This window comes from Sorex fumeus, unplaced genomic scaffold (assembly GCF_029834395.1).
Source record: "Sorex fumeus unplaced genomic scaffold, SorFum_2.1 ptg000041l, whole genome shotgun sequence".
NCBI lineage: Eukaryota > Metazoa > Chordata > Mammalia > Eulipotyphla > Soricidae > Sorex > Sorex fumeus.
In genome coordinates, this window is record NW_026606098.1 from 11434315 (window position 1) to 11504630 (window position 70316).

The window sequence follows — 70316 nt, forward strand, 5'->3', positions numbered from 1 at the left end:
CTGATTATCATACATCTTACAGCGACATTCTGAGGAGCTTGAGGGTAAGGAAAGTCCTTCAGATTAGCCTGAGATGCCCACAGAGCGTTCAATTCCAGAAGACTGTCTCGAAGGACTTGGTGGAACCCTGAGGGAAGCACCATCCCATGAGCATTTGGGGCATTGAAAAGAAAACCTCAAACTCTTCAAGAAACACTTCATCAACAAAATAATGGACTGAGTTGCCGCCATGCTTTCATTATCCAGGCACGGTAAAAGGAAATACTGAAAGGCGTGAGAAGTTGGTGAATGAGAGATGAGAGATAAGAAGTGGATTCATGTCAGTTGGAGACGAAAGAAGAGGGATTGTCACTCTGGAGCCTAAATTTAAGCTAAAGTCTAAGGAAGGTGGACCAGAGTGACTAATGGCATTGAAACACTGGAGCTAGGTCTGGGAGACAGTCTTCTTGGTTCCCAGTGACTGCAAAACTGAACTTCTCACTTAACCAGAAACATTTTGGATCTATGTACTGCAGCTGACTTCAAGCTGGCAGCCCCCTCAGGTTTCTCCACCATAGATAAGGGTAAAGATTTTTAGAACTACTTCTGCAGATTCTTGACCTTCCTTGTCTTTCTTCTCACTTTCAATGATCATCTGGGCTGCAATAGTTGCAAAGAAAAAATATTTCAACAACTGCAAAGTCTGAAGAAAAATGAAAATCTCTGAACTAAAGACGTCATTAAAATCTTTCTGGCTTTCTTAGCATCTGTCCAAATGTAGACAACTATTGTCACAGTCCTACTCAGAGACGTGCTGCTGGCTTGCCCCATCCCACCGCCTGGCAGTGTAATTCTACTTTTTCTCTGCTTATTTTTTTCTCACACTGCACTGGAACAGGGCACACGTTAGTCAAACCATCCCTAGGTTAGTTCTGCTTCCAGACTTGCTTCTCTCAATTCATTCTTATGGTTTTCCTTTTCTGGGACATCCCTGGAAGGGCTGAGGGCTGCCACTGAGCTCTGCACTCAGGGACCATCCTCTAAATGGATTGGGGAACCATTTGTGGGGTGAGAGATAAACCCCAGGTCCACTGCCTACTAAGCAAGCACTCAACGTAATATATACTATTGTTTCTGCACATCCTTCAAGTTCCTTCTTTAGGATACAGGGTCATTTGTCTACTGTCCACTTCTGACAGCCTTTCTCTGCAGAAAACCCCAAGTTGAAGGCCAGAGAGAAAGCTAAATGGGCTACAACACATGTGGGAGACGCGGCTTCAAACTCTTTCCTGTCCTTAAAATTTTTTTGATAAAACTTCTTAGAAGCAAGCTTTGGAGAGCGTGGGGTTATCTCCAATGCCTCAATTTTCTCTATGGGGTTAAGAGAGCCCCGAGAAGAGACAGGAAGTTTTAGGTCCAAATCTTTATTGTCCACAACATCTAGGAGCCAAAAGAAAAAGAAAACCCAGGGAACAATGAGTTGGTATGTCCCTGGGCGATTCAGATATATGTGAGAATTAAGAACCACCCAAACGTTTCATTTATCTTCCTGTAATATAAACAAAGGAATGGTGTTTACGGAAAGAAATTTTACTAACATTAAAGGTGAGGCTATTGTTACCTTGCACGTGGCTAACCTAGCTTCATTCCTCGGCATCCTTCTGAGTCATGAAAGCACCACTAGGAGGAATTTCTGAGGGCAGAGCCAGGAGGAACCCGTGAGCATTGCTGGGCATGGCTAAAATTAAAACTCAGTATTTTATGTAGTCTGTCTCAGCCACACTGAAGTCTGATGCGTCCCCTGTCAATATGTCAAGCACATATTGATGGACATCTGATTTGTAAACATTTGGGGCCTGGAGTGGGGTGGGAGAGAGGCCCCACGGCCAACAATGTTCAGGGCTTACTCCTGGCTCTGCTCTCAGGGATTATTTTTGGTGCTGCTCAGGGCATCATTTGGAGTGTGCTGGGAATAACAATCCCAGGCTTGTCACATGCACAACAAGCTCCCCACCTGCTGTAATGTCCCTCTGGTCCTGCAATAATATTCTTTGGCCCAGGCTAACAGGCTCATGAGCACTAGGATCTAGGACATATTCGTTAGCCTCTTTTAGAACTGAGTGTCCTCTCTGCAAAGTAAGAAAGTCCAATGCACAGGAACTCCTGATTGTTATGTGTATAAAATGCATTGGATTAAGTGGTGTCAGGAGCTGCCGTTCAATGTCAAACTCCAGATTCTTCCACAGCAGGCGGGTCCGTGCATCCTTCCAGGATCAGCCAAATCCCCAGCTTCTTCTGACATCTTTCTTTGACCTTTACCCCTGCCCGGAAGTGAAATTCTATTTCCTCCCTCCTGACCCTCCCATACACCAAACTTGTCACCCCCCTCCTTATCCGTGATTACATGGGCTGAAACAGCTCTCAGAGAAAATATTTCAATAGCTGCAAAGTCTGATGAAAAATGAAAATCTCTGAACTAAAGACGTCATTAAAATCGTTCTTGCCTTCTCAGTGTCTATCCACATGTTGACAACTATTGCCACAGTCATACTTAGAGACATACTGATGGATCACCCAGTCCCACTGTCTGGCAGTGTAATTCTACTTTTTCTCTGCTCATGTTTTCTCACACACCACACTGGAACAGAGCTCAGATTAGGAGTCAAACCATATCTGTGTTAGTTCTGCTTCCAGACTTGCTCCTCTCAATTCATTCTTATTTTTATTCTTTTCCTTTTCTGGGACATCCCTGAAAGTGCTCAGGCTAAGAGCTAAGAGCTCTTCACTCAGCGATCATCCCCTTAACAAATTAGATTACCACATGTGGTGCGAGGCATCAACCCCAGGCCAGCTGCATAGCAAGCAAGCACCCAACCTAATGTATACTATTGCTCAAGCCTCTCCTTCAAATTAATTCTTTAGGATACAGGGTCATTTGTCTATGGTCCATTTCTGATAGCCTTTCTCAGCTGAAAACCCCAAGTTGGAGGCCAGAGAGAAAGCTCAATGGGCTACAATGCATGTGGGAGACCCTAGTTTGATCTCTTTTCTGTCCTTACCATGTATGTTAAAAAGCTTCTTCATTGTGTGAGCCAGCAACATCTAGGAGTCAAAAGAGAAAACCAAGGGAACAATTAGTTGGTATGTTGCTAGATGATTCAGATACATGTGAGAACTAAAACCACCAAATCAGTTTACTTCTTATCTTCCTGTAATAGTAACAAAAGAATCGTGTTCGCTGAATGATATTTTACTAACATAAAAATTCTTTTTTCTTTTACATTTCTTTTATTATTGAATCGCCATGAGATATAGTTAGAAGCTTTCATGTTTGAGTTTCAATCATACAATGATCAAACACTCATCCCTCCACCAGTGCACATTCTCTACCATCAAAGTTCCCAGTATACCCTCCCCTTTCCAACCCTGCCCCTGCCTCCACAGCAGGCAGCTCTGTGAATCCTTCCAGGCTCAGCCAAATCCCCAGATTCTTCTGACATCATTCTTTGCCTTTTCCACCTGCCCGGAAGGGGAATTCTATTTTCTCCCTCCTGGCCCTTCCAACCGCCTGGCAGTGTAATTCTACTTTTTTTCTTCTTATTTTTTCTCACACACCACACTGGAACAGAACTCAGGATAGGAGCCAAACCATCTCTGGATTAGTTCTACTTCCATATTTGCTCCTCTCAATTTGTGAGGTGCTATGGGGTGCTGTGGGGTGCTATGGGGTCCCGACCTGCAGGACTCCACCTACAAGGAAGATCCTGGGCGAGGGGGCTCCCGAATGAGAAGGAATGGACACACGTCTTGGATGGAAAGGATGCAACTAGCTTTATTGTTTGTAAGGCACTTATATGCCTTAAGGTGGCACGCGTGCAAAACAGAATGGGCTGACCTCTGTCGTAGCTAATGCTCAGTGGACAGTGGATGGACAGTCAGGACCGACAGTCAAGATAGTCGTATAAGGAGTGGAGAGTTACAGAGGGGCTAGCTAAATTGCATCATCCAAGGGCCGCGTGATGGGATGCCATGTGCTTGTGAGGAATGTACAGGCCCACAAAGTCAAGACGGAGACCTTTGGCTCCCCACATCAATTCATTATTGTTTTTATTTTTTTCCTTCGCTGGGACATCCCTGGAAGGGCTCAGAGCTTCCTGTTAGCTCCGCACTCATGGATGAACCCCTGAACCCATTGGAGAACCATATGTGGTGCAAGGGATCAACCCTTAGTTAGGCTGCATACTAAGCAAGCACCCAACCTATGGAATACTATTGCTCTGGCCCCTCCTTCAAATTCATTCTTTAGTATACAGGGTCATTTGTCTATGGCCCACTTCTGATAGCCTTTCTCAGCTAGAAACCCCAAGTTGGAGGCCAAAGAGAAAGATCAAGAGCTGCAATCCATGCGGGAGATTTCTTTCTTGTTCTTACCGTGTATGTTAAAAAACTTCTTAGAAAGAAGTTTCCATAAGCAAAGTTCCTCATTACACTCATCAATAGGAGTGTACTCATCAATATCCTCTACGGTGACAAAAGAGTCCTGAGAGGAGACAGGAAGTTCCAGGCCCGCACCAACAGCATCTAAGGAGCCAAAAAGAAAGAGAATACCCAGGAAACGATGAGTTGATATGTCGCTGGGCTATTCAGATATAGGTGAGAATTAAGAACCACCAAACCATTTCATTTGTCTTCCTGTAAAAGAAATAGAGGAATGGTGTTCACTGAAAGAAATTTTACAAACATAAAGCATTCTTGATGTTAGGCCAGAGTGGTATAATACAGCAGGTAAGGCTGTTGTTACCTTGCACGTGGCTAACCCAGCTTTATTCCTTGACATTTTATGGGGTCCCCTGAACACCACTCGGAAGAATTCCTAAGGGCAGAGTCAGGAGGAAACCCTGAGCATTGCTGGGTATGGCTAAAATAAAAAAATCCAAATGTGGTGTTGTACTTTAGAAACTTAACCCCAAGAAAATAAAGTAGTTACTCCAGAGTTCATATCCTCCATGCTGTCTCCAGAGCTCGGGCATCTGCATGTTTGCCCCTGGCCACACTGCAGTCTGAGGGTCCCTACCAATCTGTCAAGCACATATGGTTTGACATCCGATGCCTTTGTAAAGATTTAGTTGGTGGGGGTGGGAGGGAACCAAAATCTGTAGTGTTCAGGCCTTACTCCTGGCGCCACACTCAGAGATTGTTCTTGGCAGTGTTCGGGACAACATCTGAGTGTGCAAACCCGGTTGGCCACGTGCATGGCAAACTCCCTACCTGCTGTAGTATCCTTCTGGTCCTGCAATGACATTCTTTGGCCCAGGTTAACAGACTCATTAGCAGTATTATCTGTGACATATTACCATGTTTTTTTTTCTTTTAAGAAGTTGTATTCGGGGGCCGGAGCGATAGCACAGCAGGTAGGGAATTTGCCTTACACGCGGAGGACCCGGATTCGATCCCTGGCATCCCATATGGTCCCCCAAGCACTTTCAGGAGTAATTCCTGAGTACAAAGCCAGGAGTAACCCCTGAGCATTGCTGGGTGTGACCTAAGAAGCAAAAAAAAAGTTTTATTGGATAACTGTGAGATACAGTTACAAACTGCATGATTACGTTTCAGTCACCCATCCCTCCAAAAGTGCCCATTTTCTACCACCATTGTTCCTGGTGCCAACATGCCACTCTCATCCACTCCACTCCCTGCCTCTGTGGCAGGTACTATCCTTCTTACTCTCTAATTTCAGAGTTAGCATCTTTTAGAACTGAGTGTCTTATATGTAAAGTAAGAAACTCCAAGGTACAGGAACTTCTGATTGTTACGTGTGTAAAATCCACTGTGTTGTAGAGATCAAGGAGCTGCAGTTCAGTGTCAAACTCCTCAAATTACACAGCAGCAGCTCCATGCATTCTTCCAGACTCAGCCTAATCCCAGCTTCTTCTGACGTCTTTCTTTGCCCTTCCTCCCTGCCTGGCCCTGGAATTCTATTTCCTTTCTCCTGACCCTTCCAAACCCCACACGGTAGACTATTAGAATGCAGGTGGGTCACCCAAACCATCCATGGGGTACTTATTCTGCATCCAGACTCGCTCCTCCAAACTCAGTCTTTATGCTGCAGGGCAATTTGTCTACAGTCTGACTCTGCTATCCTTTCTCAGACGGGAACCCCACGCAGTAGATCAGAGAAGAGCTCAATGGGCTACATCTCACTGTGGAGAGCCAGATTTCATCTCTGGCACCACAAGGTCCCCAGAAAGTACCACTGAGGGTGACTCCCAAGGACTGGACCAAGAGTAATACTGAGCATACTTGGGTGCCAAAATCTGACGCCCCACCCCCCTCAATTAAGAATAGCACTGCATGGCTATAAATGAAACAAAAAAGAGTCAAATGCCATAGCTAACGATCTTTTCGATTTGGTTTAATTTCCTTATTTGTCTTGGGTAATAGGAAATACTAGTATTGTTGATAGTGAACAATGTATCCCACAGAGGCCAAAATATCTAATGCTGTCACCTGTTAAGCCCTAAGCTACATTACACATAATTTTGACCCACCCAAAGATATTTTATTTTTCATTTATTTTATCCCAAAGACAAAAGTCAAGGACTGGATCATGGGTGAGGTCTTGCACCCAACCAACATGGGTCAGCATATCCTCCCCCACACTGCCAGGGAAGGTCCCTGAGCACAGTCTGGTGTGTCTCAAAAACCCAAGACTTACATGTTGCCCCCCGTCAAGATGTCAAGGTGAAGGTAACATGACCATGTCTATCTGCAAATCTTTCCTGTTCTCACCAGTTGCAGTGCTCGTCCCAGCAGAAGAGTTTTGAGGGATGGTAGGAAGTTCTGGGACTGAATCCTGATCGTTGGATCTTGTGGTGCCAACTGGGTCAATAGCTCCTAGAAGTCAAAGGAAAGGAAAACCAAAGGAAGAATGAGCTTTTCTGTCATGGGCGGTTTGGATGTGCATGAGAATTAAGAACCACCAAACCCTCCAGATTCTCTTGTACCTGTCATGGTTTCATAGAAATGGTGTTCACTCTACTACATTTTACCAACGCAAATAAACATGATATTGTACTAACACCAAGAACACTCAGTAGAGGGGGGCTGGTGCAATAGCACAGTGGGTAAGGTGCTTGCCTTGCAAGTAGCCAACCCAGGTTTGATTCCCAATATCCCATAGGGTCCCCTGAGCACTGTCAGGAGTGATTCCTGAGAAATGAACCAGGAGTAAACCCTGAGACATCCCAGGTTGTGACCGAAGAAAAAGCTAAAAAGGAGGGAGAGAGAAAAAGAAAAAAAAATCTCCCACTGATGGGTCCACTTATTTATTCTAGCTCACATGTGGTTTTGAATAATGCTGTTAGTGTTACTGGCCCCTTGGTCCCTCTTTCCACCTTCTTTTATGGCTACGGATACTGCCTCCCAGAAGGAAGAGCTGTGGTGAACACACACCAGGCAGGATAAAATCCTTGCCAGGAGAACAAGATGACCTCAGATGGAATCGATTTTCCCCACTTCTCTGCTTTGCAAGAGGAAGTCCATAACAGGATTTGACTGCACCATCATTGGATCCAGGCACTTGCTCCTCTGCCTTTTTTCCAATAGTTCTCTCTGGGGAGTGGAAAAATGGCATATTATACTCAGGAAAGCGAGGTGGAGAACTGCTAACTTCAAACCAGGAGTATCTCGATGATCACAAAACACCTTCTAAATGATCTTTTCAGCCCAGGGATAAGCGAGGCCTAGGGAAGGCAAGTCCAGGCATGGATCTTCATTGATTACCTGTAAAGATCTATTTTTAAGTCTGATAAAATGCATTTATCGACAAACTATGACTGTGGCTTAAGTCTGCTGAAAACACACAGAGTAATGATGATTATTATCAAATCAGAATCACAGATTTCAAATTTAAATATATGGTCAGGGATGTGGCTCAGTAGTGAGGTACAAACCTTGCATCAACAAAATAATTACTTAAGTAGAAATATAAAGACGAGAAAGAGAAAAAGAAAGGTACACAATGGTCGTAAGCAGATATATATGAACATTTCCTTTTTTAATTGAATCACTGTGAGATATAACTAGAGAGCTCGCAGTTGACTTACAGTCATACAATGAACAAACACCAATCCATCCATTTTCCACCACAAATGTCCCCAGTATGCTCTTACATCTCTATGGCATATAATCTCTCCCATACTCTCTACTTTGGGCATTATGGTTTGCAAAACTGAGGGGCTATCATGTTTGCTTCTTTATCTACTTTCAGCACACATATCCCATCCCCAGTGATCCCTCCAACCATCATTGACTTAGTGATCTCTACTCTATTTCTGCTGCCTTCTTCCCCAGCTCATTAGGTAGGCTACCAACCATGAAGAAATATTTCTGGCCCTTGTGTGTACTGTCCTTGCGTGTCAGTCTCGTGTTTATATTACACAAATGAGTGCAGTAATTCTATGTCTGTTCCTCACTTTCTGACATGTATCACTTAGCATGAGAACAATATTTCTTTCTTTCTCTTTCTTTCTTATTTTGGGTCATGCCAGCAATGCTCAGAGCTTACTCCTGGCTCTGCACTCAGGATTCCCTCCAGGCGGTACTTGGGGTACCACACAGGATGCCAGAAATTGAACTCGGGTCAGCCACATGCAAGGCAAATGCCCTACTACTTTACTATTGCTCCAGCCCCCAATATGAACATTTCTTATCCTTTTTCTAGTTGTCTTTATTTTCTTCCTTTTGCAATTAGAATGGGGGAAACATTCTATCTTCTTGGTGGTATTTTTGTGGACTAGCCTTCTTCACTAAAATTACCTGCCGATCTGCATGACGCTTACCATGTGGTACTCCAGCAGCATATGGTGATACAATTATTATAACTAGTGATATGTAGAAATCACTTGATCACTTGATATCCCGTTACTCATCGCTTTATTTGATATGGCGCCAGTAACATCTCCATTCGTCCCTTGCGGGGGGCCCCACCAGACCACTCTCCTGCCTGCGGAGGTGGCTCTAGGATCTGTAGGTGCAGGGAAGGACCAACCGAATGAACACAAGACACAAGAGACAGAATGCAGTTCAGAAACAGAGAGAAAAAGGGACAGACTTTATTGGGGGCAATCAGGGTATATATCCATTAGTGAGGCAGCTACACTAAAGGTCGTGCCCATATATGGTTAGGAAGGTTTGTTTTTACATATCATGCATTACAAGGTTTATGTGTATCTCGTACCAGACACGAGGTGATTACACAAAGGGCCATGTCCATATGATTTATAAAATTTACATGCATCACGTACCAGACACGAGATAGTTACTTCTTGTTATTACTGACAGCCATGACAGATGTTCTCTCAGGATAACCATACATCAAGATAACCATACATAGCACTGGCTTTTCCTGTTGCAGGGTCACGTAGGTCAAGACGACCATACATAGCACAGGCTGGGCCTGCTTCGGGGTCGTAGGTCAAGATGACCATACCTAGCACAGACACTTAGGCCTTGGTCAGTTAAAGGGCCAGCTTCCCACAGTCCCTGTTGCGTGCTAATGTAGCCCAATGGCGTCTGCTCATTCTAGGAACATTAACAGCCTCAAACCGATCGTTCAGGGTCTTGATGAAGAAGTCTGACCATCTCATAGGTGGGCGGCCATGAGATCTATTGACATCCCGTGGAATCCAGTCAGTAATGGCTCTAGTCCAGCGGTCGTCTCCAAATATTATTATTTCCAAATATCCAGCCCGTGTGATTTTCGATGCCTTGGCAAATGAGACAGCATTCCTGATTCTTGACCATCGATGGAGATTGGAATTTCGTATTCTTTTTCTCATTTGAGTGAAGCAAGATACTCCAAGAAGGATAGCACTTTCGATTCCTCTTTGGGAGACCTGGATAGCGTTCTCATCCAGTTTTCATAGGGCCCAGGTCTCTGAGGTGTATGTCAATGCAGGAAGAACAGTGAAATCGAAGAGATGTGGCCGGAGCCTGAGGTTCTTTGTCCTCTTAGCTATTTCTTCGATGTTCTTGAAGGTGTTCCAAGCCCATCTCTTCCTCCTGCGCAACTCAGATGCCAGGTCATTCGTCATGTTGATTTCTAGACCTAGATACACATAACTGTTGCATTCGGAGGTGTTCATCCCTTTGAGAGTGAATGGAACGCCAAGAATGAGACTCTTTCTCATAAACATTGTCTTCATGAGATTCAGCTGTAGTCCGACATTTCTACACTCACAGTCGAAGTCAGCCAGCATTTGTGCCGCTTGGCTGATGTTTGGTGTTATAAGAATGATGTCATCAGCGAAGTGGAGGTGGTATAGTTGCCGACCGACTATTCTTCCCATTCCTTCCCATTCCAGTTGTCGCATGATGTTCTCAAGGGTGACACTGAAGAGTTTCAGTGAAATGGTATCACCCTGCCGAACCCCTCTTTTTTTCATATTTTGGAAATAAAGAAGTTTATTAATGCCAAAAGCATAGGTACAAAACAGATATGAGTTATTATTATATATTTATGAGTTATGAGTTATTATTATATATTTCATCTTTTGGCCACACTTGGTAGTGCTCAGAGATTACTTTTGGCTCTCTGCTCAGGGAACATATCTAGCAGTGGTTGGATGACCCAGTGTGGTGCTGGGGATCTCACCAAGGTCTACCATATGCAAGGCTAATGTCTTAAACTTTATATTATCTCTCTGGCCCTTTGGACAATTTCAGTAGTGAGGACCTATAGTCTATTTGAGAGTCTCCATATATAACAAAAATTTTGAAACACATTATTTTTAAGAATTTACCATAGTCAAATCAAATTATATAAAAACTATATATAAAGACGAACCTCTCTTTTGACGTCAATGATCACCTCCTTGTAGAATGGTGAGATCCTGGTAGTGAATCCACAATACAGCTCACGGAAGATCCTGATGTATTGAGTTTGAATGCCCTGTTTGGCTAGGGCCTCGATGACTGCTTCAGTCTCAACAGAATCAAAGGCCTTCTTTAAATCAATGAACGTTAGACAGAGCGGCATCTTGAACTCCCGAGAAACCTCAATGAGGTCGGTTATTGTGTGGATATAGTCGATTGTGCTAAATCCTTTTTGGAACGCGCCTTGCTTGCATGGTTGTCCTTCATCTAGTGTTCTGCCAATCCTATTCAGCATGACTCGAGTGAACAGCTTATAGACGACAGACAACAGGCAGATTGGGTGATAGTTGCCAAAGTCGTGGATGTCTCCCTTCTTGTACAGTAGTACAGTCCTGCTGGTTTTCCACTGGGATGGAACCTTGCATCCAGACAGGTAGCATGTGAAGAGCCGAGCCAGTATATTGATGAGTGCTGACAGCAGGTTCTTCATGTGTTAGCGTCTGACCTTGTCTGGGCCGGGTGCTATTCGCTTCTTTACCGATGAAATGGCATGTTGGATTTCAGAAAGGAGAACTTTAGGAACGACATATCCATCCTGCGGAATTTGGTATGTGGGCAGGTGGACGTGGTTATCGAAGAGATCCGAGTAGAAGTCATGGATAATCTCCACTGACCTGGAAGATGTGATAGATCCGTCAGGACGTTGGAGGGCAATCATCTTGGTCTTGGAGTTGGCGAAGAACAGGCAGGCGTTCCGAATGCTTTACTCAGATTCTGCCACATCTGCCAGCACTGCTGCTCTTCCCTCTTTGAGGTCTTCTTTTTTGCTTCTCTGCACTATTTTGCAAGCTTGGATGTTCGCTTGCCTGAGGCTTGTGCCAATCCATATTGGCGAATAAGCTTGAGAGTTTTCAAAGATAGTCGTCTTTTTGTGTCGATCTCTTTCTCGGTGTATTTTGCACAATCATGGAGGTGCTGAACCAATCTATCATTTTTCTCGTCAGTGTTGTCAACGAGGGCATCTTCCTATGTGGCTGCAATAGTGCCAAAGAGCTCCCAGTTGTGGTTGTTCTGGTTGTTCTCTTTTTAAACTTTGCAGCCCTTTCTCCCCGCTCTATGAAGTAGAATTTTGCACGAAGGAGACGGTGGTCTGATCCCATTTGGAATTTTGGGACAACAGTGACATTGTCAGGCAAGACCGTCGATTGAATATGATGTGGTCAATTTCATTGTGTAACCGTCCACCGGGAAACTCCCATGTCAAACGTTAAGATTCAGCCTTCTGGAACTATGAGTTACCATGGATGGTGTTGGTCACATGATGAACTCAGTCTCTCACCCTGTTCTACGCCATGGATTCTTTTTTTTTTTTTTTGCTTTTTGGGCCACACCTGGCGATGCACAGAGGTTACTCCTGGCTCTGCACTCAGGAATCACCCCTGGCGGTGCTCAGGGGACCATATGGGATGCTGGGAATCGAACCCGGGTCGGCCGCATGCAAGGCAAACGCCCTCCCCGCTGTGCTATCGCTCCAGCCCTACGCCATGGATTCTGATGTGGAGTTCTTTGGCTAATCTTCTCGGTCCTATCTTGGCATTAAAATCACCCACAATGATCTTGTAGAAGGTGTGGTCTTCTTTATGGAACTTCTCCAGCTCCATATAGAACTTCTCAATTTCTCCTTCATCATAATTGGATGTTGGTGCATAGACAATGAAGATAGAAACTGCTGGCATTGAGCCACATCTATTCAAGTTTAATCATCTGATTCGGGTTGTTAGGCAGTTAAATGCATCTATGTTTATGGTCAAGTTCGTGTTGACAAGGACACTGACACCATTGATGCCTCTTTTGTCGCATGTTCCGAGGAACAGTTCTTTCCCCCGTGTCGAAAATGTCATGATGTGATTGATGCCTTCTCGTCTCAGTCAGACCAGTGGTGTCATACTTGATCTTTCGCGCTTGCACCATCAGGTCCTTGATGGATGCATCCGATGCCAGCATACGTGCATTGAAAGTACAGACAATCATTTTTGTCCTTCTTCGTTTTGGCAGCCTAGGTCAGCCCTGAGATTTTATCAGCCTCTCCTTCCTCATCCTTCTTAATGCTGCCGTTTTGGTGGCTCTTTCAGGGTCAGGGGAATGAGACCCATTGTATTTACTGGTTTTGGCATATAGAATGCCCACGGATATCTTGCTAGGCTCTGCCTTGTGGGCAGAACACTCTCGGTAGCTTGCGAGGCTCTCCGAGAGGGATAGAGGCTTTTAGGGCAGCTTCTAATTGCTTGCAGGTGTTCCCATGGTTCAAACCATATTTCAACACATTCAAATATGGTGTGGTAAACTTGTACCTTTTTTAATGATGTGTTTTATTATGTGTTTTTTTTTATGTGTCTCGGCCTGAGCATCTGGAAACCTTCCTGGAGCATTTCTGTGGCTGGGTATTGGAGGAAGAGGAGGTAATGGAGATCTGCTGGGCTTCTGGGAGCAGGCAGAGGATCTCTGTTCCCGGGTCCATTGAGCCTGGAGTCTGAGGTCACAGAGTTCCGCTTCCCTCGCACTGTGGGGCTTCATTCATGCGTGATTCTCAGCCTGAGTGTCCGTAAAGCCTCCTGGAGTATGTCTGCGGCTGGGTAGTAGAGGTAGTGGTGGTAATGGAGGTCTACCGGGCTGTGGTAGAAAAATTTGAACTGAAAATCATGCTTTTGAGCTCTGCCTCTGTGGTGTATGAAATGTTTATTCAATTTTTCACTGGGCTGTAAGTGTAAAGATGGTGCAAGTCTCTGCTGAATCAGGTCATTTTCATGTTTTCACTCAAAATACACAGTTTATCTGGTCAGGGAAATTGCTCAAGTGGTAGAATACATGCCTCGCTTATCTGAAGCCCTGAGTTCCATCTCCCACCCTTACATGGGTCCCAAAGCACCATCCAGTATAGCCCTGGTGGCCCCCAAATTCTAATGGAGTGTAGCTCATGTGAAAAAATATCAGAGGCCAGAACAATAGTCCAACGAGGAGGGCAGTTATCTTGCATGTGGCTGACTCTGATTTGATTCAAGAGCACCGATGGGAGTGGGCCCAAATATTTTATAAGTATTTACAGTAGCACTGTCCTTCCATTGTTCATCGGTTTGCTTGAGTGAGCCCGGTAATATTGTGAGACTTGTTACTGTGTTTGGCATATCGAATACGTCACGGGTAGCTTGCCACGGTTTACCTTGCAGGCGAGACACTCTCGTAGCTTGCCAGGCTCTCCGAGAGGGGCAGAGGAATCGAGCTCAGGTTGACCTGGTCTGCAATGTGCAAAGCAATCGCCCTACCCACGTATTGTAATAGGAACACAGCAATAACATGCTTTGAATTCTTCTGAAATATTCTGAGAACTTGCAGTGATTTCATCACTTGTTGCCCTCCCAGCCCACTGACCTTATCAGATCCCAGAGTTTCGATTCGACTTACTGATGCCAAACAGGCTGATTCTGTCCCAGCATCTTTCCCTGACCCCAGCAGAGCTGCAGTAATCAGCATCTGGTAAGTAGGTCAGGGAACTGGGTCAGCTGAACCTGGGTCAGCCACATGCAAGGCAAATGACTTACTCAATGTACTATTGCTCCAGCCCTGAACGTGACCTATTTTAAAAACATGCATGGTTTATTTGTGGAATATTTATTTAAAAAATTATCAAACTAAAAATATTCAAGAGTCCCATGTCCTTCTCTCCCAGAAGGGAGCCTAACATGACACTTGCTGGGTCAATAACCATGCTGTCAGACCACATGTCAGGCTTTTCTTCAGAGCACCGAGGGGGCGAGGGAGGCCCTCTCCACCCCAAGGGTACAAGTCCTGGCATACAAAAACTTCCAGAACTCAACCACCACCATGCCCATGGCCACTCTCCACACACTCTGGCTGAACCTCAACCACGAGTGAACCTATTCTTGGACTGCATGGCCATATTCACAGTCACGCGACACTTCATACCACACACAACTCATACTCCAAGAATACCTCACTACATTTGATGGGGTTCAAGTAAGAGGCAACCAAACTTAGAAAGAAATTTTTTTTTCACTATCACTGTATCACTGTTTCACTGTCATCCTGTTGTTCATCGATTTCCTCGAGCAGGCACCAGTAACATCTCTATTCGTCTTAGCCCTGAGATTTTAGTAAGTTCCACATTCGAGGCTCCTTTAGGGCCAGGGGAATGAAACCATTATTGTTACTGGGTTTTGGCTTATAGACTACGCCACGGGGAGCTTGCCAGACTCTGCCATGCAGGCAGGATACACTCGGTAACCTGTCGGGTTCTCCACGAGTGAGAACTAGAGGTTGCCTGGCCACAAATGTGGTCGCGTGCTTCCAATCCCTGGGGCTTGGCCATTGATGGGATAACACGGTGCTGGGGCAATTTGTGGGTGTAATGCCTAGCTACTGGAAGGTGAGAGATCTGGGTGGAGGAGGCACAGTCCCGATCCGAGCAGGCTTGGAGATCTCAGCCCCAGGTCCCACACACCTGGGTTCCTCTGCCAGTTCCTTTATGCGTGAGGCTCATCCAAACGTGTGGAGAGTGGTCTTAAGCATGGCTGTGGCTGGTTCTGGAGGTCTTCTGCCAGATATATCAGCTTCAAGACTCAACCTTTAACAACATGTTACTGATCTATAAGAAGGGCTTAATATGGCCTGTGGGTGAAATACAACAACACTCACATTCTTTCCTCTAAGCAAATCTTCTGTATCATGTTCATTGGTTTTTCATAACAAACAAAACAAAATATATTATTTTAGTTCTGCTTTGGTACAAGGGGTGGGGTTTGGGATGGAAATATCCAAAATGTGGTGGGGAGTTGTAATGGTGGTGAGATTGGTGTTCAAATAATAAATGTAATCAATATTGTGAATTACTTTATAAAAACTGTCCTCCCGTTATTCATCGATTTGCTCAAGCGGGCACCAGTAGTGTCTCCATTGTGAGACTTGTTGTTACTGTGTTTGGCATATTGAATACGTCACGGGTAGCTTGCCAGGCTTTGCTGCACAGTCGAGATACTCTCGGTAGCTTGCCGGGCTCTCCGAGAGGGGCAGAGGAACGGAACCTGGCTTGGCCGAACTGGCTGTGTGCAAGGCAAATGCCCTACCACTGTGCTATCACTCCAGCCACTTTATAAAATTTTTTAAAAATTAAAATAGGGGCTGGAGCGATAGCACAGCGGGTAAGGCATTTGCCTTGCATGCAGCCAACATGGCCGACACAGGTTCGATTTCCAGCATCCCATATGGTCCCCTGAGCACTGCCAGGAGCAATTCCTGAGTGCATGAGCCAGGAGTAACCCCTGAGCATTGCCAGGTGTGACCCAAAAAGCAAAAAAAAAAATTAAAATAACCTAATATCTAAGGGCTGGAGTGATAGCAAAATGGGTAGGGCATTTGCCTTGCATGTGGCCAACCGGGTTGACTCGAGTTTGATTCCTTCGCCCCTTTTGGAGAGTACAGCAAGCTATCGAGAGTATCTCGCCTGCATGGCAAAGCTTGGCAATCTACCCGTGATGTATTTGATATGCAAAACACAGTAACAACAAGTCTCACAATGTTACTGGGCCCGCTCGAGCAAATCGATGAACAATGGGAGGACAGTGACAATGACAGTAATATCCAAGGCCAGGGAAAACAGGGTCCGCATGACTGGTAAATGGTTGGGAATTACCACTAGAGTTTGGGGGGGTAGAGGGTAGTTAAGATAGAGGAGGATGCCTCATGAAGGCATACTTGGAAATGATCACCCTGGACAAAAACTGAGTGTTGAAAGTACGTAAAGGGATATACTTTTCAGCATCTTATTTTAGGAAACCATAATGCCTAAAAAGAGAAAGAGAAAGAGAGAGGAGAGGTGACTGACATAGAGGCAGTCTGGGGCTGGGAAGTTATACTGGTGGAGGGATGGGTATAAGAACACTGTATGGCTGAAACCCAATCATGAACAGATTTGTAATGCTCTATCTCATGGTGATTCAATTTTCACAAATTAAATAATAATAAAAAAACATGCGTGGTCATCGATTGATATTTTCGACTGATACTACAATGAATCTGCTTTTCCTCCACTCATTCTCTCCACATCATTCATTCAATGAGAATTGCATATACTCTGATAAGGAAAATGAATCCTGCCATGGCCTCACCCAACCAAAATATCAAAAACTCTGCAATAGATCTTCTGCTCATATCCCCCCCCGCCCCCCCCCCCCCCCGCCCCCCCCCCCCCCCCCCCCCGTCTTCAGCAACTCAGCAGTCACACCCGTAAGCCATCTCTGGCTGGAGCCGGATAATCTCGTCATCGGCCACCATCCAGAGTCCCATGTCCTTCTCTCCTGGAAGGGAGCATAACTTGACACTTGCCCTAACCAAGCCACTGGACTCTGAGCCAGGCTGTTTCACTTGGGGCTCCCCTCTTCAAGGGACCCAGTCCCGGCAGCCGAAAACCTCCAAATCTCAACCATTGTCATGCTCATGGCCGCTCTACACACATTTGGACTGAGCCTCACCAATGAGTGAATAAAAAAAAACAGGTGTATAGGACTTCGTCACTGAGAACTCTGGGTTCAGCGGCACCTGGGAATGGAGATCCCTGGCCATATCCCCCTGTTTCTGGCAACTCAACAGTCACACCCATAAGCCACCTCTGGCTGACTCCAGAGAATCTCATTATCGGTCACCATCCAGATCGCATGTTGTTCTCTCCTAGAAGGGAGCACAGCATGACGCTCGCCATAACCATGCCACCAAACCCCACACCGAGCTGTTTCACTCTACACGCTCGGGTCAAACCTCACCCATGAGTGAACCTATTCCTGGACCGCATGGCCACATTCACAGCCATGCACCGCTTCATAGCACACATGCTATCTATACTCTAAGAATACCGTACCATATTTGATGGGGTTCAAAGTAGGAGGCAACCAATCTTAGAGGGAAATATTTTTTACAGATATATATATATGCACAGAAGGTTAAACCTTTTTTAAAAAGAATAGAATTAAATTTATTCTGAAAATATAACAATAATTCATTTTCAAATAACTTGTAAGTTTATTGCTATTTGTGCAGTTTACTGCCAGGAGTAAAGAGAATTATCCATGTGAGCATACCGAGAAACTTATTATCACATTCAAATCATGAAATTCAACACACAAAAAAGTGGTCAGTATCATATGGCAAAAAAAATTTGGAAAGAATCAAGATGTTTGAATTTCACTCCAATCCATAAACTTTGAAATTATGAGCTACTTAACTAATAATTTCTCATTTTTACACACACATGGATGCACAAATATTTATGCAAAATCACATTTCAACCAAGTTAGATAAATCATGTTAAATCAATATTGTCATGTTTTAGCTTCCTGATCAGAATATTTTGAGGTTCTCTTTGTTTATTAGGTAAAAATTTATATCTCTAAAGGTCTTCATTTAGTCTCATGGTAGTTTTATCTTTCCAAATTATTGATTATTCAATGTACATGGATCATGCTATTTCTTAAAGTTCTATGTAAAGACTAGAATTAATACATAGTCAACATTCACTGGGCACAAACCATTGCAAACTCTTTTGTTGAACATATGGTATCCCAATAGTACTTAGAATAATATTAGAAGATAAGAATGATGATTCAACCACTGACATTTAAGAAAAAAAGAAAAATTGTCCTTGAATTTTCTGTTATATTTTTCTTTTTTGTTGTTGTTACCATTTTAAACTACTTTAATTTCAACTCTAAAATATAATTTAATTTTAGATAAATTAATTACTTATAATTTATCCAAATTTAATTTTTGAAACTTGGAAACATGCAATAAAAACTGCATATTCCTCTAGTTCTTAGAGGCAAACATTTTATGTGATAAAGTTTCCATTTTAAGAAATTAGAAATATTAGTTATACTTGTTATTCCATAATTGATGACTCTGGACTGTTCTCTGTTTACTATAATCTACTTAATTTTATCACTTTCTGTATTTAGCAGAAAAATGTGTCAACTGTATCTAAGACAAAATTCATGTTCTCTTCATTTTTTTCCCTTAAATTTTTATTAGTGAAACACCATGAGGTACAGTTGTAGACTTAAAAATTTTCGTGCTAGGGTTTCAGTTATACAATGATCGAATACCCATCCCTCCACCAGTGCCCATTCTCCACCACCACTAGTCCCAATATCTCTCCCACCCCCTTTCCCCCCACCCCACCCTACCTCTGTGGCAGGGCATTCCCTTTTGTTATCTCTCTCCTTTTGAGTGCTGTGGTTTGCAAAAGAGACATTGAGTGGCAATCTTGTTCGGACTATAGTCTACTCTCATCACGCATTTCCCATCCTGAGAGGAACCTCCCAACACCCTTTATTTGGTGCTCCCTTCATCTGAGCTGCCTTTTCCCCTAGCGTGTGCGGCTGTCCTCAAAGCCATGGAGTGATCCTCCTGGTACTTATCTCGGGTGTTAGTCTCCTATTTTGTTACTTTATGTTTCCCAGATGAATGCAATCTTTCTATGTCTATCCCTCTCTTTCTGACTCATTTCGCTTAGCATGATACTTTCCATGTAGTACCACTTGTATGTAAATTTCATGACTTCATCCTTTCTGATAGCTACATAGAATTCCATTGTGTACATGTACCAAAGCTTCTTTAACCAGTCATCTCTTCTTGGGTATTCAGGTTTTTTCCAGATTCTAGCTATTGTAAACAGTGCTGCAATGAACAGACAACTGCAGATGTTGCTTTGACTATACTTTTTTGCCTCTCCGGGGTATATTCCCAGGAGTGGTATTGCTGGGTCAAGTGGGAGCTCAATTTCTAAGTTTTTGAGAATAGTTCATACTGTTTTCCAAAAGGGCTGAACCAGTCGGCATTCCCAGTGAAGGAGGGTGCCTTTCTCACCACATCCGCACCGGCACCGGTTGCTTTTGTTCTTTTGGATGTGGGCCAGTCTCTGTGGTGTGAAATGATATCTCATCGTTGTTTTGATCTCCCTGATGATTAAAGATGTAGAGAATTTTCTCATGTGTCTTTTAGCCATTCGGATTTCATCTTTGAGGAAGTTTCTGTTCATTTCGTCACCCCATTTTCTGATAGGGTTGGATGTTTTCTTTTTGTGGAGTTCAACCCGACTTTGTATATCCTTGATATCAACCCCTTGTCGGATGTGTATTTGGCGAATATCCTTTCCCATTCTGTGGACTGTCTTTGTATTTTGGTCACTGTTTCTTTTGAGGTGCAGAAGCTTCTTAGTTTAAGATAGTCCCATTTGTCTATCTCTGTTTTCACTTGCTTAGCCAGTGGCGTGACATCTTTGAGGACACTATTAGCTTCAATCTCATGGAGGGTTTTGCCGACTTTGTCTTCAATGTACCTTATGGATTCTGGTCTGATGCTGAGGTCTTTAATCATTTTTTTTTTTGCTTTTTGGGTCACACCAGGCAATGCACAGGGGTTACTCCTGGCTCTGTGTTCAGGAATTACCCCTGGCGGTGCTCAGGGGACCATATGGGATGCTGGGAATTGAACCCGGGTCTGCCGCGTGCAAGGCAAACGCCCTCCACGCTGTGCTATTGCTCCAGCCCCTTTAATCCATTTTGATCTTACTTCTATACATGGTGTTAGGCAGAGATCTGAGCCCATTTTTTTTGCATGTAGCCATCCAGTTTTGCCAGCACCATTTGTTAAAAAGGCTTTCCTTACTCCACTTCACATTTCTTGTTCCTTTATCAAAGATTAGGTGGTCATATGTTTGGGGGGAGATGTCAGTATATTCAATTCTTTTCCATTGGTCTGCTGTTCTGTTTTTGTTCCAGTACCATGCTGTTTTAATTATTACTGCTTTGTAGTAGAGTTTGAAGTTAGGGAGGTTGATTCCTCCCATTTTCTTTTTCCCAAGAATTGCTTTAGCTACACGTGGGGGCTTATTGTTCCATATAAATTTCAAGAGTGTTTGCTCCAGTTCTTTGAAGAATGTCATGGGTATCCTAATAGGGATTGTGTTGAATTTGTACAGTGCTTTGGGAAGTATTGCCATTTTGATAATGTTAATTCTCCCGATCCGTGAACAGGGGATATTTTCCCATTTACTTGTGTACTCTTTTATTTCCTGAAGCAGCGTTTTGTAGTTTTATTTGTACAGGTCCTTTACTTCTTTAGTTAAGCTAATTCCTAGGTAGTTGAATTTCTGGGGCACAATGTGAACGGGATTGTTTTCTTCATGTTGTTTACTTCTCTCTCACTCTTTGCATGTAGGAAAGCCATGGACTTTTCGGTATTGATTTTATAGCCTGCAACTTTACTATACAGATCTATTGTTTCTAGGAGTTTCTTGGTAGAGGTTTTAGGGTTCTCTAAGTATAGTATCATATCATCTGCGAATAGTGAGAGCTTGATTTCTTCCTTTCCTACTTGGATGCCCTTAATATCTTTTTCTTTTCTAATCGCTATTGCAAGTACTTTCAGTACTATATTGAACAGTAGTGGAGAGAGTGGGCATTCTTGTCTCGTCCCTTATCTTAAGGGGAAGGCTCTTAGTTTTCCCCCATTGAGGATGATGCTTGCTGTAGGCTTGTGATGGATGGCTTTAACTATATTGAGGAAAGTTCCCTCTATCCCCAATTTGGCGAGGGTTTTCATCATAAACGGTACTGGATCTTGTCAAATGTTTTCTCTGTATCTATTGATATGATCATCTGATTTTTATCTTTTCTTTTGTTGATATGATGGATTATTTTGACTGATTTCCAAATGTTAAGCCATCCTTGCATCCCCGGGTGAATCCCACTTGGTCATGGTGTATGATCTTTTTGATGAGTTGTTGAATTCTATTTGCTAGTATTTTGTTGAGCATCTTTGCATCCGTGTTCATCAGGGATATCGGCTGTAGTTTTCTTTTTTGTGGTGTCTTTGTTTCCTTTTGATATTAGAGAGATATGGGCTTCATAGAAACTGTTTGGGAGGATTTCTGCTTTTTCAATTTCCTGAAAAAGCTTGAGAAGAACTGGTAATAGGTTTTCTTTAAATGTTTGGAAAACTTCGCTAGTGAATCCATCTGGACCTGGGCTTTTGTTTTTGGGAAGACTTTTGATTACAGTTTTAATTTCCTTGATGTTAGTAGGTCTATTCTATATAGATACTCTATATAGATACTCTATATCTTCTTGATTCAGCTTCGGAAGATTATAGGAATTCAGGAATTTATCCATTTCTTCTAGGTTCTCTTGTTTCGTGGCATACAGACTTTCAAAGTAGCCTCTGATGATGTTTTAAATTTCTTTGGTTTCTGTTGTGATATCCCCATTCTCATTTCTTATTCGGTTTATTAGGGTTCTCTCTCTCTATTTCTTTGTGAGTGTTGCTAGTGGTTTATCTATCTTATTTATTTTCTCGAAGAACCAACTCTTAGTTTCATTGATCTTTCGGATTGTTACTTTGTTTTCCATGTCGTTGATTTCTGCTCTAAGTTTTATGATCTCTTTCCTTCTGCCTACTTTGGGCTCCTTCTGTTGATCCTTTTCTAGAATTTTGAGCTGTGAAGTCAAGTTGTTTATGTGCATCCTTTCTTCCGTCTTGAGGTATGCTTGCAGAGCTATAAATTTTCCCCTTAATACAGTTTTTGCTGCATCCCATAAGTTCTGGTAGGTTGTGTCTTCATTCTTATTTGTTTCCAGGTATCTTTTGATTTCATCCTTGACTTTCTTCCTGATCCATTCGTTGCTCAGCATTGAGTTGTTAAATTTCCAGGTGTTTGATTTGGTTCTCTGTGTCTGTGTGTGATTCATTTCTATTCTCAGTGCATCGTGGTCTGAAAAGATTGTTGGTAGTATTTCTATCTTCCTGATTCTACTGAGGTATGTTTTGTGGCCCAGCACATGGTCTATTTTGGAAAATGTTCCATGCACACTGGAAAAGAATGTGTATTCTTTCTTTTTGGGATGTAAAGCCCTGTACAGGTCTATAAGCCCACTCTCTTCTATTTCTTCTTTCAGAGCCAATGTTTCCTTGCTGAGTTTTGTTCTTATTGATCTATCCAGGGGTGATAGGGCAATGTTGAAGTCTCCAACTACTATTGTGTTGCTAGCAATGTCCTCCTTAAAATCTGTTAGCAGTTGTTTCAAGTATTTAGTGGTTCCCTCGTTAGGTGGGTATACATTTAAGACTGTGATTACTTCCTGTTGTACGTATCCCTTTCTGAATGGAAAGTGCCCTTTGCTGTCCCTTCTAATCTTTTTCAACGTGAAATTAATGTTGTCGGATCCTAGTGTGGCCACCCCAACTTTTTTGAGGGAGTTGTTTGCTTGCAGGATTGTTTTCCATCCTTTTACTTTGAATCTGTTTTTGCTCTAATTGTTCAGATGAGTTTCTTGTAGGCAGCAGAATGTTGCTTTCTTTTTCTGGATCCATTTTGCCACTCTGTGTCTCTTGATTGGTGCATTTAGGCCATTGACATTGAGGGATATTATTGTCATGGGATTTTGTGCCATGTTTCTGTAGGGGTTGGTTGTGTTTCTAAGTGTTTTCCTTCTTATCCTATAGGAGCCCCTTTAACCCTTCTTTTAGTTTTGGTTTTGAGTCTATGAAGTTCCTGAGCTGTTGTTTATCTACAAAATGGTGTATAGTTCCATCGAGTTTGAGTGAGAGTTTAGCTGGATAAAGTATTCTTGGTAAGGCATTCATTTCATTGAGTTTTCATTTTTACTATATCCCACCATTGCCTTCGGGCTTGGAGGGTTTCCTCTGATAGGTCTGCTGTAAATCTAAGGGGTGCTCCTTTGAACGTGATTTCCTTCTTTGACCTTGCTGCTCTGTGTCTGTATTGTGTCTCTGTCCACAGCATCTATCGTTCTGACTATGATATGCCTTGGGGTGTTTTTTCAGGAGTCTCTTTTTGCTGGCACCCTTCTGGCTCCTTGGATCTGTATGTCTGCATTCTTTAACTCTGGGAACTTTTCAGCAATGATTTCTTTGACTGTGGCTTTTTCATTTGGATTGCCTCCTTGCCCTTCTGGTACTCCAGTGATTCTAATGTTGTTCCTCTTGGCGTCATCCCCTAGGTCTCTGATTCGCCTAAGAGCCATTTTGAGATCTTTTTCCATTGCTTGTTTTTCCCTATGGGATTTCTGTTGCTCATCTTCAAGCTCACTGATCCTCTATTCAGCTACACTTATTCTATTGCTAAGGGCACTTACTGAGTTTTTAATTACATCTACCGAGTCCTTTATCTGTGACACTTCTTTCTGTAGCTTTTTTGTTTCTGCTCTCATTTCTTCCTGTATTTTCTCGACTAACCTTTCTATTGTTTCTTTCACTTCTTCTTTTAGTTTTCTGCATATCTCTTCCATTGATTCTTTGAGTAGGTCCTTGAACATCCTCTGCATTTCGTCCCGGAGTTCTTTATCAAAGAGAGCATATTTGTATGCGACCCCGGTTGAGGGTTTGGGAATCTTTTCTTTGTCTTCACCTTGTAGTGGAGATTTGCGTAGTTTATTCATGTTGTTTTGTTTGTCTAGTGGGAAAACCCTGGAATTCACTAGCACTGTTCACTCTTATTGTGGGAAAGAATTCTGGATAAGGCTGGTAGCTGGTGGACACCCTTCTCTCTTTCTAGGGTCCGAGGATCTTTTCTGGCATTTTTTCTCTGGCTTATGATGGACATCTAGTGAAGTTTTGTAGGAGGTGTTCTTTTAGTATTGAGTTTATATAGCTTCTATTGTGTATTGGTCTTTTGTTAGACTTGGAGTAGGGCAGTGTATTATTATTGTATTGCAGTGTAGGTGGCCTGAATTTTTTTCCCCACAGAATTAGATGACAAGGGCTGGGGTAAAGGTCCAGAGTGCTGGGGGTGGGAAATATAACTGCTGCCGCTCTGGAGAAGGTCACGCTCACTTTTGGGGAGGCCACGCCCACTTGCATTGGCGACCATGCCCCTATAGTAATGACTACGCCCCAAGCCAGTCCAGATGCTAGTCCACAGATCTGTTGGTGGGGGGGCCACGATTACATGGACCGGCGCTCCCTGCGGAAGTGGCTGGATCTGCTGGAGGGGTCCCTGCCTGGGGCCAGCGGTGGCTGCTGGGTTTCTGGGTCCCGAGTTGAGTTGGGGTGGGGAGTGCGCACCAGCAGTACCTGTTGTGGGGGACTGCGATTACATGGACCGGTGCTCCCTGCAGAAGTGGCTGGATCTGCTGGAGGGGCCCCTGCCCGGGGGCGGTGGTGGTGGCTGGGTTTCTTAAGGTTAAACCTTTAACAACATTTATCTCTTATAGAAGGGGTTAATGGTCCCTGGGAGAAATTCAACAATCTTCACACGCTTTCCTCTAAGGATTCTTTTTTTTCGTAGAATTTTCAGTAGTTTTTTTTTTATAACAAACAATGCAAAATGTATTATGTCTTTTCTGCTTTGGGACAGAGGTGGGGTTCAGGATGGAAACATCCAAAATATGTTGGTCGGAAGGTGCAATGGTGTTGGGATTAGTGTTGGAATATTAAATGTAATCAAGTATTGTGAATTACTTTATAAAACAATTAAATTAACAAAAAAACCCCTCAATAATGTGAAGTTCTGATGTACAACTAACATTCTCAAGCTTTTCTCTCTTTGGGAAAAGTTGGCTGTCAGGGGGATGTTGGACCACATCTGGCAGTGTTCAGGCTATTCCTGTATTGGTCCTCAGAAGTGCTCAAGAATAAGATGTGGTCACCCAAGAATGGCCTCTCTGGCTCCTGATCAAATGGCCATGATCCCAGAGACTCAGAAACAAATCTCGAAACCTAGCGGCTTTTTGCAGAAATGCATCCGGACCACGCAGTAGGTTACTGTTGCCGGGGCCACCCGAGGAGGGAAAGGGTGTTGTCCCTCTGTCTGCTTCCCCCTGGTGGCTCGGTGGCCATCATCCTCCAGAGGCCCTGTTCAGTCAGGTTTGGGCCCTCAGTGATGAGACATTTTGGGCCTCATGAGATGGGGGTGGAGCCGGTCCTGTCCTCCCCACCCCTATGAGACTCCAAGTCATCGCCCATGAACGGCCTTTCTGGATCCTGATCAAGCTGCTTAACAGCCATGATCTCAGAGACTCAGAAACAAATCTTGAAACCCAGCGGCTTTTCGCAGAAATGCGTCCAGACCATGCAGTAGGTTACTGTTGCCTGGTCACCCCAGGGGGGAAAGGGTGTTGTCCGTCTGCTTGCTTCCCTCTGGCGGCTCGGTGGTCGTCATCCTCCAGAGGCCATTGGACAGTCAGGTTGGGCCCGCAGTGATGAGACATTTTGGGCCTCATGAGATGGGGGTGGAGACGGTCCTGTCCTCCTCACCCCAACGAGACCCCAAGTCATCACCCACGAACGGCCTTTCTGGCTCCTGATCAAGCAGCTCAAGAGCCATGATCCCAGAGACTCAGGAGCAAATCTCGGAACCCAGCAGGTTTTGGCAGAAATCCTTCCAGATTTAAGTGTTAAAATTTCAGAATTTCAAAATTGCATGGCCACTACTGCAGCCACGCAACATATGTTATTCATAATCAGCAAGAGAAAACAAATTGTCTATGGTTGCCTTTTCAGCAGATCTGAGTGTTGGGGTAAAATCTCAAATAATAATGGTGGGTCTGGTGTCGAAATATTGAATGTGATGAAAGTAGAGAGAGAATAATATGGAAATCATCTGCCCCACAGGTAGGGGGAGGGTGTGGGATGGGGGTATACTGGGGTTGTTTGGGGTGGAGAATGGGCACTGGTGAAGGTACGGGTGTTTCATTGTATGACCAAGACTTAGACCCAAAAGCTTTGTAACTGCTCTCATGGTGATTCAATAAATAAAATTATAAAAAATGAAAAAAAAGTAAGGTGGAGTTCATGCACAATTCAATCAGCTAGTCAGTGGCTGAATAAATAGCAGTAATCCTACATTAAACAAAAAGAATAAGATGTGGGCCAGATGATCTCATCAACAGCAACAGTCCCGAGACTCATTGTCCTTCTCTCTTGGAAGAGAACATAAAACAACACACGCCATAACCATGCTGCTGGACCCTGAGCCAGGCTGTTTCACTCAGGGTACCCTGAATGGGGGCTGGTGAAGCCCATCCCTGCCCCAAGGGACTCAGCTCTGGCCACTGAAATCCTGGATTGCACCAGCACACAATATCACATACCTCACGTCAGTCATATTCAAAAAGTAGCACACCACACTAGATGGGGTCTAATTTAACAACATATTTATAATCTCTTATAGAAGGGCTTAATGGCCTTTGGGTGAAATACAATAATCTTCACACACTCTCCCCGAAGGAAAGATTTTTGGAGCAGTGGTTTATTCGTAGCAAATAATAGAAAATAAATTACTTTGGTTCTGCTTCTGGGTAAGGTTTGGGGTTCGGAATGAAAACATCCAAATTATGGTGGTGGGAAGGTCTATTGGTGGTGGGAGTGCTGTTCGAATATTAACTGCAATTGTCAAATATAAAGTAATTGTCAAATATTGTCAACTACTTTATAAAAATAAAATTTTAAATGGTAAAGGTAAAGGTAAAGGCCCTCCCGTTGATCGTCGATTTGCTCGAGCGGGCCCAGTAACGTCTCCATTGGAGACTTTGTTGTTACTGTGTCTGGCATATCGAATACTCTCGGTAGCTTGCCGGGCTCTCCGAGAGGGGCGGAGGAATCGAACTCGGGTCGGCCATGTTGGCCGCGTGTAAGGCGAACGCCCAACCCGCTGTGCTATATTTTTTAAAAGAATCAGATGTGCACTAATTGGTCCTTACTGATTTATTTTCTTATCCTTCTATTTGCCATTCTCAAAGTTTTGTTGGAATAAACAATATAAAGTAAATTTGTTATGTGCCAAAAGGGGTTGATTGGGATTAGGAGGGAAACGGTGGTTATTGGTGGAGGGACACTGGTAGTGCTGGAACACTAAATGCTTGAAACAACTAAGGATTCTCTACCTCGGCCTTTATTTTGGTCTGTTACAGGGTGGGTGGAGGAGCTCCTCCTCGGTGCCTGGCAGGGTCCCCCTCTCGGGAAAACTCGGCCAGGTGCGGGTCCAAAGATTTGGGGTGCAGTTCAGTGTTCAGCTTCAGTGTTGGGGGCCACCAGGGTTGGTGCTGCTGACGTCACACCAGAGGTGCTGACATGGGGAGGGGGGACAAAGGGAGCCCGAGTTTGAATTTGAGGTCTTTTGCCAGCCTGGCACGCACCCCAGCCCTTTGAGCCATTGCCCTGGCGCGTGGCAACGTTTCAAACCCATTTCAAATTCAAACATAAACCAAGATATGGGAGTTCATCTTAGGCCTGAAGAATGTATTTGCTATAGTTGAAAAAGCATAAATTGAAGCTTGTCCACTGAGTCAAGTGAAGATACACGGCACACCCTTTCCCTTCAATCAAGACCTCCTGATTAAAATATCGAAAGTTGAGATCAAAACACTAGAGTGGGGAAGCAGGCCAGACCCTGGGTTTCAGAATCACGGCCAAGATAAATCACTAAGTTAAAAATGAAACAACTTAAATTCTCAGAATCTGAAAACGTTTTAATCCCCCTCACCTACCCCTCATGGAAGTCGTCATAAACAAGAAATTAACAACACATCTCTGATCCATTTTTTCTCAGGTTCTCGCTTTGTCCAAAGGAGGGTAGACAAACACATTTGGGTAGTGCATGGAAAGAAAGATGACCCTCCCAAAATTAATTAAAAATATATATTTTAAATATAATTGCTGGACAGGCAAAGAAATGGGCGTTACACTCTGGGTTATTGGTTCTAAATCTGGCACCTGGCCCCTACAGCAAAAACATTTCAAACACACCCCTCCCAGGGAGACTGACCCTGACCCAAGGGTGGCTCTACCAGGCGGAGCAGGGAGAGCAGCTGTCAGAAGGAAACTCCCCAAAAGTTTCTCAAGAAAGATACGAACCCAATCCCTGATGCTGGCAGTATAGACGGCTCTACCAACAGTGTCCGCACCACACTGGTCACCAGCCACCAACTCCGTGTCGCCCCCCCCCCAGTACTTAACCCACCCCCTGTAAGCAGGACCCTCTGAGTTCCAGGTGAGGCCTCTCCCTCCCCACGGTCCCTTCGTCCCTGACCCGCTCCAGGTGAGAGCAGCCTCATCCTGCTGATCTGACGCCAGGATATTCTGGGGATTCTTGGGATGCTCAGGATCCACAGTGCAATTGCGGAGAGCTCATCCTCACAGATCAGAGCTAGTACTCCAATGCCTGTAAAGCTTTTCCACCTGTTTTGCAAAACCAGAACAAATAGCCAGACCTTGGCTCTAATTCATTAGAAGGCCTCAGTCAAACCTATATATCAGAGTTTTAGGAATTAAGATCAATCTTAGGACACTTAAAGTTGTAAGTTTAGCCAACAAGAGATCTATCCAAGATTCCATAAGATCCACCTGCCACATTTGTGTTTGGGGGATTTAGCACTTCCTAATTGAGGAACTTTCTACAAAACTTGTCGTGCATGTTGCCAGCCCAGTACTTTGAAGTTGGCATCGGGCACAGTGAATTTTGATGTACCCATTACAAATGTGACTCCCCCAAACCCAGTGATTGTGGCTCAAATAATAAATAATCTCAGACAACCCTGCCTTTCCTTAGCATTTCTGGTTCACAGATGCAGGCTAACAAAACAAAAAGTGACTGACAGTTACCGGAATTTTACATTCAAACTAATACACATAACACCTTCATCTTTGTTTACTTTGATCTTGAAATCTAAAGGTTTTTTTAAAAAAAATTTAATGAATCACTCTCAGGAGAGAGACTCAGGAGCCTTGTTCCTCTCTAGCTTTCTTCTGCTACATTTTCAGATGACAGTTTTTGTTCATCGTTCTACTTATCATGATGCCCACTTGTCTTTAGTTTGATCAGGCAAGTCTCAAGTTACAGTTAATAATGGAAATGAATGGATATAAGTTTACAGGTTGGAATACAATTAGTGTTGAGAAACAGACTGAGAGAAAGATATGGAATAGGATCCCTATTGTTTCAACAGATTTCACAGGAAATACAGTCTGAGAGGCAAACTAAGTTTTTTTAAAAGTCCCTGTATTTATTACTTGTCAACTTCAAACAAAGCTGCTAAGAAAAACATTAAGATTCACTTTGTATATTTCAGATTAGAATGAAAGCAATAAATTAAAAAAATTAAGATTCTCTTTAGAGCACAAATTCAATGTAGTGCATCTGTGTCTGAGAGAATACAGAATTACATTTTGGGTAGAACTTGCTTAATTCTGCAGTGAAAGTGCAGAATGTAACAAAAGTTCAGTGAAAGGACACTGGAATGGAAAATAATATGTAGCTAATATAAAGCTTCTAATGGTGGCTGGGCAATGCAAGTTACAACCAATTTCAAGGTCCCTGACTATTTCCCTAAAAAGAAGCAGGAACAAGAGTTGAGGGAGAAAGTCACACCCAGAAACCAGCTGTCCATTTTCCACCAAAGATTTACATTTTAAAAAATAAAGCATTACCTCCAGTTGTGAGGCTAGTCATATATCAACGGAATATGTTCTGTACTCCTACACAGATCGAGTGCAGCAGTAATTTTGGCATAATTTATGATCAGGCGTGTGTCATTCAGAAATTGTAGAAAACAATAGAGTGCACTTTTTTCTCCACTATGTGATTCTGACTCTTACCAAGTCTCACTGGTCTAATGAGATTTCCTAAGGCTCACATATCTGTTGCTTCCCCCCAGGGTACATACCTCCTGAGGCTTTCTGACAAAGATGATCACATGGAATCCCATACAATCATAGAATCTTTTGACACAACCTCCTTTCCCCTCGAAGAGAACAGATCAGAATTGTTATGCACACACTGATCCCTCTGACATTCTATGGCAGTGTCTGCTTCTGACCCTATCAGGAATGTGCCATCTACCAAGTTGAGAGCAGATGATGAACTAAGCAGTCCCTTCCTCTTCACAGGAAGTGATGCAACCTTTCACACTGGCTCTCTTGATAAGATAAAATGTTGGAATAGGTGTTGTTTGGTCATTAAAATAAACTATTCAGACAAAATATTGATGCCTTGTTATGTTTCTTCCCCCACCCCATTCTTTTTCAGACTAATGTACTTCATGTCGAAAATAACACAGGTACATAAGCAGCTGGTGGAGTTAGTTACCAAAGATTGACTACGGGTATCTAATGAGTGCTAAATCCAATGGTGGTTGACTGGGAAACCACTAAAAGTTGCTCTAAGACTGCCTCCCCAAAGTTTTTATTAAGTATACAGTGACTGATCTTTAACATGCAATTTTATGTCTAGACTATTGATACATTTATTTATACTATTGACACTTGATGTATTTATAACCAACATGTTGAGAAGCTGTTCTGGTGTAAGGTTGACATTGTTGTAATTTTTCTTCATTTTTTTTTTCATTATGGAGATCTTTTTGTTGTTTTTTTTACCTTTATAAGAAAGGCGATCTTTTTGTGATGATCAAAAATGTACTTTTCCTTTTTTAAATTTTAATATTTTGAAGGGCTGGAGTGATAGCACAGTGGGTAGGGCATTTGCCTTGCACGTGGCTGACCCAGGTTCTATTACTCCGTCACTCTCAGAGGGCCCTGCAAGCTACCAAGAGTATCCTGCCCGCATGGCAGAGCCTTGCAAGCTCCCCATCACTTATTATTTCTACCAAAAACAGTAACAACAAATCTCACAATAGAGACAGTGCAGTGCCCCCTTGAGCAAATTGATGAACAATGGAACTACAGTGACAGTGACAGTGATTTTAATGAATCATCATGGGATACAGTTACAGATTTACAAACTTTTATGATTGTGTTTTGATCTTGAAATCTTTTGAGGCAAATAGAAAGTGGTCTGTAGGAAGCTCATAGCTCTGGGCATGTTGTATGGTTATCGCTCAATGTAATACTCAGGAAGACTAAGGTGTTTTACTGGAGCGACAGAGAAGTTATGTATTTCTCAATATATATTGTGTTATTTTGTTCAGTTTAAATTGTTTGTCTCTAGGTTAGGTAGTGTCTACAAGGTCTTATAATCCTGTTCCCTTTCCCCTGGCAATGTGGCAAGGCAGAGAAGGCCAATCTTCAGTCCCAAAGCAGCCCCCAGAAGCCTGATGGTCGAATCCCCCTCCGTAATGAACGACCTAAGTACCTAGAATCAAACTCACTTCATGCTTTAAAGGGTGTAGCTAATAATACTTTGGATTTTTCTTTTGTTTTGAGGCCTCACCTGATAGTACTCAGGATAGTACCCTGGCGGGGCTCAGTGGATCATATGGGATGCTCGGGATTATGCTCACCATGCCGTTTTCGACACTGGAGAAGAATTGTTCCTCGGAACATGCGATAAAAGAGGTGTTGGAGGCGTCGGTGTCCTTGTCAACACAAACTTGGCCAAGAGCATTGATTCATTCGAATGCCTAACAACCCGAATCGGACGTTTACATTTGAATAGATGTGGCTCACTGCCTGCAGTTTCTATCTTCGTTGTCTACGCACCAACATCTCATTATGATGAAAGAGAAATCGAGAAGTTCTACATGGAGCTAGAGAAGTTCTATAAAGAAGACCACACCTTCTACAAGATCATTGTGGGTGATTTTAATGCCAAGATAGGACCGAGAAGATCAGCTGAAGAACTTCACATCGGGACCCATGGCCTAGAATGGAATGAACAGGGTGAGAGACTGTCTGAGTTCATCATGTCAACCAAGACCATTCATGGTAACTCACAGTTCCAGAAGGCAGAATCTAAACGATGGACATGGGAGTCTCCCGGTGGACGATTCCACAACGAAATAGACCACATCATATTCAATCGACGGTTTTGCCTGACTGATGTCGCTGTTGTCCCAAAATTTCGAACGGGATCGGACCACCGTCTCCTTCGTGCAAAATTCTACTTCATAGAGCGGGGAGAAAGGGCTGCAAAGTTTAAAAAGAGAACAACCAGAACAACCACCAACTGGGAGCAATTTGGCAATATTGCAGCCACATAGGAAGATGCCCTCGTTGACAACATTGACGAGGAATACGATCGACTGGCTCAGCACCTCCATGAATGTGCGAGGAACGCCAAGAGAGAGATAGCGACAAAAAATCGCCTATCTTCGAAAACTCTTGAGCTAATTCGCCAGCGTGGTTTGGCGCATGCCTCAGGCAACCGCAAGCTAACGTCTGAGCTCGCAAAGCAGTGCAGAGATGCGATCAAGGAAGACCTCAAAGAGAGAAGAGCAGAAGTACTGGTAGATGCGGCAGAAGCTGGGAAAAGTATTCGTAACGCCCGCCTGTCCTTCGCCAACTACAAGACCAAGATGACTGCCCTCCGACGTCCTGATGGATCCATCACATCCTCCAGAACGGCAATGGAGAAGATTATCCATGACTTCTACTCAAATTTCTTCGATAGCTATGTCCACTTGCTGACATACCAAATTCCACAGGATGGATATGTCGTTCCCAACGTTCTCCCTTCCGAAATCCGACATGCCATTTCGTCGGTAAAGAAACAAACAGCACCCGACCCAGACAAGGTCAGACCTGAACACCTGAAGAACCTGCCATCAGTACTCATCAATACACTGGCTCGGCTCTTCACTCGCTACCTGTCTGAATGCAAGGTTCCGTCCCAATGGAAAATCAGCAGGACCGTACTACTGTTCAAGAAGGGAGACATCCATGACATTGGCAACTATCGCCTGATCTGCCTATTGTCTGTCATCTACAAGTTGTTCACTCGAGTCATCCTAAATAGGATTGGCAGAACACTAGATGAAGGACAACTATGCGAGCAAGCAGGGTTCCGCAAAGGATTCAGCACCATCGACCATATCCACACGATAACCAAGCTCATTGAGGTTTCTCAGGAGTTCAAGATGCCGCTCTGTTTAACGTTCATTGATTTAAAGAAGGCCTTTGATTCTGTTGAGATGGAAGTGGTCATTGAAGCCCTAGCCAATCAGGGCATTCAAGCCCAATACATCAGGATCCTCCGTGAGCTGTATTGCGGATTCACTACCAGGATCTCACCATTCTACAAAGAAGTGATCGTTGATGTCAAGAGAGGGGTGCGGCAGGGTGATACCATTTCACCGAAACTCTTCAGTGCCACCCTCGAGAACATCATGTGACGACTGGAATGGGAAGGAATGGGAGTGAAGATAGATGGTCGGCAACTACACCACCTCCGCTTTGCTGATGACATTGTTTTAATAACACCAAACATCAGCCAAGCGGCACAAATGCTGGCCGACTTTGACCGTGAGTGTGGAAAGGTAGGACTACAGCTGAATCTTACGAAGACAATGTTTATGAGAAACAGCCTTGTTCCTGACACCCCATTCGCTCTCAATGGAACGACCATCTCCGAATGCAACAGCTATGTGTACCTAGGTCGAGAGGTCAACATGACAAATGACCTGGCACCCGAGCTGCGCAGGAGGAAGAGAGCGGCTTGGAACGCCTTCAAGAACGTCAAAGAAATAGCTAAGAGGACGAAGAACCTCCGGCTCCGGGCACATCTCTTTGATTCCACTGTTCTTCCTGCATTAACATATGCCTCAGAGACCTGGGCCCTATGCAAACAAGATGAGAACGTTATTCAGGTCTCCCAAAGAAGAATAGAAAGAGCTATGCTTGGAATATCACGTTTCACTCAAATGAGAGAACGAATCCGGAGTTCTGACATCCGTCGACGATCAAGGATCAGGGACGCTGTCTCATTTGCCAAGGTTTCGAAAATCAGATGGGCTGGTCACGTAATGAGAATTAAAGACGACCGTTGGACTAGAGCTGTTACTGATTGGATTCCACGGGATGTCAAAAGACCGCGTGACCGCCCACCTACCAGATGGTCAGACTTCTTCGTCAAGATCATGAACGATCGGTTTGAGGCCCTTCATGTTCCCGGAGCGAACAGATGCCATTGGGCTACACTAGCACGCGACAGGGACAAATGGAGACGTTACTGGCGCCCGCTCGAGCAAATTGACGACTAACGGGAAGTTAAGTGATTAAGTGATTAAGTTGCATGTAAGGCAACTAACCACTCTACGTGTTGTACTATCACTCCAACCCCTATTATGTAGAATTTTAACTGGAAACTTCATTAACCCTCCATAAGACGATAATTTTTTTTTTCTACAGAGAAACCTGTCTCTGAGGGGAATTATGGTTTCCCTTCCACCTTTACAATTGCAGTCATGAATTGTATTCAGTAAAAGTGGCAATGTCTTCACATTGGTGTGGTAATAACTGGGGTTGAAATTTATAAATTATTTATTTTTTTATTGAATTACCATGAATCAGAGCATTGAAAAATTGTTAATGATTGCTTTTCAGTCATACAATGTTCCAATACCCATTCCTAATACCGGGGTAATTTCCCAACACCAGTGTCCTCAGTTTCCCTCCCGCCTCTTCTAGTCACCCCCGACCCCAACTTGTCTGTATGGCAGGAACCTCTCTTTTCTTCTTTCTTTCTCTCTTCCTCTCTCTCTCATTTTAGGTACTATGACTTGTGATACAGATGCTGAAAGGTTATCATGTATATCCCTTTACCTGCTTTCAACACTCAGCTCTTGTCCAGAGTGATCATTTCCAACTAGTGTTATCCTGGTGGATCTTCCTGTATCTAAACAACCATCCATTTCCCACAGTACTAACCAACCATTGACCAGTCCTCCTGGCTTGAAATTTGTCAATTTAGATGAAATTAAATTAGAATAAAGTAACAGAATGGGAATTTAACACCCAAGAATAGTTTAACACCCAGGAGGTCTGCTCCATGGCTTGGAAGCTGGCAGCACATGCTGGGGGAAAGTGAAGCTCAGATAGAGAAGGGAACACCAAATAAAGGATGTTTGAAGGACTCGCTCAGGATGTGAGATGCATGCTGAAAGTAGACTATAGACTGAACACGATGGCTACTCAATACCTCTATTTCAAACTACAACACCCTAAAGGAAAGAGAGAGCAAAAGAGAATGCCCTGCCACCGATATGAGGTGGGGGTGGGGTGGGGGAATGGGAGGTCTACTGGGATCATTGGTGGTGGAGAATGGGCACTGGTGGAGGGATGGGTACTCAATCATTGTGTAACTGAAATACAAGCACGAAAGTTTGTAACTCTACAGTTGTACCTCATTGTGCTTCACTAATAAAATTTTTTTTTAAAAATGAAAAAATTATATTAGAGAAGGACCGCTTTACCCAAGATCTGGTCCTATTTTCCCAACTGCAGGTCGCAGGGAAGTTTAGCTTTTTAAATTTTTTTCTGCCTGATCCCAAAGGGTCCTTCTATATCAAGTTATATAATGATTGAGTACCCATCCCTCCACCACCACTGATCCCAGTATTCCTCCCAACCATATACCACCCCATCCAACCCTGTCTCTGTGGCAGGGCATTCCCTTTTGTTCTCTCTCTCCTTTTCAGTGCTGTGGTTTGCAAAAGAGACATTGAGTGACAATCATGTTCGATCTAAAGTCTACTTTCAGCATGCATCTCCCATCCTGGGAGGATCCTCCCACCACCCTTTATTTGGTGCTCCCTTCTCTGTCTGAGCTGACTTTCCCCTAGCATGTGCAGCTGGCCTCCAAGCCATGGAGTAAACCTCCTAGTACGTATCTCGGCTATTCTTGGGTGTTAGTCTCCTATTTTGATACTTTATGTTCCCCAGATGAATGCAATCTTTCTATGTCTATCCCTCTCTTTCTGACTCATTTCGCTTAGCATGACACTTTCCATGTAGTACCACTTGTAAGTAAATTTCATGACTTCATCTTTTCTAACAGCTACATAGTACTCCATTGTGTAAATGTACCAAAGTTTCTTTAACCAGTCATCTGTTCTTGGGCACTCAATTTTTTCCCAGACTCTGGCTATTGTAAAGAGTGCTGCAATGAACAAACAAGTGCAGACGTCACTTCGACTATACTTTTTTGCCTCTCTGGGATATATTCCCAGGAGTGGTATTGCTGGGTCAAGTGGGAGCTCAATTTCTAAGTTTTTGAGGATTTTCCATACTGTTTTCCAAAAGGGCTGAACCAGTCGGCATTCCCACCAGCAGTGAAGGAGGATCCTTTTCTCGCCACATCCGCTCCAACACCGGTTGCTTTTGTTCCTTTGGATGTAGGCCAGTCTCTGTGGTGTGAAATGATATCTCATTATTGTTTTGATCTGCATCTCCCTGATGATTAATGATGTAGAGCACTTTCTCGTGTGCCTTTTTGCCATCAGATTTCTTCTTTGAGAAAGTTTCTGTTCATTTTGTCACCCAATTTTTTGATTGTGTTGGATGTTTTCTTCTTGTGGAGTCCATTTTTGTATATCCTTTGTATATCCTTGATATCAACCCCTTGTTTGGATGAGTATTGGACGAATATCCTTTCCCTTTCTGTAGACTGTCTTTATATTTTGGTCACTGTTTCTTTTGAGGTGCAGAAGCTTCTCAGTTTAAGATAGTCTCATTTGTTTATCTCTGTTTTCACTTGCTTGGCCAGTGGCATGACATCTTTGAAGGTACCATTATCTTCATTATCGTGGAGGTTTTTGCCAACTTTGTCTACAAAGTACCTTACGGATTATGGTCTGATGTTGAGGTATTTAATCCATTTTGATCTTACTTTTGTACATGGTGTTTGGCAGAGATCCAAGCCCATTTTTTTTGCATATAGCTGTTCTGTTTTTTCAGCACAATTTGTTAAAGAGGCTTTCCTTGCACCACTTCACATATCTTGCTCCCTTATCAAAGATTAGATGATCATATGTTTGGGGAGAGATGTCAGTATATTCAACCCTGTTCCACTGGTCTGAAGCTCTGCCTTTGTTCCAGTATCATGCTCTTTTAATTATTACTGCTTTATAGTAATAATTTGAAATTAGGGAGTTTCATTCCTCCCATTTTCTTTTTCCCAAGAATTGCTTTAGCTATTCGTGGGGGCTTATTGTTCCATATAAATTTCAGGAGTGTTTGCTCCATTTCTTTGAAGAATGTCATGGGTATCATTATAGGGATCACATTGAACTTGTACAGTGCTTTGGGAAGTATTGCCATTTTGACAATGTTAATTCTCCAGATCCACAAGCAGGGGATATTTTTTCCATTTCCTCGTGTCCTCTTTTATTTCCTGAAGTAGCATTTTGTAGTTTTCTTTGTACAGGTACTTTACTTCCTTAGTTAAGCTGATTCCTAAGTAACTTGATTTTCTGGGGCACAATTGTGAATGGGATTGTTTTTTTCATGTGACTTTCTTCTCTCTCACTATTTGCGTATAGGAAAGCCATGGACTTTTGGGTATTGTTTTTATAGCATGCAACTTTACTAAACAAAGTCTATTGTTTCTAGGAGTTTCTTAGTAGAGATTATAGGGTTCTCAAAGTATAGTATCATATCGTTTGCGAATAGTAAGAGCTTGATTTCTTCCTTTCCTACCTGAATTCCCTTAATATCTTTTTCTTGCCTAACTGTTATTGCACGTACTTCCAGTACTATATTGAACAGCAGTGGAAAGAGTGGACATCCTTGTCTCATCCCTTATCTTAGAGGGAAGGCTCTCAGTTTCCCCCCATTGAGGATGATGATTGCCACAGGCTTGTGGTAGATGGCTTTAACTATATTGAGGAAAGTTCCCTTTAGCCACATTTTGGTGAGGATTTTCACCAGAAACCGGTGCTGGATCTTGTCAAATGCTTTCTCTGCATCTATTGTTATGATCGTATGGTTTTTATCTTTTCTTTTGTTGATATGATGGATTATGTTGATTGATTTCCGAATATTAAACCATCCTTGCATCCCTGGGATGAATCCCACTTGGTCACGGTGTATGATCTTTTTGATGAGTTGTTGAATTCTATTTGCTAGTATTTTGTTGAGAATCTTCACATCCATGTTCATCAGGGATATTGGCTGTAGTTTTCTTTTCTTGTGGTGTCTTTGTTTCCTTTTGATATTAGAGAGATATGAACTTCATAGAAACTGTTTGGGAGAGTTTCTGTTTCTTCAGTTTCCTGGAAAAGCTTGAGAACTGGCGATAGGGTTTTTAAATGTTTGGAAAACTTCGCTACTGAATCCATCTGGACCTGGGCTTTTGTTTTTTGGGAAGACTTTTGATTACAGTTTCAATTGCCTTGATATTAATAGGTCTATTCATGTACTCTAGATCTTCTTGATTGAGCCTTGGGAGATTATAGGAATCCAGGAATGTATCCATTTCTTCTAGGTGCTCTTGTTTCATGGCATAAAGACTTTCAAAGTAGTTTCTAATGATACTTTGAATTTCTTTGGTTTTTGTTGTGATACCTCCCTTCTCATTCTCATTTATGATTAAGTTCAGTATGGTTCTCTCTCTTTCTTTATGAGTCTTGCTAGTGGTTTATCTATATTGTTTATTTTCTCGAAGAACCAGCTCTTGGTTTCATTGATCTTTCGGATTGTTTTTTTGGTTTCCATGTCGATTTATGCTCTTAAATTTTATGATATCTTTCCTTCTGTTTGATTTGGGCTCATTTTGTTGATTCTTTTCTAAGATTTTGAGCTGTGATGTCAAGTTGTTTATGTGAGCCTGTTCTTCCTTCCTGAGAAATGGTTGCAGAGCTATATATTTTCCCCTTAACATGGCCTTAGCTGCATCCCATAGGTTCTGGTAGCTAGTGTCTCATTCTCATTTGTTTCCAGGTATCTTTTGATTTCGTCCTTGACTTCCTTCCTGATTCATTCGTTACTCAGCATTGAGTTGTTTAATTTCCAGGTGTTTGATTTGGTTCTCCATGTTTGTGTGTGATTCATTTCTATTCTCAGTGCATCGTGGTCTGAAAAGATTGTTGACAGTATTTCTATCTTCCTGATTCTACCGGTATGTTTTGTGGCCTAGCACATGGTCTATTTTGGAAAATGTTCCATGTACACTGAAGAAGAATGTGTATTCTTTCTTTTTGGGGTGTAAAGCCCTGTACAGGTCTATAAGCCCACTCTCTTCTATTTCTTCCTTCAGAGCCAATGTTTCCTTGCTGAGTTTTGTTCTTATTGATCTATCCAGAGTTGATAAGGTGATGTTGAAGTCTCCGGCCACTACTGTGTTGCTAGCAATGTCCTCCTTAAAATCTGTTAGCAGTTGTTTACAATATTTAGCGGTTCCCTCATTAGGTGCATATACATTTAAGTGTGTGATTACTTCCTGTTGTACGTATCCCTTTCTGAATAGAAAATGGCCTTCGCTGTCCCTTCTAATCTTTTTTAACCTGAAATTTATGTTTTCGGATACTAGTGTAGCCACGCCAGCTTTGTTGAGGGAGCTGTTTGCTTGTGGGATTGATTTTCATCCTTTAACTTTGAGTCTCTGACTGTTCAGATGAGTTTCTTGTAGTCAGCAGAATGTTGGGTTCTGTCTCTGAATCCAATTTGCCACTCTGTGAGGAGACACAAACTTTAACAGCCAAACTTACAAAGCTGTTTTTCCAGAGGTCAGGGCTAGAGGTGGGTAGGGGATATGGGCAGGAACCTGAGAACATTGATGGGGGACATTGACACTTAGTGGGGGTATTGTTGCTGTAATATTTAAAGCTCAATTATGAATAACTTTAGTTTCTTTAAAATGTGTTGATAGGAAAGAAATTAAAATAAAAGAAAAAAGAAATATCTTTGATGAATATATTTCATGGAAAACAAAGTCAAAGTTGAGGGAATACATCAAACTTAAACACTTCTCCACTGCCAAAGAAAAAATGGCCAAAATTAAAACACTCCTTGACTAAACAAGAGAAAATATCTGCACAGCACTGATGTAACCAAAACACAAATATCCAAGATGTGCGAACATTTTCAAAACTTAGCAACAAAACAATATATTCAGAACTTACTCCTAGCTCTTTACTCAGTGATCCCTCCTGGTGGGCTTCTGCAACCATAAATGGTACAGAGGCTTAACCCAGGCCATCCTCAGCAAGTGTGCAAGGCAAGCTCCCTTCCCACTGTCTAAGTAATCCATCCTCTGTCCACATAGCTTTAATTGATGGTTTCAGGACCTTTGAGCCCCTCTGGAGTGATCCCTGAGCAGAACAAAGTGTGCCGTCCCCCAACCCCCTCCCCCACCAAAAAAACAACAAAAACATATCTTCCCCTTTTTACCGTTCTTCTTTCCTGGACCCCTGATTCTTTTGATGTTGTCTCACAGATCTCTCAGGCTACCTACTGTCAGATGTATCCAGTCAGCTTTGCTTAGCCAAGGAAAGGCAAATCTCACTCAATTTTGACCCCTCAGCATGTCAGGAGAGCTATCTGAGCATAGCCAAGTGTGGCCCAGAAAACAAAATGAAACAGAACAAAAGAAAAGAAAAGAAAAAATAATTTTAAAAAACATAAGAGCAATACAATGGAATGCTATGCAGCTCTTAGGAAAGATGAAGTCATGAAATTTGCTTCTAACTGGATAGTCATTGAGAGCATCATGCTAAGTGAAATGAGTCAGAAAGAGAGGGACAGACATAGAATGACTGCACTCATTTGTGGAATATAAAATAACATAATTGACACCCAAGGACAGAAAAGACAAGGGCCAGGAAGATTGCTCCATATTTGGAAACATGACTCATGAGCTGGGGGAGAAGGCAACTGGGATAGAGAAGGGATCACTAAGTCAATGAGGGTCGAAAGGATCATTCAGGACGGGAGATGTGTGCTGAAAGTAGATAAAGGACCAAATGTGATAGCCTCTCAATATCTATACTGCAAACCATAATGCACAAAAGTAGAGAGAGAGATAATGAGGGAAATTGTCTCCATAGAGCATGGGTGGGGGTGGGATGGGGTCAGGTGTGGTACTTGGTACATTGGTGGTGGAAAATATACACTGATGGAGGGATGGGTGTTCAAATATGAAAGCTTTGTAACTAGAGCTCACGGTGATTTCAATTAAAGATAATAATAATAATAAAATAAATAGATAAATCTCTTGATCACTTGACATCCTGTTACTCATTGATTTGCTTGAGTGGGTGCCAGTAATGTCTCCATTCATCTGGCAAGCTACTGAGAATATCCCTCCCTCACAGCAGAGCCTGGCAAGCTATCCGTGGCATATTCGATATTCCAAAACCAGTAAATACAATGGGTCTCATCCCCTGACCCTGAAGGAGCCACTAAATAAATAAATAAGTTTTTTTATTGAACCTTGTTTTCCTTGAGCAAGGTTCACCGCATTTTATTTTAGTTCCATTTTTAGTTGGGGAGTCACACCCAGTGATGCTCAGGCTCACTCCTGGCTCTGCACTCAAGAATTCCTCCTGGCATTTCTTTGGATGCTGAGGATCAAACCCAGGTCAGCCACTGGCCAGGGAAGCACTTATTCACAGCACTATCTCACCAGCCCCTGAAAATGCTGGTTTTTATCTGGACGAACTGGAATGAAGAAGCCAGTCAGACGGACACACCAACTAACATCCCTTCTCTGCTCTGAATGTGCTTACTTCACGTCCTCATAGCCTCCAATTCTTTGTTCAAACCCCAGCTTTTACTTTTATTTATTTATTTATTTTTAGGTTTTGGGGGAGGTCACAACCAGCTATGCTCAGGGCTTATTATTGGTTCTGTGCTTACTCCTGGCAGTGCTCAGAGGAACCCATGGGGTGCCAGGGATGAAACCCAGGTCAGCTGCCGAATGCCTTCTCCACAGTACTATTGCTCCCATATGGTCCCCCAATTCTCACATTTGAAACATGACACTTCCAATTTCCTATTTAAAATAAACATTCTGTTACTAGATCACAAACAGTTTGACAGTGCACTTGATATCTAAAATGGTACATCACATAGACTCTTCACTTAAAGTGTGAACTTAAAGGTTTAATTTATCTCTTTTGCACACATATGCATGGCCAAATATTTTGGATGGACCACACTCAATAATGGTCAGGGCTTACTCTTGGCTCTGCACTTAGGAATTACTCCTGGTGATGCTAGTGGGACCATATGGAATGCCAGGAATAGTATCTGGGTCAACTGCATTTGACACAGGAGCCTTATCCACTTCAGCCTCTACATAGTAAATTTGTAACACTGGCAGATCATTAATCGTATTTAGCCTATTAATTTTCAATAACTTCTGATAGTTTCACATTAAAAAATGCTCACAGGAACTGGCACGTCCTTTATGCCCTACCGAGGCCACCAGTTGCCCTTCATGAGCAGCTCTCCGGCACTGCCATGGCACCAGAGGCACACGGACCTAATCCAGAGCCCAGCAGCTTGTGGCAGAAATGTGAATGGACTGTACGTTAAACTATGGCTCCATGCCCTCCCAGGAGGGAAAGGGTGTCTGTCTCTTCTGCATCGCCCCCCCCGCCCCCCGCAGCAGCATGGTGGCCACTGCCTCAGAGCTTATTGGACAGCCAGGTATGAGCCGGCAGTGGTGATGGGGCAACTACAGCCTTATGAGAGGGGGTGGGTTGAACCGGCACATCCTTCACACTCTACCGAGGCCATGAGTTGCCCTCCATGAGCAGCTCTCCGGCACAGCCATGGCATGGCACCAGAGGCACACAAACCAATCTCGTAATTATCGGCTTTTGGGAGAAATCCCTCCAGACTTAATTAGTAAAATATCAGAAATCCAAAATCGCATGGCCATGCGACATCATATGGTTTTCATAACCAGCAAAAGAAAAAAAAATTATTTCACAAAGCCTTTTCAGCAGTTCTGATTGTTGGGGGAAGGGGATTACAAACAATAATGGTGCATCTTTTTTAGAAATAATGAATGTAATCAAAGTAGAGAGAGAGTTAAGTAGAAATCATCTGCCTCACAGGCATCAGGAGGGGTGTGATGGGGGATATATTGGTGTTCTTGGTGATGAAAAATAATTACTGGTGAAGGGATGGGTGTTTGATCATAGCATGATGAGACTTAAACATGAAAGCTTTGTAACTTTTCTCACAGTGATTCAATAAATTTAACAACAACAACACAACAACAAAAAGTTCACAAACATTTTGTCAAATGGTTAAGTATCTCTAGATCCAAATGTTTAAAGAGGGCAGGAGCAATAGTACAACTGGGAGGGCACTTGCCTTGCGTGTGGCCAACCTGGCTTCCAACACCAGCATGCTATATGGTCCCCCAAGCCTGCCAGGTGTGATCCACGAGTACAGAGCCAGGAGTAATCCCTAAGCACAACCAGTTGTGACCCCAAAATAAAATGAGACAAAACAAGCAAACAAAAAAAAACTGTTTAAAGAATGGATAAATTAGAGTCTGCTAGACCCTAGCACAGTATTAGATATGAAATTTGCTACAAATAAAATACAGATAGGGTTGATAGAAAATTTGTAAGAGAAGCATGAAGGCAGCAATGATCTCAATGATTCTACATGCATTTCACTGCTCCATTCACTATAAAATAGAATCATTTGTCCAATTCACTAAGTTCCTTAAGAGAGAAGGCAGAGATTCAATTGTTTTCATTTTGAAAGGATGTTTCTTTTGATCCTTAATAAGGTCTGGCAATGGGAGAATGAGCGACAGTGCAGCGTGTAGGGTGTTCACGCCTTGCAGGAGGTCTATGCAGGTTCGATCCCCAGCATCCCAGTTGGTCCCTGAGCACCACCATGAGTAATTCCTGAGTGCAGAGCCGGAAGAAACCCCTGAGCATCGTCAGATGTGACCCCAAAATAGCCAAAAATATAAATTAAAAATTAAATTTATATATGTGTATGATCTAGTGATCCCATTAAAATTCAGGTTGATCGTTTTTATCCTTAAGAATCATCATCTATGGGGGTATAAGAGGCCGCGCCAGGTGCCTGCTCGCTGGCAGGGCCTCTCAGTGCAGCCAGGGAGGAGGTGGGGCAGCCGGCCAGAGGGGAGGTGGGGTGACCGGTCGGGGAGGAGGCGGGACGGCCGGTAGGGGAGGAGGCGGGGCAGACGGCCTTGGAGGAGGCCGGGCAGCCGGGCTGCGCCAACCGCTGGGGGAGCCAGGAGCCGTAGCCCCCATCGCTGGTGGTGAAGGAGTCCTGCCGCGCACTCCGCCCCGCAGGGCCCGGAGGAAGCGTGGCCGCACTCCGACCTGCAGGCCATCTGTGGACACGCTGCTGGCCGCCAGGCCGTCTGCGGGGGGTTCCATGCAGCTCAGCCCGATGTAGCCCATGAGGGCCTCCAACGGGACCAGGTGATGGAGGACGAGTGGATGCTGAGATTTTTATGCTCCTTGGTGTCCGTGCTGCCAACACACTGATTCAGAATGGGAGACATTTGCAAAGAATGGTGGACAACTTCAGATTAGTGTCGGGAAGGTAGATGCCCTTCAAGAGCCAGGTGTGAGTGGCCGCTTCTTGGTCACCTCTCCCCCACCATTTTGTCATGCAAAGGATGGCCTATTCCACCAAGACCGTGGCCCAGGAATCTTTGAAGATCTGCAGAATTATATCTGAGAGAAGAAATGGCAATCAGCTGAGCCTCTGACTGGGTGGAAACCCCAAGCTTCCTTAACGATGCCTGGCATGGCTGGTCTTTGTAGCATCTCTGGTCAAATACAGCATCTTCACAACTATTTCACTGTGAACCTGGAAATTCCTGCTTGGTGGTCTTACGTCCTTTTTATCATAGCCACCTTGATTTTTGGCCTTTTCATGGGGCTGGCCTTAGTGCTAATATCAGAATGTTTCTATGTGCTGTTTCCTAGGCATCTGTCTGTTGGAATGTGTTGAACAGAATCTGAGGTCAGAGGAGGCCTGTAGAACTGAACAGCAGGATGCAGAGGAGGAGAAAGAAAGATGATTCTAAACAAGGTGAGAACAAGGACGGCCTTGTGGATGATGAAGAAGAGAAAGAAGACCTTGGCGATGAGGATAAAGCCGAGGAAGAAGACAACTCCAGTTTTTGTGTGGATGAGGAAAAGGGTGACACTGAGGATCAGGGGCCTTTGAGAGAGACCCAGGAGGAGGCAGAATCTGATGCGGTGGAGACCTCCCTGAGCAGCCCCCTACAGCTGCCTCAGAGGTGCCAGAAGAGGTGCTGAGGAAGCGCAATATTCCAAATGCTAGTAAGACTATCAGTGTGATTCAGTATTCCAAAGGAAACAGACCAGAGGCATACTTCAACTTCCCTCTGCTCTGCTGTTCAAACCAAATCCTTTTCCATAATGAGCAAGCCTCTCTTAAAAAAGATCTGTAGTCATGTGATCTCGTGGCATTAATCTTTATAACCATTATAAGAATGTTTTGGGCAGGAAAATCAGGATACAGACAAACTTGGTGTTAGCTTCCTTTGGTGGGCACAAGTTCTTTTCCTAGGGACTATAGCATCTAGCCAATCAGGGCATTCAAGCCCAATACATCAGGATCCTCCGTGAGCTGTATTGCGGATTCACTACCAGGATCTCACCATTCTACAAAGAAGTGATCGTTGATGTCAAGAGAGGGGTGCGGCAGGGTGATAACATTTCACCGAAACTCTTCAGTGCCACCCTCGAGAACATCATGCGACGACTGGAATGGGAAGGAATGGGAGTGAAGATAGATGGCCGGCAACTACACCACCTCCGCTTTGCTGATGACATTGTTTTAATAACACCAAACATCAGCCAAGCCGCACAAATGCTGGCCGACTTTGACCGTGAGTGTGGAAAGGTAGGACTACAGCTGAATCTTACAAAGACAATGTTTATGAGAAACAGCCTTGTTCCTGACGCCCCATTCGCTCTCAATGGAACGACCATCTCCGAATGCAACAGCTATGTGTACCTAGGTCGAGAGGTCAACATGAGAAATGACCTGGCACCCGAGCTGCGCAGGAGGAAGAGAGCGGCTTGGAACGCCTTCAAGAACGTCGAAGAAATAGCTAAGAGGACGAAGAACCTCCGGCTCCGGGCACATCTCTTTGATTCCACTGTTCTTCCTGCATTAACATATGCCTCAGAGACCTGGGCCCTACGCAAACAAGATGAGAACGCTATTCAGGTCTCCCAAAGAAGAATAGAAAGAGCTATGCTTGGAATATCACGTTTCACTCAAATGAGAGAACGAATCCGGAGTTCTGACATCCGTCGACGATCAAGGATCAGGGACGCTGTCTCATATGCCAAGGTGTCGAAAATCAGATGGGCTGGTCACGTAATGAGATTTAAAGACGACCGTTGGACTAGAGCTGTTACTGATTGGATTCCACGGGATGTCAAAAGACCACGTGACCGCCCACCTACCAGATGGTCAGACTTCTTCGTCAAGATCATGAACGATCAGTTTGAGGCCCTTCATGTTCCCGGAGCGAACAGATGCCATTGGGCTACACTAGCACGCGACAGGGACAAATGGAGACGTTACTAGCGCCCGCTCGAGCAAATCGACGACTAACGGGAAGTTAAGTGATTAAGTGATTTAAGTGATAGCATCTTAAGCAGAAGATGCAAACTCCCTCATTAGCATAAGACTCCAGGTTCTCTGTGATGAAAATAAATGCCCCAAACATCCTCAAAGTGAAGCAGCTGTCTTGATTCTCTTCTTAGGTTGAGTACTAATTTTTATCAGACTCTTAGAAACATCAGCCAGCATAGTACATTGCCCTGGCCCGCGGGACTGGTCAATGTGGATAACCGGGAGAGGGTACACGAGTGGGGAAAAAAGAGAGACAGAAGAATGGGAGCGAGTTAAGACTTTGATTAAGCTCCAAATTTATTTCTCCCAAAGCTAGCCTTTTATAATTGATTACATGAGGAAGTGGGCAAAATGGGGAATTAACAAAGCATGCAGATTTTCAATAAATCATGGTGTGAGCCCTAACAGTGGGCTCATGGCAGTTATCCGGGGTGTAGCTTAGAAACTTTACACAATGTATTTTAACATTTTTCCAAGAAGAGATTAGTTCTTAAATTGCAAGGTCAGGTTGAACTGACATTTTGGCTCCCAGCAGTGCATGATACAAAATTTTAGAAATAGAAATTGAGAAGGCCCCACTTGGTATTTTAGCTTAGAGATCCCCATAGTGTTCTAAATCTTGTTATTGCCTTTTATTTCTCGACGTTTTCCAGCTTTCCCACAGTGGGCCTACGGGCTTCCCAAACTTTTCACCAGGCTTCCTTCATAAGAGAAAGCCAACACAGACAGCAGCCAACTTGCCGTCAGTTGCCTTTATTCTAACTTAAGACTTTAGACAATCAGGAACTGCAGTTCATAAAGCCATGAATACCAGGCATCTTCAATGAGATGTTGTAATCTTTGGAGATTCAAAAGGAAGTAGGGATTTTACAGGATTTTTTTTGGCCCAATGTAGTAATTTCCCCCCCAGTGTTCACTTAACAGTATTCTTTTTGAAGCACAAAGTCTTGCTGTCATAAGGGGGTCTTGTGAAGAAACCTTAAATATTGTCTTGTTTGATTTTCATCTCAAGAGAGTCTCTGGCTCTTGAACCACTTTAATAATAACCAAAAAAACATTTCTGATTTTGTTTCTGTGATGTGCTTTTGGTAAAAGAATTAATGAATGTGAGTATCTGGAAATGAAAGATTTTGTTTCATTTCCTTCTTTCTTAATCTTATATAGAATTGTGGGCTGGGGTGATAGCACAACGGGTAGGGCATTTGCCTTGCACGCGGCCAATCAGGCCGACCGGAGTTCGATTCTTCTGGCTTCGATTCCTCTGACTTCGATTCGTCCGGCCCTCTCGGAGAGCACGGCAAAGCCTGGCAAGCTACCTATGACGTATTTAATACACCAAACACAGTAACAACAAGTTTCACAATGTTACTGGGCCCTCTCGAGCAAATTGAAGAACAGTGACAGTGATATAGAATTGTATCCCTGTAAATCTCTCAATATTCAGTCTACCCAAAGTACTCAGGGGGCCCAGTTTCTTTTTGAAAAATCCATACATCTACTTCTGCCTTACCTGATTTATGTCCTAGAATAAACGCATAAAATTAGATTCCAAGTTTATGAAAGATGACTAGAGTTGTTCCTGTACCCCTTGAGTCCAAGCAGAATAATAAGTAGAACAGGTTTATGAATTTCAAAAAGTTTCTGTCATATTTAAAAAGAAATATGCAGCATTCCTCTTCCTGACTGTTTAGATAAATCTTTCCTATGTTAGCTTACTCTGAACACAGACTCACATAGGATGAGGTTCTGAAACTTTCTCTACGTTAGTTTGGTTGAATAAACTCATAGCAAGCCTCACACAAGGAGTTTTTCTTCTGACAAAATTTAGATTTTAGCGAAATGATCAACTGAGAGACTTTTGACTCTGGTCTTTAACTGCCCCTCCCATCATGTAGGTCTCTTCCACATCCCCACCCGAAGTGCCGAGATTTTGATAGTTCTGCCTCCCAGGGAACAGCAGGGAGCAGGAACAGGTTCAGATTTGAGCTAGACCTGCCTCCTGTCGCTGTGTAGCTTCCTCTTAGAAGCAGCTGAAACAAAGCTTTGAAGATGATGAAGTGCCCATACAGAGGTATGGGAGGAGTTCAGATAGACCTCTCTCCATACTAAAATTGTGTGTGCTCATCAGTCAATCTGTGTGTGCGCCTGTGCACATGCCAATTGGATTATTGAAAACCAGAGTAAGAACAAAAAAAGCTACTTTAGCTTTTTACACATCTTCCAAATGTACCCCATATAGTACCTGATTTGAAAAAAAACAGGTTTTTTTCTTTCTCATTAAAAATAATTTGAGGGATGAGAGAGAAACCTGTTAGAGAGGAGGGTCTGTTAAATTTTTAGGGCTGGAGTGCGACCCGGGCTCGATTCCCAGCATGCCATATGGTCCCCTGAGCAATGCCAGGGGTAATTCCTGAGTGCAGAGACAGGAGTAACCCCTGTGCATAGCCGGGTGTGACCCCCAAAAAAAGCAAAAAAATTTTTTTTAAATTGTGAGAGTGTAGGAAAAAAAATAAATTGTGAGAGTGTAGGAACCATTTTTCATTTTTGAAAAATATTTAAAAAAAAGTAGAAGTTTTATTAATAGTCTGATAAGTACCTAATTTAATTTCTTTCCACTTAAGCTCATTTAGTTTATTTTAAAATGTACAATAAAACTAAAGGGAAATTGTTAGCCAAAAATAATTTAAAATTAGACTGACCATTTTGAAAAGATTTTATAATTTTTTTTGTAGCTAATGTTTTTAGGCTGGAATTCAACTCAATGACAACTTGATTTTAAAATTAAATAATAATCAGATATCCCTGCGTTGTAAATTCAGTTATTTTATTCCCTTATAGTATTTATATTAAATCATACTTTGAAGAATTAAATATATAAGTCAGCATTTTATAGTTGGGGTATCTTACTTCATAAATTAGTAATATGAACAAAGCACCTTTTCACTAGTAGGAAAGTATGAAATATCTATTTTTTCTATTTTCTTAATTATTCTTCTCATTCTAGATCTGCAAAACCACCCCAACTTGACTAGAGATCTCATATTCATAGAACATATAGTCAGTCCCTCTTCCTTTGAAATAAAAGAGTTGGTTCTGGGGAGAAGCAGGACCCACTTAACTTGCTGTAATTTGTACTGCCTGGACAAGAATCTGGTCTCATAAACATGGTCTCTGTTAGATCTCTAATATTAAAAAAAATTCAAAATTGCTATAGTGGTCATTAAACAAGCTTTGACAGTCAGTTTGATTTTTGACAATGGAAAAAGCCAAATTTTAACTTGTATTTCCTAAATTTTTGTTTGATAGCTATGGTTGCTAAACGGTTAGAAGATATTTATGTCTTCAGAACCTGAGTGTTTTCACAGCTTTGGAGTAAATGATTTAAAAGTGTCTTTCGAGGCAAGTTTATTATTAAAGCATTCAAGAGTTAATCCATTAAGGAATATTCCTCCAGAGTAGAAAAAGGAGGGTGTACACCTTAGTTATCAGCACAGCACTGTAGCACTGTTCTCCCGTTGTTCATCGATTTGCTCGAGAGGGCCCAGGAACGTCTCCATTGCAGACTTGTTACTGTGTTTGGCATATCAAATACATCACAGGTAGCTTACCAGGCTTTGCCTTGACAGCGAGATACTTTCGGTAGCTTGCCAGGCTCTCCAAGAGGGGCGGAGGAATTGAAGGCGGGTCGTCCGGGTCGGCCAGGTCTGCAGCGTGCAAGGCAAATGCCCTACCCGTTGGGGTATTGCTCCAGCCCAGTTAGGCTAAGATCAAGTGTAGTTATCAGCATAAAATCATAAAATGGTCTGAAGTGAAAGAAAGAACGGAGAAGGTTCATTTGCTAATGTATAACAGTGTTTTATCTATATTCTTCATCACAGTGTTGAAGTGTTATTTTTGCTAGTGTTATAAAAATATGTGATTGACCGATCCTACTAAACGTAACATTTTGGGAAGTGTTGATGTCAATCTTTTGTGCCAACAGTTTTCTTCCTGTTTAATAGTATCTTGTTACCTCAGTCCTGTTTTGGTCGTTTAAGAACATTATAGCTTGTTTTGAAAAGCCAAACTGGAGTCAGCTCTGACGCATGTTGAGGGGGGTTCTAGAAGCTTGGTGAAAGCTTTTCTGAATCATGAGGCTCAGGTAAAAGACCTTTGAAAGCTTCAGATTTTAATGCAGTTTAATCATATTTGTTAACAACTATAGCTTCTTTGCGCAGATGCCACTTTTATACTAAAATGTTGTCTGTTTTGTGATACATTATATATTTATATATATATATATATATAGAGGCCACCCCAAAAGCCTCTATATCTCTCGGAAAGACTGGCAAGCTACCGAGAGTATTCCGCCCGCACGGAAGAGCCTGGCAAGCTATCCGCTGTGTATTCGATATGCCAAAACCAGTAACTACAACTGGTCTCATTCACCTGACCCTGAAGGCTTCACCGACATGGCAGCACTGAGAAGGATGAGAAAGGAGAGGACGACAAAATCTCAAGGCCGACCTAGGCTGCCACAACGAAGGAAGACAAAAATGATCGTCTGTACTTTCAATGCACGTACGCTAGCATCAGATGCATCCATCGAGGACCTGATGGTACAAGCGCGAATGATCAAGTACGACATCATTGGTCTGACCGAGACAAGAAGGCACGAATCTCACCATGCTGTTTTCGACACCGGAGAAGAATTGTTCCTCGGAACATGCGATAAAAGAGGTGTTGGAGGCGTCGGTGCCCTTGTCAACACAAACTTGGCCATGAGCATGGATTCATTCGAATGCCTAACAACCCGAATCGGACGTTTACATTTGAATAGATGTGGCTCACTGCCTGCAGTTTCTATCTTCGTTGTCTACGCACCAACATCTCATTATGATGAAAGAGAAATCGAGAAGTTCTACATGGAGCTAGAGAAGTTCTATAAAGAAGACCACACCTTCTACAAGATCATTGTGGGTGATTTTAATGCCAAGATAGGACCGAGAAGATCAGCCGAAGAACTTCACATCGGGACCCATGGCCTAGAATGGAACGAACAGGGTGAGAGACTGTCTGAGTTCATCATGTCGACCAAGACCATTCATGGTAACTCACAGTTCCAGAAGGCAGAATCTAAACGATGGACATGGGAGTCTCCCGGTGGACGATTCCACAACGAAATAGACCACATCATATTCAATCGACGGTTTTGCCTGACTGATGTCGCTGTTGTCCCAAAATTTCGAATGGGATCGGACCACCGTCTCCTTCGTGCAAAATTCTACTTCACAGAGCGGGGAGAAAGGGCTGCAAAGTTCAAAAAGAGAACTCCCAGAATGACCACCAACTGGGAACTCTTTGGTACTATTGCGGCAACATGGGAAGATGCCATTGTTGACAACATTGACGAGGAATATGATCGACTGGTTCAGCACCTCCATGAATGTGCGAGGAACGCCAAGAGAGAGATAGCCACAAAAAGTCGCCTATCTTCGAAAACTCTTGAGCTAATTCGCCAGCGTGGTTTGGCGCATGCCTCAGGCAACCGCAAGCTAACGTCCGAGCTTGCAAAGCAGTGCAGAGATGCGATCAAGGAAGACCTCAAAGAGAGAAGAGCAGAAGTACTGATAGATGTGGCAGAAGCCGGGAAAAGTATTCGTAACGCCCGCCTGTCCTTCGTCAACTATAAGACCAAGATGACTGCCCTCCGACGTCCTGATGGATCCATCACATCCTCCAGAACGGCAATGGAGAAGATTATCCATGACTTCTACTCAAATCTCTTCGATAGCCATGTCCACTTGCCGACATACCAAATTCCACAGGATGGGTATGTCGTTCCTAACGTTCTCCCTTCCGAAATCCGACACGCCATTTCGTTGGTAAAGAAGCAAACAGCACCCGGCCCAGACAAGGTCAGACCTGAACACCTGAAGAACCTGCCGTCAGTACTCATTAATACACTGGCTCGGCTCTTCACTCGCTACCTGTCTGAATGCAAGGTTCCGTCCCAGTGGAAAACCAGCAGGACCGTACTACTGTTCAAGAAGGGAGACATCCATGACATTGGCAACTATCGCCCGATCTGCCTATTGTCTGTCATCTACAAGCTGTTCACTCGAGTCATCCTGAATAGGATTGGCAGAACACTAGATGAAGGACAACCATGCGAGCAAGCAGGGTTCCGCAAAGGATTCAGCACCATCGACCATATCCACACGGTAACCAAGCTCATTGAGGTTTCTCGGGAGTTCAAGATGCCGCTCTGCTTAACGTTCATTGATTTAAAGAAGGCCTTTGATTCTGTTGAGACGGAAGCGGTCATTGAAGCCCTAGCCAATCAGGGCATTCAAGCCCAGTACATCAGGATCCTCCGTGAGCTGTATTGCGGATTCACTACCAGGATCTCACCATTCTACAAAGAAGTGATCGTTGATGTCAAGAGAGGGGTGCGGCAGGGTGATACCATTTCACCGAAACTCTTCAGTGCCACCCTCGAGAACATCATGCGACGACTGGAATGGGAAGGAATGGGAGTGAAGATAGATGGTCGGCAACTACACCACCTCCGCTTTGCTGATGACATTGTTTTAATAACACCAAACATCAGCCAAGCGGCACAAATGCTGGCTGACTTTGACCGTGAGTGTGGAAAGGTAGGACTACAGCTGAATCTTACGAAGACAATGTTTATGAGAAACAGCCTTGTTCCTGACGCCCCATTCGCTCTCAATGGAACGACCATCTCCGAATGCAACAGCTATGTGTACCTAGGTCGAGAGGTCAACATGACAAATGACCTGGCACCCGAGCTGCGCAGGAGGAAGAGAGCGGCTTGGAACGCCTTCAAGAACGTCGAAGAAATAGCTAAGAGGACGAAGAACCTCCGGCTCCGGGCACATCTCTTTGATTCCACTGTTCTTCCTGCATTAACATATGCCTCAGAGACCTGGGCCCTACGCAAACAAGATGAGAACGCCATTCAGGTCTCCCAAAGAAGAATAGAAAGAGCTATGCTTGGAATATCACGTTTCACTCAAATGAGAGAACGAATCCGGAGTTCTGACATCCGTCGACGATCAAGGATCAGGGACGCTGTCTCATATGCCAAGGTGTCGAAAATCAGATGGGCTGGTCACGTAATGAGATTTAAAGACGACCGTTGGACTAGAGCTGTTACTGATTGGATTCCACGGGATGTCAAGAGACCGCGTGGCCGCCCACCTACCAGATGGTCAGACTTCTTCGTCAAGATCATGAACGATCGGTTTGAGGCCCTCCATGTTCCCGGAGCGAAGAGATGCCATTGGGCTACACTAGCACGCGACAGGGACAAATGGAGACGTTACTGGCGCCCGCTCGAGCAAATCGACGACTAACGGGAAGTTAAGTGATTAAGTGATTAAGTGATTTCTCTTCATAAGGCTGGAACAATAGTATAGTGGTAGGGTGTTTGCCTTGCTTGTGGCCGACACAGCCGACCTGAGTTCCTCTGCCCCTCTTGGAGAGCCCAGCAAGCTACTGCAAGTATCTCATCCACACAGCAGAGCCTGGCAAGCTACCCGTGATGTATTTGGTATGCCAAACACAGTAACAACAAGTCTCACAATGGAGATATTACTGGGTCTGCTCGAGCAAATCGATGAACAATGGGAGGACAGTTCAGTGCTCTCTTAATACTTGTTTTAATTCCTCAGATAGATTCTACAGCAACTGGAATTGAAAATCAACATATGAGTTTCAAGCAGTGCATACCCTGAATTACAACTTACCACAAATTTGTACATATTCTTTGACATTTTGTTTTCATTTAATTGTAAATTTCCATTTGTATCAAAACCTAATGATAGTGAAAACTAAGGTAAAATGTTATGATACTTTTCTTTATTTTTTTGACATTTTTTTATTAGTGAAACACTAATTTTTAAAAAAAATTTTATTAGTGAAGCACCATGAGGTACAGTTGTAGATTTACAATTTTTTGTGCTTGGGTTTCGATTATACAATGATCAGATACCCATCCCTCCACCAGTGCCCATTTTCCACCACCATGGATAATATCCCCCCCCATCCCCCCATCCCACCCTCCCACTGTGGCAGGGCATTCCCCCCTGTTCTTTCTTTCCTTTTGGGTGTCGTGGTCAGCAAAAGAGGCATTGAGTGGCAAACATGTTCAGTCCATAATCTACTTTCAGCCTGCATCTCCCCTCCTGGGAGGATCCTCCAAACACCCTTTATTTGGTGCTCCCTTCTCTGAGCTGCCCTTTCCTCTAGAATGCCCGGCTGCCCACTAAGCTATGGAGTAATCCTCCTGGTGCTGATCTCAGCTATTCTTGGGTATTAATCTCATATTTTGTTACTTTATATCCCCCAGATGAATGCAATCTTTCTATGTCTATCCCTCTCTTTCTGACTCATTTCGCTTAGCATGATACTTTCCATGTTGTACCACTTGTATGTAAATTTCATGACTCCATCTTTTTTTTCCCCTTTATTTTATTTTATTTTTTTTTTAAGTTGTAGATTTACAATTTTTTTTATTTTTTTATTTTTTTTTATTTATCTATTGAATCACTGTGGGAAAGGTTACAAAGCTTTCAGGTTTATGTCTCAGTCATGCAAATATCAAACACATTTCCCTTTACCAATACTTATTTTTTACCATGAAGAACCCCAATAAAACCCCACCCCCCACCCCTCCCCGTCCCTGTGAGGCAGATGAATTCTAGTTAACACTCTATCTGCTTTGATTAGATTCATTCTTTCAATAAAAGATTCACCACTATTATTTAGAGTTTACCCCCCCCCCCCAAATCAGACATGCTAAAAAGCATTGTGAAGTGATTTGCTTTCTACGGCTGGGTTCAAGAATTAAATGTTGGTTTTGGGTTTCTGCTCTTTTACCTATTGACCCTGGAAGTATTTCTACTGAAAGTCAGATAGTTAAGAAATTGGTTTCTGTGTTCTGGAGTCGTGGCCGTGCTGGAGAGCCGCTCGCGGGGGGCAACCGGTGGCCTCGGTAGGGCGTGAAGGGCGGAGCGAAACGCCCCCCTTCCCATGAGGTTCTAGTCGCCCCCACACTCGCGGCTCATACCTGCTGTCCACAAGGCTCCCATGTGGCCGCCATCGTTCTTTCCAGAGAGGAGAGGGCGAATGGGGCAACACCCTTTCCCCTCCGGCAGACTTGATGGCCTGGATCAATGCATAGTCCGTTCGCTTTTCTGCTCCAAGCTGCTGGGTTTTGCATTAAGTCCTTGTGCTTCTGGGGCCGTGGCCGTGCTGGAGAGCTGCTCGCGGGGGGCAACTGGTGACCTCGGTAGGGCGTGAAGGACGGACCAGAACGCCCCCCTTCCCATGAGGTTTTAGTCGCCCCCACACCCCCGGCTCATACCTGCTGTCCACAAGGCTCCCATGTGGCCGCCATCTTTCTTTCCAGAGGGAGGAGGGCGGAAGGGAGCAACACCCTTTCCCCTCTGGGCAGAAATGATTTCCTGGATTAACGCATAGTCCTTTCACTTTTCTGCTCCAAGCTGCTGGGTTCTGCATTAGGTCATTGTGCTTCTGGGGCTGTGGCTGTGCTGGAGAGCCGCTCGTGGGGGCAACTGGTGGCCTCGGTAGGGCGTGAAGGGCAGACGGAAATGCCCCCCTTCCCATGAGGTTTTAGTCGCCCCCACACTCGCGGCTCATACCTGCTGTCCACAAGGCTCCCATGTGGCCGCCATCTTTCTTTCCAGAGAGGAGAGGGCGAATGGGGCAACACCCTTTCCCCTCCGGCAGACTTGATGGCCTGGATCAATGCATAGTCCGTTCACTTTTCTGCTCCAAGCTGCTGGGTTCTGCATTAAGTCCTTGTGCTTCTGGGACTGTGGCCGTGCTGGGGAGCCGCTCGTGGGGGGCAACTGGTGACCTCGGTAGGGCGTGAAGGACGGACCAGAACGCCCCCCTTCCCATGAGGTTTTAGTCGCCCCCACACTCCCGGCTCATACCTGCTGTCCACAAGGCTCCCATGTGGCCGCCATCTTTCTTTCCAGAGAGGAGAGGGCGAATGGGGCAACACCCTTTCCCCTCCGGCAGACTTGATGGCCTGGATCAATGCATAGTCCGTTCACTTTTCTGCTCCAAGCTGCTGGGTTCTGCATTAAGCCCTTGTGCTTCTGGGGCTGTGGCCGTGCTGGAGAGCCGCTCGTGGGGGGCAACTGGTGACCTCGGAAGGGCGTGAAGGACGGACCGGAACGCCCCCCTTCCCATGAGGTTTTAGTCGCCCCCACACTCCCGGCTCATACCTGCTGTCCACAAGGCTCCCATGTGGCCGCCATCTTTCTTTCCAGAGAGGAGAGGGTGAATGGGGCAACACCCTTTCCCCTCCGGCAGACTTGATGGGCTGGATCAACGCATAGTCCGTTCACTTTTCTGCTCCAAGCTGCTGGGTTCTGCATTAAGTCCTTGTGCTTCTGGGGCCGGGGCCGTGCTGGAGAGCCGCTCGTGAGGGGTGACTGGTGACCTCAGTAGGGCGTGAAGGACGGACCGGAACGCCCCCTTCCCATGAGGTTTTAGTCGCCCCCATACTCCCAGCTCATACCTGCTGTCCACAAGGCTCCCATGCGGCCGCCATCCTTCTTTCCAGAGAAGAGAGGGCGAATGGGGCAACACCCTTTCCCCTCCGGCAGACTTGATGGCCTGGATTAACGCATAGTCCTTTCACTTTTCTGCTCCAAGCTGCTGGGTTCTGCATTAAGTCCTTGTGCTTCTGGGACTGTGGCCGTGCTGGGGAGCCGCTCGTGGGGGGCAACTGGTGACCTCGGTAGGGCGTGAAGGACGGACCGGAATGCCCCCCTTCTCGTGAAGTTTTAGTCGCCCCCCACACCCCCGGCTCATACCTGCTGTCCACAAGGCTCCCATGCGGCCGCCATCCTTCTTTCCAGAGAAGAGAGGGCGAATGGGGCAACACCCTTTCCCCTCTGGGCAGAAATGATGGCCTGGGTTAACTCATTGTCCGTTCACTTTTCTGCTCTAAGCTGCTGGTTTCTGCATTAAGTCCTTGTGTTTCTGGGGCTGTGGCCATGCTCCAAACTTAACTCTGATTTTCAGGGAGAAAGATTGGGTGGTTTACTTCTCATTGATCAGTTTGTATATAGAGAGATGTCGCGCGGCCGCGTAAGCGGCCGCGCGGTTTTGAGAAAAATTCCTCGTTCCCGCATACTCGAGCTGTGTTTGTAGAGGCTTCTGGTCACCAGGGTTCCATCTGGGGGAGGCGGGATGCGGCGCCTACTCCAGCTGGAACTTGCCGGTGCTCTCGGCTCTTTTGGGAACCTGTTTTTTCTTTTTTCTTTTCCTCCGGGATCCCGCACCCTCCATGTGTTCCTTCTCTTATTCTCAGATTTACAATTTTTTGTGCTTTGGTTTCAATTATACAATGATCAGATACCCATCCCTCCACCAGTGCCCATTTTCCACCACCATGGATAATATCCCTCCCACCCACATCCCCCCATGCCCCCTGTCTCTGTGGCAGGGCAATCCCCTGTGTTCTCTCTCTCCTTTTGGGTGTTGTGGTCTGCAAAAGAGGCATTGAGTGGCAAACATGTTCAGTCCATAGTCTACTTTTGACATGCATCTCCCCTCCTGGGAGGATCTTCCAAACATCCTTTATTTGGTGCTCCCTTCTCTATCTGAACTGCCCTTTCCTCTAGGATACCCGTCTGGCCTCTAAGTTATGGAGTAATCCTCCTGGTGCTGATCTCAGCTATTCTTGGGTATTAATCTCATACTTTGTTACTTTATATCCCCCAGATGAATGCAATCTTTCTATGTCTATCCCTCTCTTTCTGACTCATTTCGCTTAGCATGATACTTTCCATATTATACCACTTGTATGTAAATTTCATGACTTCATCTTTTCTAACAGCTACATAGTACTCCATTGTGTAGATGTACCAAAGTTTCTTTAACCAGTCATCTGTTCTTGGGCATTCAGGTTTCTTCCAGTTTCTGGCTATTGTAAAGAGTGCTGCAATGAACAAACAAGTGCAGATGTCACTTCGACTATACATTTTTGCCTCTCTGGGATATATTCCCAGGAGTGGTATTGCTGGGTCAAATGGGAGCTCAATTTCTAATTTTTTGAGAATCGTCCATACTGTTTTCCAGAAGGGCTGAACCAGTGGACATTCCCACCAACAGTGAAGGAGTGTCCCTTTCTCGCCACATCCACGCCAGCATCGGTTGCTTTTGTTCTTTTGAATGTGGGCCAGTCTCTGAGGTGTGAGATGGTATCTCATTGTGGTTTTGATCTGCATCTCCCTGATGATTAATGATGTAGAGCATTTTCTCATGTGCTTTTTTGCCATTCGGATTTCTTCTTTGAGAAAGTTTCTGTTCATTTCATTGCCCCATTTTTGGATGGGGTTGGATGTTTTCTTCTTGTGGAGTTTAACCAGTATTTTGTATATCCTGGATATCAACCCCTTGTCAGATGTGTATTCGGTGAATATCCTTTCCCATTCTGTAGATTGTCTTTGTATTTTGGTCACTGTTTCTTTGGAGGTGCAGAAGCTTCTTAGTTTAAGATAGTCCCATTTATCTATCTCTGTTTTCACTTGCTCGGCCAGTGGCGTGGCATCTTTGAAGATACCATTAGCTTCAATGTCATGGAGGGTTTTGCCAACTTTATCTTCAATGTACTTTATGGTTTCTGGTCTGATGTTGAGGTCTTTAATCCATTTTGATCTTACTTTTGTACATGGTGTTAGGCAGAGTTCTGAGCCTATTTTTTTGCATGTAGCCGTCCAGTGATGCCAACACAATTTATTAAAGAGGCTTTCCTTACTCCACTTCACATTACTTGCACCTTTATCAAAGATTAGATGAGCATATGATTGAGGGGAGATGTCAGTGTATTCAACCCTGTTCCATTGGTCTGCAGTTCTGCCTTTGTTCCAGTACCATGCTGTTTTAATTATTACTGCTTTGTAGTACAGTTTGAAGTTCGGGAGGTTGATTCCTCCCATTTTCTTTTTCCCAAGAATTGCTTTAGCTATTCGTGGGGGCTTATTGTTCCATATAAATTTCAGGAGTGTTTGCTCCATTTCTTTGAAGAATGTCATGGGTATCCTTATAGGGATTGCATTGAATTTATACAATGCTTTCGGTAGTATTGCCATTTTGACAATATTAAGTCTCCCGACCCATGAGCAGGGGATATTTTTCCATTACCTCATGTCCTCTTTTATTTCCTGAAGTAGCGTTTTGTAGTTTTCTTTGTACAGGTCCTTTACTTCCTTAGTTAAGCTGATTCCTAGGTACTTGATTTTCTGGGGAACCATTGTGAACGGGATTGTTTTTTTCATGTCGCTTTCTTCTCTCTCACTGTTTGCGTATAGGAAAGCCATGGACTTTTGGGTATTGATTTTTATAGCCTGCAACTTTACTATACAAGTCTATTGTTTCTAGGAGTTTTTTGGTGGAGGTTCTTGGGTTCTCTAAGTATAGTATCATATCATCTGCGAATAGTGAGAGCTTGATTTCTTCCTTTCCTACCTGAATGCCCTCAATATCTTTTTCTTGCCTAATCGCTATTGCAAGTACTTCCAGTACTATATTGAACAGCAATGGAGTGGGCATCCTTATCTCGTCCCTGATCTTAGAGGGAAGGCTCTCAGTTTTTCCCCATTGAGGATGATGCTTGCTGTAGGCTTGTGGTAGATGGCTTTAATTATGTTGAGGAAAGTCCCCTCTATACCCATTTTGGCTAGGGTTTTCATCATAAAGGGGTGCTGGATCTTGTCAAATGCTTTCTCTGCATCTATTGATATAATCATATGCTTTTTATCTTTTCTTTTGTTGATATGATGGATTATGTTGATTGATTCCTGAATGTTAAACCATCCTTGCATCCCTGGGATGAATCCTACTTGGTCATGGTGTATGATCTTTTTGATGAGTAGTTGGATTCTATTTGCTAATAGTTTGTTGAGGATCTTTGCATCTGTGTTCATCAGGGATATCGGTCTGTAATTCTCTTTCTTTGTGGTATCTCTGTCTGCTTTTGGTATCAGTGTGATATTTGCTTCGTAGAAACTGTTCGGAAGTGTTTTTGAAATTTCAGTTTCGTGGAAAAGCTTAAAGAGGATTGGGAGTAAATCCTCTTTAAAGATTTGGAAGAATTCACTAGTGAATCCATCCGGGTCAGGACTTTTGTGCTTGGGGAGAGTTTTTATTACCATTTCAATTTTCTTGATGGTGATAGGTCTGTTCAGGTATTCCAGGTCTTCTTGGTTCAGCCTTGGGAGTCTGTAGGAGTCTAGGAATTTATCCATTTCCTCCAGGTTTTGATGTTCCGTGGCATAAAGCTTCTCAAAGTATTCCCTGAGGATCCTTTGAATTTCTGTAGTTTCTGTTGTAATGACCCCCTTTTCGTTTCTGATTCGGTTTATTAGGGTTTTCTCTCTCCCTTTCTTTGTGAGTTTTGCTAGAGGCTTATCGATCTTGTTAATTTTCTCGAAGAACCAGCTCTTGGTTTCATTGATCTTTCGGATTGTTTTTTGGGTTTCCATCTCGTTAATCTCTGCTCTGAGTTTTATTATTTCCTTTCTCCTGTTCGGGTTGTGCTCCTTTTTTTAGTCCTTCTCCAAGCTCTTATGCTGTGAGGTTAGGTTACTTATGTGTGCTCGCTCCTCCTTCCTGAGGAATGCTTGTAGAGCTATAAACTTTCCTCTTAACACAGCTTTTGCTGTGTCCCGTAAGTTTTGGTAACTCGTGTTCTCATTTTCATTTGTTTCTAGGAATCTTTTGATTTCCTCTTTGATTTCCTGTCTAAGCCACTCGTTGTTCAATAGCGCACCGTTTAATTTCCAGGTGTTTGATTTAGTTTTCTGTTTTTATGTGTGATTTACTTCTAATTTCAGCACATTATGGTCTGAGAAGATTGTTGATACAATCTCTATCTTCTTAATTTTATGGAGGCATGTTTTGTGGCTCAGCATGTGGTCTATCTTGGAGAATGTTCCATGTACACTTGAGAAGAATGTGTATTCAGCTTTTTGTGGATGAAGTGTCCTGTATATATCTACTAAGTCCCTTTCTTCCATTGTTTCCCTCAGATGAAGTATGTCCTTGCTAAGCTTGAGTCTGGTTGATCTATCAAGAGGTGACAAAGTGGTGTTGAAGTCTCCCACTAGTATTGTGTTGCTATTGATGTCTTTTTCCAAATCTATGAGTAGTTGTTTTAAGTACTTTGCTGCTCTCTCATTAGGTGCATATACATTTATTATTGTAAGTTCTTCTTTTTGTACAGATCCTTTGATCAATAAGAAATGGCCTTCACTGTCTCTTATGACCTTCTTCACTCTGAAATCGATGTGGTCTGATATTAGGATGGCTACCCCAGCTTTTTTATGGGAGCTGTTTGCCTGTAGGATTGTTTTCCAGCCTTTGACTCTGAGTCTGTGTTTGCTTTGACTATTGAGATGTGTTTCTTGCAGGCAGCAGAATGTTGGGTTCAATTTTCTAATCCATCCTGCCACTCTATGTCTTTTAATTGGTGCGTTTAGCCCATTGACATTGAGAGAGATTATTGTTATGGGATTTTGTTCCATTGTTCTGTTGAAATTTGGTGTATTCGAGGGGCCTTTCTTGCCTTAAAGTAGCCCATTTAGTTGTTCTTGTAACCATGGTTTTGAGTCTATGAAGTTCCTGAGCTGTTGTTTGTCTGTGAAACTGTGTGTTTTTCCTTTTATTATGAATGAGAGTCTCGCTGGGTAAAGTATTTTTGGAGAGGCATTTATTTCATTGAGTTTTTTCACTATGTCCCACCACTGTATGCAGGCCATGAGGGTTTCATCAGAAAAATCAGCTGTGAATTTTAAGGAGGCTCCTTTGTAAGAGATTTCTTTCTTCGATCTTGCTGCTTTCAGAATTTTGTCTCTGTCAAAGGTTTTGGTCATTTTGATCAGAATGTGTCTTGGGGTATTTTTATTCGGATTTCTTCTAGCTGGTACCCTTCGGGCCTCCTGAATGTGGTCACAAGTTTTCTTCAGCTCTGGAAACGTTGTAGCAATAATGTCTTTGACAGTTTCTTCTTCATCAAGGTTTTCTTCCTGTCCCTCTGGGACTCCAATAAGTTTTATGTTAGCCCTCTTGGCTTCGTCACGATCTCTTGCCATCTGTTCCCGAATAGTGAGTCTCTTTTCCATTTTCTGCTCTTTCCTGGAGAGTCTCTAAACTTCATCTTCGCGCTCACTGATTCTGTTCTCAGCAGCTGTTACTCTGCTTCTGAGGCCTTCCACTGAGTTTTTCAATTCGCCTACCAGGTTTTTCAGGTCTGACATTTCCGATTGCATTTTCCTCATTTCTGCCTTCAAATCCTCTTGTCTTTTATTGGCATTGCTTTCCATTGTTTCTTTTAGATCCCTAAGCATCCTAAGTAGCTCCCTTCTGAATTCCTTGTCAGAGAGGTTGTCTAACACTACAGTACTGTTGATGTCTTCTGGGCTAGCCTCTTCAATAAGAAAGTTTGGTGGGCTTTTGCGTTGCTTTATCATTGTGACAAGTGTGGTTTAATCCTTCACGTTCACAGTTACTATTCTGCTTGATATGCAGTGTGAGTTGAGATAGGCTTATGAGTTATTGGCTACTGAGTTTCTAGTGGCAGAGCTAAAATAGAGAAGATTCCTTCTAAGAAGGTAGCTTATGGTTCCTAGGGAATATGTAGTGGGAGGATATTTCGCGGCCGCGTTAGCGGTTGCGGCTCTGGAAAGGGTCCCTGCGCTGGTCCCGCGCAGATCAGGGGAAAAAACCGGCTTTCCTATGAGATCGAGCTAGCTGCGCGTGCCCAGAGAAAGTCCCAGGCCTTGGGGGCGGGCTGTACTTGAATGGAAGGGGAGAGAGTTCGCAGAGACCTTCAGCTTTGTTGCTGGGAGATGGGCTCGGTATGATACTTTTCATGTATTTTCACAAAAATTTGGTTAAGCAATGAAAGTATTTGTTAAAATTATTTTCCCCTCCAATAAAAATCATTTATGCTTACTGAAAGTAGACTATAGACCAAACATGATGGCCACTTACTACCTGTATTGCAAAAGATAACACCCAAAAAGAGAGAGTAAACGGGTCCGTGCCCTCCACAGAGGCAGGGGACAGGGGGATGGGTGGGGGTGGCAGGAGGGATAATGAAAACATTGGTGGCGGAGAATGGGCACTGGTGGAGAGATGGATACTCAATCATTATAGGACTGAAACTCAAACATGAAAGTTTTGTAAGTCTGTAGCTGTATCTCAAGGTGATTCATTAAAAAATTAAATTCTAAAAAAGAATTATTATTTATAATTCTTCTTTTCCTAAATCAATTCAGACTTGGATGTTCCACAATAAATCCAAAATTGAGAGAAGCCTTAGAGAAAAGCAAATACTCTCCAAAAGTTGTTAGAGCTATTTGATCAGCTATGACAAGTTTTGATTTCTCTGCGAGTAGTCAATTATACCCAAGTTTGTTTCCTGGTGTGCTCCTGCGGAACTCTGTGGACTCAGGCTATGAAATGGGAAAGTTTCTGAAGTTAATACCTGAGGTGGACTTTCATTAAAAACTTTTCTGAATTGATCCATCTGCAACTTAGACAGTAATTTGTGAGTCCATGGGCACATCAGAAAAATTCCTGAGCTCAAAGTGACAAGGTCTCTGGGGACCAAGTCACTCTGTGTTTTGATGGCCTTGGATTAACACACAGACATTCACCCGCAGCCTGGCAGAGGGTCCCGTCAACTTCACCAGCTTCAGACTCAGTAATTACCTCCTGTTTCGCTCCTGTTTGGAGGAAAAGACAGGAATTTTTCTTTAGAAAAATTTCTTTTTCCTGGAGCTGGAGAGATAGAACTGGCCCCTACCTTTTTGAGTCCCATCCAGAGAGGCTAAGGGGTTCCTCTGGCTCTGCATTCAGGAATCACTCTTGGCGATCCTTGGGAGATCATGGGATGCCAAGGATAGAACCCAGGTTGACTGCATACAAGGGAAGTGCTTATCTGCTGTACTATCCCTCCGATCCTGATTTAAAAGACTTTTCTCAAAGTAATTGTGTCATCTTTTTTCCCTGTAAAGAATAAAGTCCCACGTTTTACTAAGTACAACGTTACTTCTGTGGATTTAGGGAGGGGGTGGGCCACACCAAGCAGTACTCAGGAGTTGCTCCTGAAGGTGCTCTGAGCATCATATGCAGAGATGGGGTTTTGAACCAAGGCATACCACATGCCAGGCAACCACCATACTAGCTTTTCACCATATTAGCCTTTCATTAAAAAAAATGTGATTGAAAGAGGCTATGTAATAGTATTGCCGGGACTGAATTATCCGCCCTTCTCCCTTTCCAATGCTTCCTATGTTGAATTCCTAAGGTCTAGCACCTTTGGAGGAAATTGATGTATGTAGGCAGGCAGATATGGAAGGCCCCTTTCCAAGACAATGCCAGTAAATTTCCTGGGAATAGCTCTGAAGTTGTGAAGGCCAACCTTGCAGAAAACAGGAACTAAGGTATGATCAGACCCTCACCTATGGCTAGTAACAGACCCAGAGAAGCTCCTGCAGAAAAAAAGGGCCAGGAATGAAATTTCAAAGAAGACCATCATCACTACCAATTCCACTAGGCAACTTCCTCAGTAATGGACTTTGACCTAGTAGAAGCCCCACCTGGGGGCAGGTTGGAGAAACCCTATAAAGGCCACCTAAAACAAAGGAAGCGTGCACATATGCTGCCAGAGTCCCCATGCTGCTTGTGCCCACATGGCCGAGCACATGAGGTACCTGGGCACATGTGTCGCCCACATCTCCCCTCTTGAGATGTGGACTTTCATGCTTTCCTGTCTAACGCTAGGATGTGTGTAGGGGCTCTCTCTGCCCTTGGAGAAGCCCGGTTCTCTCTTGAGTGCATTACTCTCCACTCTCTCCTACTTTCTCTCCCTCCTTCCCTTCAAAACCTCCAAGTAAAATATGTTTCACCTCACTGCTTATCTACTCCTGAAATTTTTTTCTGAGAGGCGAGACAAGACCGCAGAAACCATGGGTTCCAGGTGGCAGAGGCAGATGGGGAGAAAGTGACTGTCATTCTCCTACCTGCAACCCGTGGGGCCAACTGACATCACGATGACTTTGAAGGGGGTGAGATTCCAATGAGATGTTTGAGGTGGGCCTTACCCCAATGTTCCTGGTGCCCTTATAAAATGTGATGGGTACATAGAAACAGAGGAAGGACTGTGTGAAGACAAAGGAAGAACATTTTGTTATGGCAACCCCCTAAAACACATGTAGTATATTTCGATGAAAACAGAATACTTGGTTTCCAGAACTTTCTCCACTCACTTTTCACATAAGTTTCTCTGAGGCTCTGGCTATCTATTTTTTAGTGAGAAATTCCTGGCAATGCTCGGAGGACCTGATGGGATGCTGGGGATTGAACCCGGGCCAGCCTTGAGCAAGGCCAATGTCCAACCCACTGTGCTATCACTCCGGTCCTGGTTCTAGGTGTCCTTAGCAGAAGATACTCAGTAACTTCCCTGAGTCCAGGCTAAAGCCAAATGAAGGACCGGTTTCTTGTGTGTTGAGTGAAATGTTTCGTTCTCAGTAACGAAGATAATATTATACAAGTGAAAGTGAACAGAAATTAAGGACAATCTCCTCCCAAGGAGGTACTGTGAGTTTCAAGGAGCTTGGCTACAGAATTTGACCTTGGGTTTCTTCCTTTATGGGCCTATTTCCTCATCCTTATTATTTTATCCCCCATTTATTAAGCATGTATGATGTGCTCGGCTCTATGCCAGGTAGGTGGTAGAGACACACACACAAAAATCACATCCCTGACCATTGGGCTGAACAGTCTGTCCAGGGAGGTGGTTCAAAAGGTCCAATGCATACATGGCAAATGGGAGGCTCTGGTTTGAACTCCAGCACCACAGTTTCCCCAGTCACCTCTGAGCACTGGACTTGGAGTATCCCCTCAGTACTACCAGCAATGACCCTATTCCACCCCCCAAAAACAAAAATAAGCCTATAGTGTGACCCGCATTAGCTGGATAAAACACCTCCACCTGGAAGAGAATTGGTAAGGAACGAAGACTAAAGATTTAGATACATGAGCTGAGAACTCTAGAGGCAAAAATGAATATTGGGGGGCTGGAGTAATAACACAGTGGGTAGGGCATTTGCCTTGCACACAGCTGACCTGGGTTCGATACCCAGCATCCCATATGGTCCCCTGAGCACCGCCTGGAGTAATTTCTGAGTGCAGAGCCAGGAGTAATCCCTGTGCATCTCCGGGTGTGACCCCCCCCCAAATAAAAACAAACAAACAAACAAACAAAGGATATTGGACCTATAGGCTAGGGATATCTTTTATTTATTTATTTATTTGTTTATTTTTTAAAGATTTCATTATTGAATCCCTCTTAGACCCTTACAAAGCTGTTCATGATTAGATGTTTGGTCATACAGTGTTCCAACACCCATTTCTCCACTAGTGGACATTTTCCAGCACGTGTCCCCAGGTTCCCTCCCATCACCACCCACCCATCCCAGGCTGCCTCTATAGCAGATGCTTTTCTTCCCCGTCCCTCCCTCCCTTCCTCTTTCCTTCTCACCTCCTCCCTCTCTCTCTTCTCCCTCTGTCTTTCCTTCCCTCCCTCCCCCGCCATTCAGGAAATTTTTTGAAGTTTTTGGGAGACACATCCAGTGGTGCTCAGGACTTTATGAGCACAGATCTCCGGCCTATATGTCCTGTACAATGACCACAGCACCGAAGCCCATCCCTTTTGCTTCCCTGTCCAACAGTGCTCACTGGCCACATTGAGGCATTTCAGTTCTGAAATGTAGGTAGTTCACCCAGATTTTATAGGGTTTTATTTGTGGAAGACGGGTCCTACCCGCCTATGCTCAGGGCTTACTCCTGTGTCGGGAACCATATGAGGTGCCTGGGATCAGACCTGGGTCAGCCAAGTGTAAGCAAGTGTCTTACCTGCTACATAATCTCTCTGGCCACTTGAATGGATATTAAATGACCAGGATTAAAAATAGCATGGACTAAGTGAAAAGAGTCAGAAAGAGAGGGACAGGCATAGAATGACTGCACTCACCGGTGGAATATAAAATAGCATGAGACTAACACCCAAGGACAGTAGAGTCAAGGTAACCCTTGCTCCATGGTTTGGAAGCCTGCCTCATGTGCGGGGGGAGAAGGCAGCTGGGATGGAGAAGGGACCACTAAGTCAATAATGACTGGAAGAATTATTCGGGATGGGAGTTGTGTGCTGAATGTAGACTAAGGACCAAACATGATGGCTTCTCAGTATCTGTATTGCGAACCATGATGCCCAAAAGTATAGAGAGTAAGAAGGAAGGTACCTTCCACAGAGGCAGGGCGTGGGATGGGGTGAAGGTGGTGGGAGGAATACTGGGAACATTGGTGGAAAATTCACACTGGTGGAGAGATGGGTGTTCGATCATTGTGTGAATGAAACTCAAACATGAAGGTTTTGTAACTTTATCTTACTGTGATCCAATAAAAAAAGAAAAATCTCCTGCAAAATAGAAAAAATATATTATATAGCAAGGGATGAAAAGCTATTGCGTTGGATGGTACCGCTGAGGATAGTGCAAATGGAAGTGTTCAATGAGCAATTGAGGAATAGTCACTGAGTTAAAAAAAATCAGAATCAGTGGGTATCAGGTGTAATGGAATAAAGTGGGAGTTGAGGATGAAGAGAAGGGAGGATTAAAGTCACAGGAAGTGGGCGGGAGTGACAGTACAGTGAGTTGGCCATTAGATTGGGTGTGGCTGACCTGGATTCGACCCCCAGGATCCCATATGGTCTCCCAAGCATTCCAGAATGCAGAGGAAGAGACAACCCTGAGAATTTCTGGATATGGCCTAAAAGCAAATCAAAAAGTTAAAAAAAATAACGAAGTCACAGGAATTCCTGAAACATAGACTGGACTCAAAACAGCTTGGCCCAAAAGGCGAGAGAGACAGAGACAGAGAAACAGAAATTGACAGAGACAGAGACATAGAGAGGAGCAAAGTACCTGCCATAGAGATGGGGGGTGGGTGACGGGAAACTGGAGACACTGGTGGTGGGAAATGTACACTGGTGAAGGGGCAAGTGTCGGTACATTATGTGACTGATATCCAATCATAAAAAACATTGTCACTGTGTATTTCACTGTGATTCAATTAAAACAAATTTTTCAAAAATCACTGCCACTCTCACTGTCCTCCCGTTGTTCATCAATTTGCTCGAGTGGGCCCAGTAACTTTGTGAGACTTGTTGTTACTGTGTTTGGCATAGCGTTTGGCATATAGAATATGTCATGGGTAGCTTGCCAGGCTTTGCTATGCAGGCAAGATGCTCTCGGTAGCTTTCCTGGCTCTCAGAGAGGGGCAGAGGAATCAAAGGCAGAGGAATAGACCCAGGTAAGCCTGGTCAGCTGTATGGGTAAAGCAACTTAAAACCCTTTCTTGTTTTCTGGCCGCATACAGTGGCACTCAGGGGCTGTTCCAGGCTGTGCTCAGGGGATCACTCCTGACAGTGAGTGGGGGACCAAGCAGTGGGGGGATCGAACCTGGGTCTCTGACATGGAGAGCACTCACTCGGCTTTTATCTAATTTCTTAACATGCAAACTGGTGGGACTGCCCAGAGTGAAGCACAGGAGCATGTGGGGGCTGGAGGACTCTTCCTGCGGCTAGAACATCTCCAGGATAGAGGGAGGGAGGTGCAGCTCCACACCCGCACCTCGTAGAGAGTATACAATCTCTTGGACACAAAGAGTGGAGAATGCACGTTTAAGTTTGCATGAAGGAACCCAGGATTGAGACTGAAGCAATGAACTCAAGGGGAAGCACAGGACAGCAGAGATCAAAGGACCCCGGGGACGCCCTTGGGACTGTGTTGTCCAACTTCTACAGAGGCGGCACTTTCTGGTGAGGTCTGTACCTTAGGGTGTCCGGTTACCTCGAGAGTGGGTGCTTTCCTGAGTCTGTAGGTTTTGACAACTGAATGAACTATTTCCACACAAAATTCAAAGGCTTAAGAAGTGAATTTATTGTACATTCAAGTCAGTCAAGGAAA

At 43.8% G+C, this 70316-nt stretch overlaps 1 pseudogene; it reads left to right on the forward strand.

Moving 5' to 3' along the window:
- Positions 1-45032: 45032 nt before the first annotated feature.
- LOC130028778 (thioredoxin-related transmembrane protein 4-like) lies at positions 45033-46093 on the forward strand (annotated as a pseudogene).
- The last annotated feature ends 24223 nt before the right edge of the window (positions 46094-70316 follow it).